Genomic DNA, 72,089 nt, shown 5'->3' with positions numbered 1-72,089 from the left:
TGATAATAGTGGGTCCCAGTTAAACACTGACATTTCAGACCAATTATTTGCAAGAGCAGCAAGAGCTCCTCACTGCTGAGCCATCTCTCCTGCCTTATGTTGCTTACATATATCATCATTTACATTGCTAATATTTTCATCTTTCTATTTTTAGCTATTTAAACATGCATTCCTTTTAGTAAGATCTTATTAAAGTTACAGTTTAAGCTAGGGCATTGTAGATTTCTGAAAATTGAATACACAACTGGAGTGAATGTATAATTCCTTGTAGAATCTTCAGTAAACACCTCTCAGTTCTTTCCATGTTTTATGTTTGTTTTATTGATTTAAAGGGGTGACTCTGTCTTACTATATAGGTCTGGCTGTCCTAGAACTCTTTGTATAGATCATGCTGGCATCCAATTAAATAATATATACCTGTGTCTGCCTCCTGAGTGATGGAATTAAAGGCATGACAGAATATACCCAGCTTGTCCATCATTTTTTTTGTAGTTAGTAACTGTTCATATTTCTCTGATGTGTACTTAGTACTGTTCATCTGTTAATTTCTCTCTGTGTGTCTCTGTCTCTCTCTTTCTATTTTGCTCTCTTCTCTCTGTTTGTCTTTGTCCACATTAATTGCCATGAGTATTCCAAACCTCTATCCTATTCAGATATGGCACAGTTAAACTTTTTTATTCCGTTTTATTCTAAAATGACTTAGTGATAACATTCACACTTATTTTTTAATAGAAAAGTTTTAATCTTTATTTTAAACTATAGCCTATACATGATTTAAAAAGGAAAATATACAAAACAATGATCAAAGAATAATCATGTGTTCTATGCCTTTTCTTTTGTCTGGGAACTCAGAAATATGATGTTATCAGCTATGATTATTGTTGCTTGCCACTCACATTATTTTTATCCATCTATTCACTGTAGTACAATTTCCCCTCCACAAATATATGAGCCCCCATTTTCATATACTGGTATGCCACATCTCTGATCCCTGGTCAAAACATGATATCCAGTGCCATGTTGTCTTTTGACTGACACCACCCATCTGTTCACTGTCACCTGATAGCCACATCTCATTTGTTGCTAGATAAAATATGATGACTGTGTTTTTTCCTTCTACCTGTCTCATGACAGGGTCCTGACCTACTTGCCCAAGTAACTAAAGATGATTCATACATTACTCAAGAACCCAACTAATGTCTAATTCATATTCATGCCTTACAAACTAATGAAACACCTTTAACAAAGGTTTCCAAAGCATGCCTTTGGTTTTCCTTACAATCTAACCTTTAAGCTTTTTCTTCTCCTCTTGTTCACCTCATGCACAACACCCAACTCTCTAACACTAGCACTTCTGTGTCAGAAAATAAATGGAAGCAGCACTAGAATTATATGATTCTATTGCCAATGAAGTATAAATTAATATTGTTGCTACTCTTTCTGTTGTACAAATGCATGGCATATTTTAGGATTCAGTGACCTTCAATGATGTGCATGTGAAATTCAGCCAAGAAGAGTGGGCTTTGCTGGAACCATCACAGAAACAACTCTACAATGATGTGATGCTAGAGACCTGTAAAAACCTCACTGCTATAGGTAAGACAACAAATTTTCTTTCACTTTTAAAATAAGGAGACAAGTCTTACTTTGTTATTTATCCTTTTCTATGATTCCAATTGAGAATGAGGAGAAATGAGGTGACTAAATCAGGCATGGTTCTAAGGGTCATAGAAGATAGTGATTTAAGTTTTGCTTTAATAATAATATGATATTTCCAGTCATATATATTTTCTGGTACTCTATTTTAGGATACAATTTGGAAGACCATACCATTGAAGAACATTTTCAAAGTTCTACAAGTAATAAAAGGTAACTTTATGTGCACACTGATATAGATATGAATCTTAAGAAATTTTAATGTGTCCTGGAAGTTTGGTTTTTTTTGTTTGTTTGTTTGTTGGCTGCTTTTTATTTTCTGTTTTTGAAATAGTTTTTTTATTCTGTGTAGCTGTGGCTTGACTTAGACTTGCTTGTTAGAACAATGTGATCTCAAAATCACACAGATCTGCCTGCTTCTGCCTCCACAAATGCTGGGATTAAAGGAATGTACCAGCACACCTGGCTGTGTCCAGGAGGTTTTAAAGAAAAGCAACAGTGTAAAAAGAGCACTGCTTTAAGTGTACTGATGATCATTAAAATCTCATAATTCCACGTACCTCAATGTCAGGTATCTGATTTGTGTTTGCAAGGTACTCCCCTAAGATAGAAGAAAATAAAATAATGTTGTAACAGAAAATACCATTGAAATCATATAGACATTACAGCTACTGAGTTAAACTGCCAATCTGTTTAGTCTCATTCTATCTACTCAGATATTGTAAGAGGTATACACATTGAATAGGTGATCAGTATGTTTCAAAACCTTCTAATGAGCAGATATTTCATAGTACAACCAGTGTTACACATATTCATGTAGTAACACTGTAAAGTTTAGTGAAAGGAGCAGCTTCTGAGAGTCAATAATAAAATTGTGGAGAAACCTTAATCCCTATATGACATGTCTATGATGATCAACAACAACAAAAAAAAAACGTGTTAATTCAATGTGGAAATCTTTTATTATTCTTGTAATTTAAATTGGTATATCATATGTCACAATGTTTATAAGACACATGAGCATAGAGATATTGAAAGAAGCAGTGTAACTATGTTTCTCCAAGAATAATTAATTTTGTAAAAGTCCTCACTTTGAGTAGATTTTCTGAATGTGATAAAAGGTAACAGTTAATTGGTTTTGTAACTTCACTGAGAATTCATTAGCAAAATCATACTGCTGAAAATACCTATGAATGCTAGAAATTTGGAACTTCTTCTGCTTGTCCTGGCTCACTTTGTAAATGAAGTGTCATTCATACCGTACAAAAATTTGTGAATGGGATTGCTTTGGTAAAACTCTGAATTCTTATAATACTCTTCATATACATGAGAAAACCTCTTATAGAAAAATGATGCTATTAAAGTGAACCACATAATAAATGCTCTTACCATCACAGAGATCTTCAAAAATACCCATAAAGAAGGGGAATGCCATGAATGTAAATAAAATGATAAAAGTTTAAGATTTGATTATTCTTTTTATCATTAGACCAAATTATAAAATTGATTCACATAGATAAATATATTTATTAGTGTAATCAAATGACTGTGGTCAATATTTCACATGTGCCAATTATCTTTGCAGGCATGAAAGCAATTGTACTGGAGAGAAACCTTTTAAACGCACTCTATGTGGTAAATCCTTCCACCATACCACTGTTCTCATAAGCCATGAAAGAACACACACTGGAGAGAAGCCTTACAAATGTAATCAATGGGGTAAAGCCTTTACAAAAAACAGTCAGCTCATAAGGCATAAAAGAACACATACTGGAGAGAAACCTTATGAGTGTAACCAGTGTGGTAAAGCTTTTGCAAAAAACAGTCATCTCATAAGCTATGAAAGAACACACACTGGAGAGAAGCCTTACAAATGTAACCAGTGTGGCAAAGCCTTTGCAGAAAACATTACTCTCTTAAGCCATAAAAGAACACACACTGGAGAGAAATCTTATAAATGTAACCAGTGTTGTAAAGCCTTTGCACAAAACAGTCATCTCATAAGCCATAAAAGAACACACAATGTAGAGAAACCTTATGAATGTAATGAGTGTGGTAAAGCCTTTGCACGCCACAATAATCTCATAAGCCATAAAAGAACACATACTGGAAAGCAACCTTATGAATATACCCAATATGATAAAGCCTTTGCACAGCTGTCTCCGGAAACATGAAAAACGCACAGTGGAGAGAAGCCTGGTGAGGATAATTAGTGTGATAAAACCTTTGCATATTACAGTCATCTCCTAAGACAACAACACATTTTGGAGGGAAACCATATGCATTAACTGTGTGGCAAAGCCTTTGCACATAACATCTCCTAATACATACAAGAAAACATACTGGAAAGAAGCTATCTGACTTTAACCAATGTGAAAAAACTTTTGCACTTCAGAATCATCCTCACAATCATGAAAGAAATCCTAATGGACAGTGGTTTTAACATGGTGAAACCATTCCATATTTGTATAATCTTCATCATCATGAAAGGATTCATACTGGAGAGAGCTTTTGAATGTGTTAAAATGGTGAAGCCTTGCACAAATCTAGAGTCATCATCATCATAAAAGTATCCTTACTGGAGAGGAATTCTTTGACTATAACCAATATGGAAAGGCCTTTATGTTCTTTGGTCTACTGAGATCCAACAGAACTGAAAAACTAGTTCAATGGAAATGACTTCCCTTTTGTGAAGGGGAAGGGGAAAGGGAATAGGGGCAATAGGAATGGAGGGTAGTAATGGGGGAGAGAAGGGAGTGGGACTACAATTGGAATTTAAAGCAAATAAAATTATTTTTAAAAAGAATACAATGAATGGTGAATATCAATTACATGCAAAAGTATTATAAAATGTGTTTAGGGAAGACTTATTGATAAATCTGATTCTCAATATTTACTGTTTTCCATTGCCTCACTTTAGACAAGAAAAGTTCAGTCCAGTGGATGAATATGTAGGGAATGGTGAACTAACACCAGCCAGGAAGTTCTCTGAGAGTAATATAATAGTGGTAACCTGTAGAAGTTTCTTTGTGTATACATATATATTGTTCCAGGGGTTCTATTGAAAACCATCACAACCCAGACTGAATTTTGAGATGTGAAGGAGGAGGCTTTCTCTTCCATGTATGACCCTGGTGCTGGCCTAGTTGTGTAACAATGTAAGGGTGAGTTTTCTGTGCCTGACTTCAACTGGGGAGTGTCTTTAGACATAGATGCTACTAGCCAAATTTGATAGATGGCTTTTGACACTGATCCCTGCTAACTCTCTCCTCCTTTTAAATATAGGATGATTAGGATCTATGCTCTTGTTCATATGATAGGAATGTGCTATCTAATGCAAATCAAGCATTCTTGAAGTACCTAGTTTTGAACGATTATATACACCTATCCATGGAGCATCCCAATCATTTCCCAAGGGGTATATAGCCTCTGTTTTCTGGAATTCAATTTGAACTTATTTCCTGAGGTGGTTCCTCTAGACAGAAGGAGAACCAAATTCTTTGAAATGCGTGTGATCAAATGTTTCAGACTTCATAGCATTTCATATTTCACATGTTTCTGGATGTGAGATGGTCAATTAAACATTGTCTTGTGTGTGGGACTCTGTAAAATGAGTTATACTTAGTATTAATTTCACAGTAAGGTTGCAGGCAAGCTTCAGGGTATGGAGTCTTCTGACGTGAGCAGAGTGGCCTATGGAGAAGTAATAAGAGCACAAATATTATTTCCTTGTTTTAATAGCTGAGTAGTATTGTGATAAGACATGGGTGGATGGCAGAGGAGGGAAACTCACCTTTTGAGTGGGATAGAGGGAAGAGAAAGGATGTGACCAGTAGGAGTTGAGGGAGGGGCCTTCAGTCAGGATATATAATGAATAAACTGTGAAAAATTAAAAATAATTAATAAAAGAAAAACGAATTAGAAAAACAAAACCAGAGAGCAAAAATTTGAGTTCAGTCTGGGTAACTGCCCTTGCTCAAAAAAAAAAGATATAAAGAAAGAAAAGATTAAGCATCTTACCATGGTCTTCCTTCTTGATTACCTTCCCTAGGTCTACAGATTTTAATATGAGCATCCTATATTATATGTCTAATATCCACTTATATGTGAGTATGTACCATGTGTGTCTTTTTGCTTCTGAGATACCTTACTCAGGATGATAATTTCTAGATCTCACCATTTGCCAGGAAATTTCATGATTTCTTTGTTTTTAATTGCTGAGTAGTATTCCATTGTGTAAATGTACCACAATTTCTTTATCCATTCCTCAACTGAGGGATATCTGGCTTGTTTCCAGCTTCTGGCTATTACAAGTAAAGCTGCTGTGAACATGGTTGAGCAAATATCCTAGTTGTATACTTGAGCATTTTTTGGATATATGCCTAGGCGTGGTATAGCTGGATCTTGAGGTATCACTATTCCTAATTGTCTGAGAAATAACAGGAGCCTATCACAGAGGTCCTCTGAAAGACTCTACCCAGCAGGGTATCAAAACATATGCTGAGATTCAGAGCTAAACTGCAGAGTGCAGGGAATGTTATGATAGAAGGGGAAGATTGAAATATCTGGATGGAACAGAAGCTCCACAAGGAGAACAACAGAATCAAAAGGTCTGGGCACAGGAGTCTTTTTGAGACTGATATGATAAACAAGGACCATGCATGGAGATAAATTAGAACCCTTACACAGAAATAGTCCAATGCGTCTCTGTATCCAAGAGGGTTCCCAATAATAGTACTAGGGACCATCTCTGACATGAACTCATGGGCTAGTTCTTGGATCAGCTCCACCTGAGTGGGGAACTATCCTTCCAGTCCACAGAGAAAGACAAAGAAGCCAGTCCTGATGAGACCTGATTGACTATAGTCAGATGGAAGGGGAGGAAGTCCTCCCCTATTACTGGACTGGGGGAGAGACATAGGAGAAGAGGGAGGGAAGGTGAGATTGAAAGGGGGTGGTGGAGGGGCTACAGCTGGGATACAGAGTGAATAAACTGTAATTATTAAAATAAAAAAGAAAAGAAAAATTAAAAAAAAATGTTTAATAAAAGAAAGGAGAATCAAAGATGGTGGTACCAAGAGGACAGTTTCTGCAGAGCAGTAGAGCAGTGACTACACAGCAAGCAACAGACCAAACTCTGAGCCCTAAAACAACAGCAATTGTGTTTCCAAGTTAAGAACAAACCCCATGGAGTGGGAAGTAATCGCTTCTTTTCTCAGGCTACCCAGATAAACCATGGAAGATTTCCTGGGTCCCTGCAGGCAATAGGTCACCAGCCCAGAGCCACATGACTGTGCTCTGGCTCTGGTCACCATCCCAGACTATACTGTGGGCCCCACAACACCAGAGATTGGGATTTCCAGGCTATAGAAAACCCCATGGAGTAGGAAGCAATCAGGACTGACCTCAGGTCACCCAGAAAATCCCTGAAAAAGGTCTGGGCTCTAGAAGGTGCTCAGGCCAGAGAGCTGCTTGTATGCCCAAATCACTGTCCCACACAGAACTGTGGGTACCAAAGCACCAGGGACCAGGTTTCCTGTTGGGAGGAAACCCCATGGTGAAAGAAACATCAAGTCCAACCTCAGGGAATCCAGTGGAATTCCACCACACTCCCCCAACAACTTCTAATGAAAAGTTTTTGGGTTCCTTCAGATGCCCAGTCAGCAGCATAGAGCCACTTACCTGCTCCTGTTTGTTCTACTCAACATCCTAGACTGAACTGTGGACCCGAAAACAGGACAGACTGGGTCACCCTGTTGGGAGGTAACCATAGGGTGGGGGAAACATCAGTTCCAAACTCAGGACAGCAGTTCAGGAAAAGTTTCTGGGTTCCCACTGGCTCCAGGATCTATCATCCTGCTGTATGCATGACTGCTGCACTTACCTGCTGCTGATTACCGCTTGGGTACTGAGGCACAGAGCTCCAACCTCAGATCTACAGAAACCTGGGATCCACAGATCAACACTAGACAAAACAGTCCCAGCATGATTCTTAAATTTCTAGCAGGGTGGCAGTTCTACCCTAGCCTCGCCCTAACAACAGAGGAAACACTCTGTCTGTACACCCTCAGGGACACAGAGCTAAAGTCAGTTTCACTGTTATCTGCAGTCTGTGGCCTGGAACACAAAATGTGGACCTGAAACCATTCAAGAAAAAGACTGGCAGGCATGAAGGTGCAGGCTTGTAATTGGAGGACAAGAAGCTGAGGGAGGATGATGAGTTCCAGACCAACCTGGGCTTCATGTTTCCAACTGCTTGTCCCATCAAAACCCAGAGAACTGGACTGAAGATATAGATCAGTAGTTAAGACACATGCTGCTCTTGCAGAGGACTGCATTAGGCTCCCAGAATCTGTATCAGGTGGATCACAATGATGTCTAGCTCTTGAGCATCTCCTACCCTCTTCTGGCCCTTGCCAGGCATGTATACCCACATGCACACAGATAAATAAAATAAAGCTACTTAAAAACTGAGAATGACAGACAGAGAGATGGACAGGTGGACACAGCATGAGCTTGCCCTGCACTGGAGACTACTACTGTGCCTAAGAACCCTCACTGTGCCTGCCAAGCTGCTGTAGTTCACTGTTTTTTTTTTTTCTTTCTTGAGATGGGATCTCATATACCCTGGCTGCCCATAATCCTGGTCTGTAGCTGAGGGGGACCACAAGCCTGAATAGTCTTTTGAGCTTTTGCCATTCTGATGGGTGTAAGGTGAAATCTCAGGGTCATTTTGATTTGCATCTCTCTGATAACTAAGGGCATTGAGCATTTTTAAGTGTTTCTCTGAGATATTCCTGTACTGAAAATTCTATGTGTAGCTCTGTCCCCATTTTTGATTGGATTACTTTTGATTTAAAACATAGTTTTTGAACAATTTTTGAACCATGTTTCTTTGGAAGAAATAACAGATTTTCACAACAATATGTGTGTGTAATAGATATATGACAAAGATGATAGATAGACAGATAATAGATGTGAGATAGATGGTTATATAACTGTAATAATATGTGTGCAACAATAGGAGGGAGACTTGTATAAAACATCATGATAGGCTAGGGTCAAATAGAAGGGGAGTAGGATCTTGCCTATCAGTGGGCTAGGGGAGGGGCTTAGGCACAGAAGAGGGAAGGAGGATGTGAGCAGATGGAGATGAGGGAGGAGGCACAGCCACAGTACAATTTGAATAAATTGTAATAAATGATAATAATAAACAGTAATGTAAAAAAATCACCTTGAAATTTATATTCATCTCCAAAGATTATGAATACCCAATTCTTTTAAACTGTTAAAGGTCCATAGTGAAAATAAAAGAACAATAAGGCAAGAATTCTAGAAAAACCAGAGTGTGTAATCTTGACTGCTTAGAAGGACAGAAAGGCCCCAGGTGAGGCTTATTATTAACTACTATCAAGCATTATTAACTACTCATACAATGTCTTTGAGTCCTTTAAAAAATAAAGATTTGAAGTTGGGCATCTTGGTGCAAGCCTACAATTCCAGCATCTCAGGGAGGCAGAGGCAGGTGGATCTTTTTGATTTCCAGGCCAGCCTGGTCTACAAAATGAGTCCAGGATAGCCAAGCTATAAAGATCAAAGAAGGAAGAAGGAAGGAAGGGAAGGAAGAAAGGAAAGTAAAAAGTCAGACCACACTAGTACATGGAGCTGGTCTTTTTAAGTTTTAATAAAACGCATTCAAAGTTTTCCAAACATATGTTCATACCTATCACAATGAGATTTCTCACATGGGGGGGAGTGTTTAATCAGCTAACCTCAATTCTTATCATTACTTCTACCAATATTCTGCAATTTGGTTAGTAAAAACAACAATCAAATAAGGAAAGTTAGAGTTAAAAATGATTCTTTATGCCAAGCAGTGATGGCACACACCTTTAATCCCAGCAGTGTTCAGAAGGCAGAGACAGGCAGATCTCTGAGTTTGAGAACATTCTTGATTTACAGAGGAAGTTCCAGGACAGTCAGGGCTACATGGAGAAACCCTATCTTGGGAAAACAAACAAACAAACAACAACAACCAAAACCTGAAAAAAAATGTATAAATTCTCAAAAGAGTACATCATTCATTAGAGTAAACTTGCAGTTCATGATTTGCTATTCAATGATGGAGTTAAATACTCACAAGAAAAAATGGGAGGCCACAGGAAGGAGGGAGACTTTACAGTCTTCTCCTTATCTGTACAATGCATATAAGTAGATCATCTGTACATTCAATCACAAAGTTTTTCAATAACTGCTTCTCTCAATGGTGCCCTCAATTGGTTACACATAACACTGAAAAACATTCCTTCACTATCTATGTCCCTGGATCCTGATAACCCATCCTGTCACCTTGTACCTGTTTTGCCAGCATGTAACTGAAAACTCAGATTTATATTGCTTTAAACATATAATGTTGTTATTTATCGTGTTAAGAACAAAGAAAAACAAACCACAAAGCAGCTATCTAGACTTGCTATGGCAACCCTACTGTCTGTCATTAGTTATCCTACCCAAGATGGCTGCTACATCTCCAGTCCATTTCTTGCTTGCTTGCTTGGATTGGGTTTCTCTGTGTAGGTTTCCCTGCTGTCCTGGAACTAGATCTATAGACCAGGATGGCTGTTAATGCAGAGATCCAAATGCTTCTGCCTTGCCTCCCAAATTCTGGGATTAAAGATGAGCCACCACCTCCCAGCCAATCTCCAGTCTCAGCTAAAGAAAGGCTAGGAGGGAATACACACCATTATCCCCTTAGAACACTTTTGAAACATTATATTCATCATTCTATTTATATTCAACTAATGTAGACATAGTCACATGATTATATCTGTTAAAAATTTTAAAAGCACTGGAGTTGACTCAGTGATTAAGAGTACTGACTGCTTATCAAGTGGTGCAAGCCTTTAATCCAAGTGCTTTTGAGGCAAATGCAGGTGGATCTCTGTGAGTCTGAGGACGAGTTCTAGAACAGCCTGGACTACACACCCAGAGTCCATGTCTTGATGACTCCTTCTCTCCCCCACAAAAAAGTAGAAAAAAAGAAATGTAAAAAATTCGTTTTAATTTGAAAACAATCTCTTCTATACAGCCATGTAACTAGACAAAAATTATGGCTCATATCACCTACAAGAAATATAATATCTATTAGGGAGAGCTGAATATCTCTTCCAAGTTCACAAAATGCATTTGCTGCTCCTCTTCTTTCACCCCTAAGCAATGGTGTACCCCAAAGCCTGGGCCTTCGTCATTTAATCATATCTTTGCTATGCTTGTAGACAGGAGACCAGCATAACTGTCATCTGAGAGGCTTCATCCAGGAAATAATGGAAACAGTTGCACAGACCCACAGTCAAACAAACATTAGGCAGAACTCTGGGAATCTTGTGGAAGAGTTACAGGAAGGATTGGAGAGGTAGGAGACCATAAGAAAACCTACATAGTCAGCTCACCTGGGACTATGGGGCCTCATACAAACTGAACCACCAACAAATGAACATGCCTGGCCTAGCCCTGGGCCTCTTACACATATGAAACTGATGGGTTGCTTGTCCTCAAGTCAGTCCCCTAGCAACTAGAGCAGGAGCTGTCTCTGACTTGGACTCTGTTGCCTCCCTTTGGATCCCATATTCTTATCCAGGGCTGCCTTGTCTTGCTGCAGTGAAAGAGAAGGTACTTAATCCTGATATAACTTGATGTGCCTGGGTGGGTTGGTTGGGGGAAGTACAGGGAAAGTGTTTGGGAGTTTGGGACTGGCAAAAGATGAGGGAGTAGGGTTGTGAGTGGACTGTAAAATGAACAAATAAATAAATTAATGAAGAAAAAATGTTACTGACCTATAGTCATCAAAGTGACAAGATCATGAAAAAGTTGAGGGAACTGTTCCATACTTAAAGAGACTAAAGAGATAAAAAAAATGAAACACTTAAATATACCAGCTTCTTTTGACATTTTTGTGAGTAATAACATAGTCAATAAAACCCACATTAAATGGAATATTATGTCAACGTGAATTTCCTATTTTGATAACTGCATTGCCATTATGTAGGACAACATTCTTGTTTGCATAAAATTGACACTAAACCATTCAGAGTGACAGGGCATAAGGTCAACAGCTTCCTCTCAAAATGTCCAAAACAGCACTTAACTGTGTACCATACTTGGAACTTTTTTCAAGTTTGTTATTGTTTTAAAATTGTTGTGGAGGAAGCTGGGCATGGTCTTTAACCCCAGCAATTGGAAGGAAGAGGAAGGCGGATCTCTGTAGGTTCAAGACCAGCCTCTACTACATAGGGAATCCCAGAACAGCCAGCCAGGGTTCTGTAGAGAGAATTCTCAAAAAAACCCTAAATAAAATTATTTTAGGGGGAAGAACAATGTAACTGAAAACTGAACAAGATTAAAAACAAAACTGAATCTCCACGCTAGCAGTCTGGGTAAGATTATGTCTGTAAGAAACTGACAAGTGAAATGACATGACATTTTGGAGCAGCAAGAATATTCTCTAAATAAAGCCCAATGTCGTCTTTGTGTGTGTGTGTTCATGATGCTGGTGAAGCATGCATACTAGGGAACACATAGGAAGGTTAGAAGACAACTCTGTGCAATCACTTCTTGCCTTCCACCTTTTCATAAATTCAGGGATTGAACTCAGGTCTCCAGGCTTGCCCAACAAGAGCTTTTATCTGCTGAGCCATCTCATCGACCTGCAAGCGGTTTTTTAAGTGACCTCAATTAGGCAGTAGTGAGAAAAAACTGGGAAGAATCCCTTCTCTGAAACAAATTCTTAGGAATGAATAAATAATAAACATTGGTACTCTAGTGCTACCAACGTCTAACAATCGGCAAACACAACCTAAGCACCTCCAGAGACAAGGGGATGCAGGGCTGGTAGCTAAAATTCCTTGCAAGTGTAAAACTGGAATTACCCTGAAATAAAAGAGCTTTCCCAAGTCTATAGTAACCTTGTTATTATGTCCTGGTTATCTATACATAACAACACAAAGAGATAAAAATAAGAAAATAAGCCTGCGTGAACCGTGTATACTCCTGGTTGTGCAAGTCCATTAAAGTATAAACAGCAGTGTATCTGCCAAACTGTTCCTTATGAAGAATTCTCGGACAAATAAACGGAACAATCAAAACTCATGAAAGCCCAGTGAGAGAGAGCACTGGCTCTCTTTACCCAAGAGTCTGGCTGTCTACTTAAGAAGAATCATTTCATTCTGGAATGCTGGCATATACATCCTGAAAAAAATAATGTTCCTAGAAATGTGCATGGATCCTTTAGCCTTTCCAAGTACGCTGATTTCTTTCAGCCCAGATGTGTAAGCTCCCCACCCCACGAGCTCCAGAGCAGGGGGGAGGCAGCACCGGACTCTCTGCTCTTACTTTCCAGGAGGACTGGTCCCAGCATCACTCTTCCTCAGGATGCAGGGCACAAGTGTATCCCTAGGAACTCCACACAGTGTGGTCCTGCCCTCCCAACTCAGGCGGCCCGAGGGCGTGGCTCCGGGTAGCAACAGCCTCCACAGAAGCTCATGGAGGAACTCGGGCAGGCTCTCCCGACCCGGCCAGCCCACCAGCCTCCAACTGCACAACCCTGGCCTCCTCCACAACCGCCGTCCTGCGGGTCCCTCACATATGCCGACAGCCAGCCAGACTCAACCGCTCCGAGATGGCCGACACCCGTGGACCCGCCGCTCCTCCACCGCGGGACACAACCGTCTCTCCTCCTCGCCTCCCAGCCAGGACGCCAGGCCCAGCACCATCTAGCCCAATGGATGGCTGCTAGGGGCGGAGGCTGAGCCCAGAGGCGGAGGAGGGGGAGGAGCCCAGGGCAGGGACAGAGCCCGAGGGGGCGGAGGCGGAGCCCGGGGCGGAGAAGGGGGAGGAGCCCGGAAGATGAGGGAGGCGGAGCCCGCAGTAGCAGAGGCGGAGCCTAGTGGAGGCGGAGGCGGAGCTCGGAGCGGAGACGGGGAGGGGCCTGGAAGCGGAGAAAGGCGGAGCCCTGGGAGGTGAAGGCGGAGCCCGGGGGAGGAGGGACGCGGAGCCCGGGGCGGAGGCGGAGCCTAGGAGGCACCCGCTCCACACCCTTACCTGGCTTCTCCTGGTCTCAGCCTACCATGATGAAGTAGTCCACTAGCTGAGCCATGACCGCCGCCATCGTGCCAGGGAAGCGGGTTCCGGTCCACCAGCCCTCGCCGCCACCGCCCACCAGGCCCAGGAGAGCCCAGCGTTTTCCCTTTAGCGTCTGTAGCCATAGCAACGGCGTTTACGCCAAGCTTGACAATGGAGGCGCGCACTGCGCCTGCGCTGCGCCTCGCGCAAGCCCCTCCCCCGCCCCATCTGAGAGGGCTCGGCCTTCGGGTTTCCCCGAGGCCGCTTGGACCCTGGGCTCAGGAAGTGGGCGGCTGCTCCGAGGGGGAGCTCTTAGAGTCCGCTCTCTGCCTCAACGCCCCCCTCCCCTATTCTTTATTTTCCTCTATCAGGGGTCTTTCCTTCCGCCTTCTCTCTCCCTTTTGCAGTGGGAGGAGAAGGGCTTGGAGGATCGTGAGGTCACTGGAAAGCTTGCTCTTTGCTGCCTGCTTGCCACTGGCCGCGCAGCAAAGATTCTCCCGCCCTCTGCTGGAAGCTTGTAATTTGCACCACCGAGGCTTTCTGGCTGCACGTTTTCTGTTTATGTTGTGCAGATTGGGATTTTAGAAACATGCCACCGAGCTGGCCGGGGGGGAAAAGACTTGCGCAATCTTCAGAGACACCTATGGTTTCTGGGATTCCTGGGCTGGGAGCGTTCACCTTGGGCTTTCCTCTGAGTGCCCAAGAGAGTTGGGTTCCACCTAAGAACAGGGCATCCCAGGGATCCTCCTGAAATGGTCCTGTCGCTCCCCAGGGAGCCCTGCCCACCTGAATTTCACTGCTTTTTTGTTTCAAAGCTCTGGTAGCTGAAACAGGTATTAACTTCCAAGTTGCTCTATTGCAAAAGTGCAATCAGATAAATTCATGGGGCTCTTTGTCCAGTCTAGAGATTATCCTAGTCGATTGAGTTTATTTTTTATTTCTTTTTTATTTTTTTTAATTTTCATTAGTTACAATTTATTCACTTTGTATCCCCCCTGTAGCTCCCTCCCTCCTCCTCTCCCAATCCCACTCACCCTCTCCCTTCTCCACCCATGCCCCTCTGCCAGTCCACTGATTAGGGGTGGTTTTCCTCCCCTTCATTCTGATCCTAGTCTATCAGGTCTCATAAGGACTGGCTGCACTGTCTTCCTCTGTGGCCTGGTAAGGCTGCTCCCTAAAGGGGAGGTGAACAAAGAACAGGCCAGTCAGTTCATGTCAGAGACATGCAAAATCCATACACATAAAATAAACAATCTTTTTATACTTGGAATAAATTTATATATCATAAAAGTAGATATACACTCCATTGGCATTTAATATATCTCACCATTGGACAATGAATACAGCTGTCTTTTTTCAAACCATTTTCATCACCCACCCAAAATCCATTAAATATACACTACCATTTCTCTCTCTCGGCCCTGGCAATAACCACTCACTTTCTGATTCTATGGGTTTGCCTGTTTCTTATAACTTGAATTAATCTTGTCTGGAATATTGTTTCCTAGGTTTTGGGGTTTTGCTTTTGGGTTGGTTGGTTGGTTGATATTTTGAGTGAGGGTCTCTCTGTGTAACCTTGGATGTCCTGGAACTCTCTTTGTAGACAAGGCTGACCTTGAACTCACAGAGATCTGCCTACCTCAGCCCCCTGAGTGCTGGGATTAAATGTGTGAGCCATCACACCACCACCTGGCTTTTTTCCTAGTTTTATCCATGCTCTATCATTAGTGCTGCCTTGTACTATATCAGAGCATCAGTACTGCATTCTCCTTTACTGTTGAATAACCCTCTTCTCTATGTACAAATCAGGCCTTGCTTATCCACTGGTGATTTAGAGCATTGTTTCTGTCTAGCGCCATGACCATGTATAGAAAATATGTGAGTGGGGCTAAAGAGATATCTCAGTGGTTAAGAGTACTGGTTGCTCTTTCAGAGGTCCTGAGTTCAATTCCCAGCACCCACATGGTAGCTCATAACCATCTGTACTGAGATCTGATGCCCTCTTCTGCCATGCAAGTGTACATACAGATAGAGCACTCACATACATAAAATGAATAAATCTTAAAAGAAAAAAAAAGTGCCTGAGTACCAGTTTGCAATTCTCTTGGTATATCCTTAAGAGTAGCACTAATGGACAGTAGTAAATTACATATGGTAATGATTTTACCTACCAACACTGAACAAGAATTCTAACTTTATTTCTATCTTTATATCTTTGTCAGCAGTTGTTTCCTTGGTTGTTTCTTTTTTAAATATTATAGATATCTTAAGAGGTATAGATTACTGTTTGTTTGTTTGTTTGGGATTTTGTTGTTTTGCTTTACTTTTTTAGCTTGTTTTAAAAAAAAGGGGGGTTTTCTCTGTGTAGCCCTGGCTGTCCTAAAACTCACTCTGTAGACCAGGCTGGCCTCATACTCAGAGATCTCTCTGCCTTGTACTCCTGACTGAGTGCTGGGATTAAGAGTGTGCCACCACTGCCTGGCCCAATAAGTGTGAATTATTAATTTATGCTGTTGCTCTTAAGACAGGGTCTCACTAGAGACCCAACTAACCTGTGACCTAGTTTACTCTTGTACTCTGGATCCTCCAGCCTAATTTTCACCCCCAATACTGAGGTTAACAGCATTGAATTAACCACCAGGCCTAGCTGAGTAGATGTCTTACTGTCCTCCTGATTTATATTTCTTTAATGACTCATGGTGTTCAGCATATTTTCCTCTGTATGTCTGCCATTTCTAAATCTTCCTTGGAGAAATATCTATTCTAGTCCTCTGCCTAACTACACCTTTACCACACCCTGCTGAGGTGTCTAACCCTTGGCTTCCCCCATGCTAGGCAAGCTCTGTTGTACTGAGCCATATCCCTAGCCCAGCCCTGTTTGTTTTTGTTGTGTTTGTTATTCTAAAAACTAGACTTCTGTCAAATAAAAACTCTGCAGACTTTCTTTCTGTAGACTGTCATGTTATCTTCTTGATATTACACTTTGGTTCAAAAAAGTATTTTACTTTGATGAAGTCCAAAGTTTTATTGGTTTTCTATGATTTTTGTGTCATATTTAAAAATTAATTATTGAATTTAACATCATGAAAGTTCACTTCTATGTAACCTTTACACACTTATAGCTCTTATATTTTGGCCTTTGATCCATTTTGGGTTGACTTTGTAATGATAGGGTTCTCATTTTATCTTTTTTAAAAGATCTATGTTTATTTTGTGTGTGTATAACTCTTTGTGTGTACGTATGTATGTGTGTGCATGTGATGACCAAAAGAGAGTGTCAGAGACCCCAGATCTAGAGGGAGAGACAACTGTGAGCATCCAGCATGGATGCTAGGAACTGAACTTAGTTCTTTGGATGAGAATCAAGTTCTCTTAACCACTAAGCCATCTCCCCAGCCCCCATTTACTCTTTAAATGCATATTGTTTAAATTCTCTTTGAAAATATTGACATTAACCTGAGGTAATCATTGTTCATCTAATCATTGTTCTACTAATACTAAACTACATTCCCAACTTGCAAGTTTATTTTAATTTCTTTCTTTTTCTTTATCGAAGTTGTTTTCCAAATCTAGAATTGAGAACTACCTTCTTGACTATGTTTATTCTATTAATGTCTTAGATAGACTAGTGGACATTTAAATGGCTGTTTTGTAAATGAAGTTTTCCCATGACATAAGGTAAAGGCCTAAAAGTACTGTGTGTTTCTATCTATGCATGAACACATTAACATCCACTGAAGATATACTTTGGTTTCTCACCTAACAACTGCCAGGCTGCTGAAACTAATAAGCCTGGACAGGACAGCCTGATTGATGAGGCTGGCTAAAGGCCATTCCACCCCCTAAGATAACTACCATCATCTTTCACTAACAAGGGAGAGAAAAATCCAAGTCCAGATTTGTTTTGCTGAGGGCTGGGAGCCTCAAGTGATAAAGCTATGCAAGAGAGAAGACAGCCTTTCTTGCCTTACAAGACAAGATGAAGCTGATTCCTAGTGTGGGGGGGATTTCTCAGCCTGATACTCCCCATGTGGACTGTGGTGGGGTAAGTGGTTTCACTGTACAGTCATTGCCAATGCTTGCTGTGGTTAGCCACTACAGTTTAGGCAGGCAGTCTGAGAGTTGGATTTGATCACATTTCCTGCAGCCACAACCAGGGCTCCTTCAGATTTCTTCTCCCAATCCATAACTTAGGAGAGTGAGAGATGTGGAAATTTCCCTGATGACTGCCATATCTCAAAACACACAGTTGCCTAAGCAAAAATCTCAATGACTGCTACCCTCGATACTGGCCTTTCACTCAGGCCCACATTCGTCTTTCAGTCCTGTTGCTCCTACTTCCCACATGTCCATTTCACACTCACATCATTGTCATTTCCCATCTTGATAGTTTATAATACCTTCCTTACCCTTTTCCCTCTTCATTGGTTCCATGTGTGTAAAAAAATGGCTTTTTATATGTAAAACTTATTTTTTAAAATCAGGTTTTACTTATCTCAGGCTAGCCTCAAAAATTCCAAGCACATTAAGATGATGTTGAACTTCTGATGCCCCTGACTGCACCTCCTTATTAGGATTACAGGTGTGTACAAAACACGAGGTTTGATGGATGCAAGGCAAGCACTTTACCAACTGAGCTATGTTCCAAGTCCTTATATAGAAAACCTAAAGACAAAAAGCAAGATATTGACCCAGTCTTAAAATTAAGTCTGTAAGCCTGGAGCAGTGGCACACACCTGTGAGCCCGCACTCAGAGAAGCAGAGGCAGGTGGGTCGCACTGAGTTCAGGGCCAGCCTGGTCTACACAGAAAAGCCCTATTTTGAGAAAAAAAAGTTAGTGTACCAAGCACACATTTTCAGTTTGAACTATGTTTGGAGTGCAGGAAAGAGAAATCCAGAGATGGCTGACAGACTGTATCTTAGGCCATTGTGTCTTGACATTTTTTTTTCGAAATATCTGGGACTGCAGTGGTCACAGTGGTACTGAGAGGCTTTGCAGGCTGTTCTTATATAGACTGAATATTTGGTACACAGGCCTTGGTTGCATAATTTGCAGAGTCCAGTGCAAAACAAAAGTGAAGGATCCCTTGTTCAAAAGTTAAAGATTTCAAAAGCTTTAGCAGAGCATTAGAACAAAGGTGGGCTCCTCTGAGTGCAGATCCCTAGTACCTGAACAGGGTATGTTTCCACAAAGCTGACTCTGTTGGTGCAGTCTGTGTGCATGCTGGAGTAGAGAGGGGGGGTGGTTGCTGGGAATTGAGCTCAGGACCTTTAGAAAAGTAGCTAGTGTTTTTAACCTCTGAGCCATCTCTTCGGCCCATTTTTTTTTCTTTTTTTGATTTTGATTTTTATGTCTATGAGTTCTCTACATGCATATACACCTGCATGCCAGAAGAGGGCATCAGATCCCTGTATAGTTGGTTGTGAACCACAATGTGGTTGCCAGGAATTGAACTCAGGTCCTCTGGAAGGACAGCCAGTTCTATTAGCCTCCAAGTCATCTCTCCAGCCCCAATATTCTGCTTTGGTTGTTTGGTATTTTGGAGATAACAACAAAACCTAGAACCACCTTGTGCATTCTTAGCACATGATTTACCACTGAGCTACATACCCCAGCCTCAAAACAATCTCTAGTTGTTCTAGTCTTGTCATTATTGTTGAGATGATCTCACTACATAGCCCAAGTTCACCATCCTTCTGCCCCAACCTCCTAAGAGCCAGGATTACAGAAGTGTACCATTACACCCAACACTCAAAACTATTGTTTCTAAAGTGTGTGTGTGTGTGTGTGTGTGCATATTTTCAGCTTTTAGGAACTTTATTTTCATTCCACCTTTTCTGTTTGCACAGGTTTCTGCAGAGGAGCTCAAGACCCCTCAGGGGTGGCTCCAACCCAATAAATGGCCTATGCTGTGGGAGCTGTTCACCAGTCCTCAGTGTCTGGCTGGACACTCCAGTCTTCAGTAGGGAACTTCTGGATGGGTACAGAGGGCACCTGCATACCCTCAGACCGGTCTGCCACCTCGGGATGAGCGACAGTGAACTCAGGAGCTGGCACAGTCCATTCACCCTGGAATTCCTCCTCGGTCATGGCCTTCTCAGCAGCAGCCTGCTATTCTTTCTCAGTCTCCTCTGGGTATATGTAGAAGTAAAGATCAAGCATAACCTCCCATGACTGCTCACAGGAGATAGTGCCATGCATGAGGTGTACTTCCTCGGCCAGCATCCACCACTGAGTGAACTCCCTTGTTACGTGGATGGCAATGTTCACATAGTGCAGAGAATCTGTCTTGCACTGAGCAATGGTAGGCAGGTTGACCTAAGCAGCCTCTGGGAAGGGCTGGTTTCAGCCCTGAGATCAGTTACCACTAGAAGCCATGGCTCCCTGAAGCTGCTTGCATCTGGTTAGTGAAGATCCCAGGTGTGAAGGGGGCAGCAATTGGAGTGGCTACAGTGGTAGCGGCAAACTTCAGCACAGCTTGCTCACCAGTGTTCCTGGAGGCGATGACACTGCCATCAGCAAGGTTCTCAATGGCAACAATAGCCTGAGCTGCAAGCAACAGGTCCTTTTCAGATTTATGATGTAGATACCATCACTTTCCTTTTGTAGATGCATTGCTCCATCTGAAAGTCAAGGTTCCTGCCTCCTAACTGGGTCCCTGTGGCAAGGCACTTGAGGACATCCTCCTACTTCATCTGCAGGACATCAAGGGCTCAGAACATTGTGTAAGTTTCCCCTTTAAATTATGCTGGGAATCAAGAACAAGACCATATGGACCCATCCACAGGCAGTGCATAAAAGTGTGTGTATGTTTAAATTTTTGTAATCTTACTATTAAGTTTATAGGACAAAAAGATCTTTGAGATAAGTGTACACTAAATCATTTCTATCCTATTTTCAAACCACTTGTCTTAGTTACTTTTCTATCACTATGCTAAGATATCATGACCAAAGCAGCTTATAGAAGAAACAGTTGTTTGGGTACTTAGAGTTTCAGATGATAAGTCCATGAATATCATGGCAGGGACCATGGTGGCAGACAGTAATGGCAGACAGAGCACCAGAGAGAACAGTGGTTCAGAGCTTACATCCTGATCTATAAGTATGAGGCAAAGAGCTAACTGAGAATGTGTGGGATTTTAAAACCTCAGAGCTGACCCACAGTGACACACCTCTTCAACAAGATCACACTTATTTTTCCAAAATTGTTCCACCAATGGGAGACCAGATTTTCAAACATATGAGATAGTAGGGGTCATTTTCATTCAAAGAACTACACTCCTCAATAGCTTCCTATGTAGCCAGGAATTAAGATAAAAATTTGAATGTCCCAAAGCATCTCAGGCACTCAGATTCTTGTGCTGTTTTGTTGTTGCTGCTGCTGTTTTGTTTTTGAGACCGAGTTTCATATAGTCCAGGTTGACCTTCATTCCTGACCTCCCTGTTGCTCCATTTACAGGCATGTGTCACCACACTTGCTTTATGATAGTTTTTGTTTTGTTTTGTTTATTTGTTTGTTTGTTTTGGTTGGTTGGTTGTTTTGCTTTGCTTTTCAAGACAGAATCTCCCTGTGTAGCTTTGCCTGGACTGGACTAGCTCTGTTGACCAGGATGGCCTCAAAATCACTGAGATCCAGTGTGTGCCACCATGCCTGCTGACCTCTTTTTTTTGAGGGGGTATTTTTATCTTTTCTTTAGATGAGTGATAAGATTATTTTACTTGTATGTATATAAGTGTACCACATGTGTGCCTTATATCCCAGGAGGCCATATGGCATCAAATTTTCTGTAACAGGAGTTACAGAAGATTGTGAACCACCATGGACATGCTAGGAACTCTGCAAAAAAAAAGTAGAGAATGTTTTGCTTTGTTCTAAGATTTATTATGTATACAATGTTGTGTTTTCATATACACCTGCATGCCAGAAGAGGGCAACAGATTTCATTGTGAGCCACCATGTGGTTGTTGGGAATTGAACTCATGACAAAAAGCAGCCAGTCCTCTTAAGGAATGAGGCATCCCTCCAGCCCCACAAAAAATACAGAAAAATACAGAAAGTATTTTTCATCACTAAGCCATCTCTTCAGCCCCTCTGGCTTCCTCTTTAATCTTTGTTATTTCTTTTTGAGAAGCACATGGTGGGAGTGTAGCTCAGTTGATAAGAGGTGGATCAGACGGATCAGAAATTTAAGCTGTTTAGTATAAGGCCAGGCTGGGGTACAGGGGACCCTAACCAAGTAATAATAATAGTAATAACTATAATACGCTTCAGGTAAAAGCATTATTTGGCGATCATTGTTCCAAGCCAGAGCTAACCTCATGTCACCAACTTTCCTCAGAGAAAAAGCAAGGAGGCAACATGGTCCAGCCCAACAGGATTTTCTGCATACCGATCCCTCTCCAACCGAGATTTCCCAGCCAACCATGTGGAAATGTGTGCTCCCACAGGAGACCAGAGGTTCCCCAGCTTGTAGCGCTGGCAGTATGGGGCAGGCAAAGTCACAATGGATCACAACTGTTTTGTCACCAGCCCACTGAGACCATCACAAGCAAACAAAACCGCAAAAGAACAACACAAGAAAAAATGCACTGGGTACAATGCGTGCAAAGAAAATGGAAGAAGAAAATACCAAAACTCAAAACAGTGACCTGTCTCTCTATGGGCCCTCTATCCTGTTCCATAAGTGGTGACCTACACCGAAATCAGGATCCAACCAACTACACCAGAGTTTGGAATGGTGTCCTGCATTCAGCCAGACCAGAGAATGACGCAGTAAAATATCTGTTGATCTCTACCAGACCAGAGTCCAAACACCAGCCAAACTCTGCCAGACCAGAGACCACAGCAGCAGCAAATCTCGGCCAGATCACAGTCCAGAGCAGCATCCAAACTCTGCCAGACCTGAGGCCAGAGTAGTGGCTAAGCTCTGCCATTCCAGAGACCAGAGAACATTGGCAGAGGTGCCAAGCCTGGGGCTCCACATACTGTATCCATCCTTTGGCACCTCCTTGCCACTCTCATGGGAGCCTGTGGAGCATAGCTCAAGCTTCCCTGAAATGGGAAAGAATCAAGTCTAGAGGGATAGAAGGATTCTGTCCCATGTCCTCAGTCAGTCTCAGAGACAAAAAAATGGCAACAAGGGACAAAACAGTTAAACAAGACACAAACAGCTAGATCCCATTGCTTGTGCAGCAGAAAAATACACAGAGCTAGACAGCAGATTCCACCATTCCTGCAGTGGAAAAAAATGAAAGTAGGATATCAGAGAATCTCTGCTACAGGAGATACCTGCATTGTCCTTGTCCAACGATCCAGAGATCACAGAAAACTGGGTACTCTACCACCCTTTACAGATAGGGGCACATTCATCCTCTCTGAGGTCCAGAGATCACAGAAAACTCAGTACTCAATTACCTTTACAAATTTGCCTCTTTGAGGGGGGTCTGGAAAGTCTTCCAGGCCTCCTCTGCCCCACAGCTGTCCAAAGCATCAGCTCTAACCTTTCTGACCACACAGATTACACATTTTGCCTCGAGTCTTGAAAAAAGAAACTACAGAAACACAGAGCCAGACACAGAGAGATACTGACAGAGTGCTCACTTACTGGCTGTTGTTCAGCTCCATGTGCTGGGGGTGCTTGGGAGACTTGGGAATCCAATATGAGAACCCATATGTTATGGCCAGCACTTAGGGTCACCAAAGATCATCAGGAGCTGGACCATATATGCAAGAGCAAAGAGTTTTATTTGGGCTTAAGCTGGGTCTCTCCATCATTACCAACACAATGGATCAGAGAGGAGAGCCCTGAGCAGCTGCATGACAGGGTTTTGATTGGGGTCTGAGGAAGGACCAGGAAGTTGTAGTTTAACAGTTAAAGGATTGGGTGACATTCAGCAAGGGCAAGCTTTTTATCAAGTGATTGGCTAGCTAACATAACTCTAGGCCTCAGGAATGTTAGGTATTTTCTGTGTCATTGAATCTTCTACAAGGTTGGTAGGGTGCTCAGCACAATTGTCCCACTTTAAGATACTTTTCCATCCTTGTGGTTATCCTCAGACTGTTCCTTGGGTAGGGAATCTTATGACATGGCCCAATTCCTGGTGATCTTGGGGTAGAGTCACTAGTCTGGTGACCTTTAGGTGACCTTTTTTAGTCCTAGTTCCTGGTGATCTTTGGGGGTGTCAGGTAGGTTCTCTAAGTTCTAAAAGATCCATTTGGATTTTGTGGGGGTTGTAAATGATATGTCCTGTGTCAGAAAGCACTCCAATATCAAGCTATGATATAGAAGAGTAGAACTGATGATGTAAAGGATTTACTATTGCTGAGAAACTAGAATTTAGCCGAGGGAAAACTGCCTGTAAAACACTACACAAATAAGTAGTATGATAACCAGGCCTGTTAGAGATTAGGATCGGAGGATGCACATGTTTGCTGACCAGGATTATCTAGAAATGTGGCAGGATGAGTTCTTTTAATTTGTAATTTTCCAACGTGTATTTATTAATTCATGAATGTGAATGAAAACAGACCAGATTGGTGGGTGTACAATTTGGGTCAGGTAGCTTGATCCAGTGAATATTGAATTTCAAATTAATGGACTTTCCTATGCCCATATGTACAATCCTCATTGAAATAGTTCTGTCAGTTCAAATTTGAGCCACAGGCTAGTGGATAAAGCTGTGTCTGTCAGGTTACAGGTCTCAGCAGCTAATATTGTACACAGGGACAACATTAAACAGTATCTTATTAATGGCTTTCACTCTACAAGAGATTGACCTGTGTTTTTCAAAGTCAGTATGCTATGTGTATTTTTCAACTAAGAGGTTAAGATCACTGGCTGCTCTTTCAGAGATCACAAGTTTAATTCCCAACAACCACATGGTGGCTCACAACATCTATATGAAATCTGGTGCTCTCTTCTGGCGTGCAAGTGTACATGCATGCAGAACACTGTATACATAATAAATAAATAAATAAATAAGTCAGTTGTTGGTATTACTAAATTTTATTTTGTTGATGAATCACTGCTCTAGTCTATTAGTTAATATTCTCTGATAATCCCCAGTCATTAAGAATTTCATTCCTTTTTCTTTAGTGCTTTGATTTTTGTTTTTGTTTAAAGCAATGTCTCCTGTAGATCAGCCTTTCACATGTTATGTAGTTTACACTTTATTTGAACACTGAATGCTACCTCTACAGCCCAGTGCCTAGAATATAATCCTCCAACTCTTTTCAGGTGGGCCCTGACTGGTTAGTGTGAAGTAAAAGAGATCAGTGAATGAGTGTCCACTGACTTCCCTGGGTTTTGTTTGTTTGTTTGTTTGTTTGGAGCTGGGTGATTACAAATAAAGCGAGACCTGTGTAAGAATTGAGCTCACTGAGCTACTTTGAAGCTGGTGTTGTCACAACACAGAAAGGGAGGGGAAGAGGGAAGATGGCAATGATAATGGTAATCAATTTTAGATGGTCAGTAAATGTGAAAAGTGTATATTTAGGGCTGGGAGTTATACACAAAGAGAATCAAGAATATGGATTAGTTGCTGAACTTGTTTCTGGAAAGCAAATTTTTACAGTTACACTAGTTCAAACACACAGAAGATCTGGACAAAGTGGGGTGGTAGTGCCTAGCAGGAATGCTTTCCCCTCCCCCCATTTGAAAATGCACAACCTGAGAGAGAAAAGGTGTGAGTAATATTTTGTGTGCTCTAATACATACTTGAATTCCCTGAAGAATATTGGACCATAAAGCCATTTTCAACTTTTAAAAATAATTTTTAAGATTATAATGAAATCGTTTCAACTTTCTCATTCCTCTCTACTCTTACATCTCAAAAGATGGGATAAATCCTTAAGGTGGCTACTTAACAATCAAAGCAGATTTGGCTGTCAGGTTCTCCCAGCATCCCTCAGTCCTTACCTGTTACAAGGTATGGGTGTCAAACAGAGTTCTCTAGCCCAGGAGTTAAGCTGCCCTCCTCCCAGCTGTCCTCCCTTATGTATTCTAACCGTTTTGGTTACCTGGTCTTTTTCATTTATCATTTTTCCTCCTGGCCCTTTGTTCTGGCTCTCTACTTCCCTCTGTCCTCTCTTCTCACATAGCTCAGGGTCATGTCAACTCTAGACTGTCCCACATTTCTCTGTGTCTATCTATAATAAACTTTCTACTCCAACATACCTAGGAACAGCCACATCCTTTTTGTTTTATATCTCATTTTCGATGAGCTTAACTACTCCTTGATTCGAATTCATGGCCGTTTGTTTCTTTAATGGTTGTTACTGTTTGTCTTTGACTGAAGTTTCGATGAAGGACTTCCCAACTATGAGGTAGAGATGAATGCACTGGACACTGAGTGTGTAACATAAATTACCTGTATCATGGAAAATGAACAGGTGCCCTGGGAGAGTGGAAGACTGTATTTTAAATTATTTCCAAAATGAGGGTGTTGCAGGATTTGATCCCAGTGTGATTCCTTAGATTGTGAACTGTAAAAACCTGGGCTTTGTTTGGTATGGTTGAGCCCTAACACAAATCTTAATTCCAAGAACTTTCCATTTATTCTAAACAGGTGATTATGGTATGAATCCGTCAGCCCTGGAACATACCTTTAATTCAAAAGCTCCCTGTGCATAGGATTAAATAATGTTAACCCTAGGTCAAGAGGCAAAGCAAGAAGCCAGCTGACAGGGATTAAAGAGTAAGTGGAAATTTCAGCTGAAATGTATTTAAGACAGAGTGTAAAAGTGGAAGGAGTTTTAGCTTGGTAGCTATGGGGCTTTTTGAGCTTTGAGCTAGAATGCCTTTGGTGTTGGATTAGTTTGGCCTATCCCCCCTGAGCTGTCATCTGAACTGGTGAGCTTTTGGAGCTTTTTCCTCTTAGATGTGAGGTGAGTAGCAGGGTCAGATGGATGCTTTATCTGACTTTCTGAACTACCAGGTTTTCTCCCCAGTACCTAGCTCCTGGGTCTGTATTGGTAAACTCAAACAATTGGGATTTTCATTTTTTTATAACAACACTAGGGTTCTGTGAGCCCCTAGGGGTTGGGGCAAAGCTAGAATACCTCTGCTATCTGCATCAGTTGATCTTTTATACACTGGTAGAAGAGCTATTACTGTCCTGAGACTCAGTTGTATTGTCCAAGCTAATGAGAGAGTCTGCATGGGACTAGCAGTAAGGACCAACAGTGGGAGGTAGCTTATGGGTTTGTTCTGGGATTGTACTCTGATGTAGCTGTAGGGAGCTGTGAATGAGACCAGAGCCCATGCCATGGTGAGTGAGGGGCCATTGTTCCCAGGCCAGGCAGAGCAGGTCTGCTAAGCTATCACGGCCTATTCTGCTTTGACCGAGATGGGCTGTGTTTCAGACTCTGATTCTGTTGTTTTCCATGTGGTGACTTCAGCAGAGATCCTTGTCCTCTTACCCTTCTTGAGTGTTGACTGTTCAAGGAGGAGGGGACCCTGTGGCTTGGGCAGTAGAAAGTTGTGGTGCTTATAGTATCACTATCTAGTGTGCACACCCAGGCATTGCTTTTGCTGTGCATTAGATAGATAGATTGGAAAACTGAAAGTCTCATTTCTAGAAATGCCTCATGTTATATTCCACACATGGTTTTGTGTAACAAATTTTATAAATAGTTTTGAAAGTGGTAAAAAAAAAGTGGTGGTGGTCATCTTAAGCAATACTTGCTTATTTTTTTTTAAATTTATTTTTTACCTTTCAACTATCAATGAACACACTGGTGTAATTCAGGAAAATTGAATTCTTGGGTTCAAAAGGATTTTCTGAGGTGCAAAATTTTGTCCGTGTCAGGTGTGCCTGGTTTTAGATAAGTGAATAGGGCAGATTCCACATCTTGTGACATAATCCACACAGCAGGAAACATTAAATTATTCTCCAACTTTGTTTTGGGTGTGAGTGTTGGCAAGGGCAGAGATGTGCCTGAACCCACAAGGCGACATGAGGGACTGAAAGCCATAGCTCATCTTTTTGATCACCTCCACTTTCTAAGAGACATCCAGAACAAAAGGACTCTCTGGAAAGGACATTAGGAGTAGCTGCAAAGTCAAAAATATAACAGTTTTGGTGTACTTTGAGTTTGTCTTGTAGGAGTTGTGAAATCTGTGTTTATTTAATTTATATTAAATTTAAAAAAATCAAAGGTATCTCTGATCCAGTGTACATTTTTCATGTTAGAGTTTCTTTAGGTTTTTTCATGTAAAATTGGCTATATTTTAGGCTTATGTTTTTGGCTTTTTTCTCCCACAAATACTGAACATATTCTTGATTGTTGAAGTTTGTGGGGAGTACAGAAGTCACATCATGCCAGAAGATTTATGAGATTAGTGGCAATAGAGTCTCCATTTATTTTTCTGTTTTCCTCTATTTCTTACCAGGTGGCTTTTCTGATATTAGAGTTAGAGATTTTGGATTGTCCTTTAGCAAGCACATAAAGACAATTTGCACTTATGTCTGTAAAAGGCCGAAGAGACAACATTAAGGTGAGTGATACCACTTGACCAGTTACTCCTTTTCTTTGGGCATATTCTTTTGGTGACATATTCTGTCCTTTTTCTTCAGAAGTTTCATGTGGTGGTCCAGTGGTATCCATATTATTTAGTTGGATGTTTTTATTCTCCTGAAAAGATTACATCAAAACCCTGCCCCATACCCATTTTTTATTTAAGAAGAAATCACTAGTCTTTATAAGTTTGTTTGGACTCAATGACCAAGGTCTCTGATGAAGAGTTACCTCTGCTTATTCAGAAGATCTCTACTATTCAAATCTTATCATTATCAATTTTGATAGGATCCACCTTTCTTTTCCTGTTAAAACATTCGGTTTTACCAGTGAAGACACAGTTCAGTAGTTTCTCACTGTCTATTCCTTTTAGTTATGTTTACTTCTTTTTTTCTAGAGTATTTAGGTGTGCTGTTAAGTTGCTACTAAGAGATCTTTCTGATTATTTTTTTCTGAATGTACTTAGTGCTATGAACTGTCTTCTGTTCAACATTTACATTGTGTACTATAAGTTTTGATATGCTGTGTATTCATTTCATTTACTTCTAGAAAGTCTTTAATTTCTTTATTTCAGTTTTGATCCATTTTTTATTCAGTAGAGAGTTGTTGAATTTCTATGAGTTCGTAAGCTTTCTATTGTTTTTGTTATTGGTGATGTGCTGCTTTAAACCTTAGTGGTCTGATAGGATGCAGGAGGTTATTGCAAATTTCTTATATCTTTTGAGACTTCCACTGTTCAAGTATATCATCAATTTTGGAGAGCAATATATGATTTGCTGAGAAGAAGGAACAATCTTTTGTGCTTGGGTAGATGTTCTGTAAATATTATTTGGGTATATTTAGATTTTTGATGTTAGCTGGAGCATTTCTCTGTTCAGTTTGGTCAGGAGGAACTGTCCATTGGTGAGAGTGATATATTGAAGTCTTTCCCTATCAGTTTATGAGGGCCAGGATGTGATGCAAGCACTGCAGAAGTGTTTCTTTTATAACTTAGGTGCTCTTAGGTTGGGAGCATACATGTTAAGTATTGAAATGTTATATTGCTGGATTTTTTGAATACATCATGTCCTTTGCCATCTTTTGATTAGGTTTTTGAAAGCTGTTTCATTGGATATTAAAATTGATATACAAGCTTGATACTCCAGTCCACTTATTTAGAATATCTTTTTCCAAACCTTTACCTTGAGATAATGTCTATCTTGATGTGAAGCTGTGTTTTTTTGTATTTAGAAAAAGGGTGGATTCTATTTTATCATCCATTTTGTGAGTCTGTGTTTTTTTATTGGTGAATTTGGGTTAATGTTATTAAGAGATATCATTGAACAGTGATTGTTATTTTGGTGGTGGTGGTGGTTTTAGCACCTTGAGTGGGGCTGTATTTATAGATACATATTATTTAAAATTGACCTTTTTATGGAACATCTTATTTTCCCCATTTGGTGATTGAAAGTTTCTGGGCATAGTTAGTAATTTGTGTTGGCTTCTGTAGTTTTTTAGAATCAGAAGCACTGTGTCTAAGCCCTTCAACTTCTAGCATTTTTACTGAGAATACAGGATTAATTCCAATAGATCTGCCTTTTTTTTGGTTGGTTTTTGTTTGTTTTGGTTTGTCTGATTGGTTGGTTAGTTTGGTTTCTTTGTTTGTTTTTAGTTGCAGCTTTTCATATTCTTTCTTCATTCTGTATATTTAGAGTTTTGATTATTCTCTGGTAAGAGGACTTTCTTTTCTGGTCCAGTGTCTTTGATATTTTGTATGCTTCGTGTGCCTTGATAGACATCTTCTTCTTTAGGTTAAGAAATTTTTCTTGTATGATTTTGTTGAAAATGTCTTCTGGACCTTTGATCTCATCCTTCTTCTTCTAATCTGATTATCAGCATGTTGTGTGTTGTCATACTGTCCCGTAAATCCTGAATGTTCCCTGAAAGTTTGTATGTAGACAGGATGGTTTTGAACTTACAGCTCTAACTCCACTCAAGTGTTGGGCTTAAATGTAGGCCAACATGCCTGGCATCAACATCGCCATCATTGGCTGCTGAGCATGGAATATACGGATTTAGGTATTTATTTTGTTTTGTTTTGTATATGTAAGCATAGGTTATTGTGTTGATCTTCATCAACATCTTGCATTTGAAATATTGGCAGGGAGTATATTTAATTTCTTAGGATGGCATTTATTCATTGACACTAACACTATCTGAGCTTTCTGAGACATTGAATTGTGGGTTTGTGACGCTCTTCTTACCTGTTGTATTTTTTTATTTTATTCGTTTGTTTTATTCACATTTAATTTATTTTTAATTTAAATTTGTTTTTTTTAATTTATTCTCTGACATGAACTTGAGCCTTTGATTACCTCCTCCTAAGTGTTGCAGCCTTGCAATGCCACAGAGGAAGATGATGCAGCTATCCTTGATGAGACCTGATAAGCTAAAAGGGAAGGAGTTCCTCCTCAATTAGAAGACTAGAGAAAGGGAATAGGGGCAGAAGAAGGAGGGTGGGTGGGACTGAGAGGATATGAGGGAGGGGCTACAGCAAGGATACAAAGTGAACACATTGTAATAAATAAATAAATTAAATTAAAAATAATTTATTCACTTAACATCCCAATTGTAATCCTCTCTCTCGTCTCTTCCTAGTCTCACCCTCCATTCTTCTTTCTCCTTTATGCCATTTCCAATATCTCAGATACAGGGAGCCCTCCTCTCCTACCATCTGAACCCAGCCTATCAAGTCTCACTAGGATTGCCTGCATCCTCATCCTCTGTGGCATAGCAATGCCCCCTCCACCAAGGGGAAGTGATCAAATAGCAGACGACAGAGTCCATGTCAGAGCAGGCACCTTCTCCCCTTACTACGGATAGAACATGGAGACTGAGCTTCCTATCAGCTACATCTGAGCAGCGGTCTAGGTCCTCTTCATGAATGGTCTTTGGTGGGTGCATCAATCTCTCCATGTCCCCATGGGCCCAGATTTGTTGTCCTTGTTGGTCTTCTTATGGAGGTCCTGCCAGCTCTGGGTCTTTCTATATTCTATCCTCCCACTCTTTCCTATGATTCCCTGTGCTCTATCCAAAGTTTGGCTGTGAATCTTAGCATCTGCTATGATCCCCTCCTGGGCAGAGTCTTTCGGAGGATATGTTTGTTAGGCTCTCATTCTCTTCCCTCTCCTCAGTCACTTCTGGTGTCGATTCTATTTGCCCTTTTGAATAAGACTTGACCATCTTCCATAGGGTACTCCTTTTTATTTAGCTCCTTTAGGTCTGTAGATTGTAGTATGTTTATCCTATATTATGGCCATTACCATTTACAAGTGAGTATATACCATGCATGTCTTTCTGGTTTTGGAATAACTCACTTAGGATGATCATTTTTAGTTCCATCTACTTGCCTGAAAATTTTATAATTTCCTTGTTTTTTTAAAATACCCGAGGTGCATTCCATTGTGTGAATGTACCACAATTTCTGTAAAACAATGGTTTGGTTGAGAGATGTGTAGTTTGTTTCTCTGTTATTGCCATTATGAATATAGATGCTATGAACACAGTTGAGCAAATATTTTTGTTGAATGGTGGAGCATCTTTTTGATATATTCCCAGGAATGGTAGAGCTGGGTCTTGAAGTAACACTATTTTCAATGTCTGAGAAAGCATCAGATTGATTTCTAAAGTGGTTGTATAAGTTTGCACTCCCACCAGCAATGGAGGAGTATTCTTCTTTCTCCACATTCTCATTAGCTTGCTGTCACTTCACGTTTTGACCTTAGCCATGATGGGTTTAAGATGGAATGTCATTTGCATTTCCATGATGACTACAGATATTGAGCATTTAATGTCCACCATTTGATATTCCTCTGTGGAGAAATCTCTGTATAGTTCTGTACCCCAGTTTTAAATTGGATTATTTGGATTGTTGGAGTTTAATTTCTTGAGCTCTTTATAAATATTGTTTATTAGCTCTTCCTGTTGTATGTAGGGTTGGTGGAGATCTTTTGTCAGGCTGTAGGCAGTCATCTTGTTCTACTGACAGAGTTCTTTGCTTCATAAAAGCTTTTTTCTTTCATGAGATCCTATTTGTTAATTCTTCATCTTTGAGCCAGTGTTCTTGGTGTTCTGTTAAGGAAGTTACCTTCTATGCCAATGAGATCAAGCTCTTTCCCAATTTTTCTTCTAACAGCTTTAGTGTATCTGGTTTTATGTTGAGGTCTTTAGAACAACTTGGACTGTAGTTTGATGCAGGGTGATAAATATGGATCTATTTTCATTTTTCTACATGTAGACATCCAGTTAGACCAGCACCATTTGTTGAAGATGCTGTCATTTTTCCATTGCATGCTTTTGGCTTTTTTGTCAAAAATCAAGTGGCCATAGGTGTGTGGGTTCACTTATGGGTCTTCACTTCAATTCCATTCATCCACCATTCTGTTTTTATCACAGTACTGTGCAGTTTTTATTACTATTGTTTTATAGTAGAGCTTGAGATCAGGGAAGGTGATACCTAATGAAGATCTGTCTTTGAACATGATTGTTTTAGCTATTCTGGCTTTTTATTTTTCCATATGAAGCTGGGAATAATTTTTTCAAATTCCTTAAGAATTATATTGATATTTTGATGGGAATATCATTGAATCTGTAGATTGTTTTTGTTACGATGACAATTTTTACTATGTTGATCCTACTGATCCATAAGCATGAGAGATATTTCTATCTTCTGGTATCTTTTTCAATTTCTTTTTTGGGTTTTTTTTTTTGTTGTTGTTCATATAGGTTTTTTTACTGGCTTGTTGAAGATAACACCAAAATACATTATGTTTTTTTTTTTTTTTTTACTGGCTATTGTGAAGTGTGTTATTTTCCTAATTTTTTTCAGTCCATTTGTCCTTTGCATACAGGAGTGTATTTTTTTGAGTTTTCTTTTTCGTTTTTAGTTAACTTTATATCCAGCCACTTTGCTGAAGTGTTTTTCAACTGTAGGAGTTCCCTACAGTAGAATATTGGGGGTCATTTTTGTTTACTGTCATATCATCTGTGAATCAAGATACTTTGACTTCTTCCTTATCAATTTGTATCCCCTTAATCTCCTTTAGTTGTCTTATTGCCCTAGATAGGACTTCGAGTACTGTATTGAAGAGATTTGGAGAGAGTGTGTAGCCTTGTCTTGTCCCCAAGTCCAGTGGAATTGACTTAACATTTTTTTCATTTAGTTTGATGTTAGCTATATACTATTCTGTATATATTCTGTATATTCTGTATATATTCTGTATACTATCTTTACTATTTTTAGATATGTGCCTTTGTCCCTGGTCTCTCTAAGACTTTAAACAAGAATAACTGTTGGATATTGTCAAATGCTTTTTCAGCATCTAAGAAAATGGTCTTTTTTTTCAATTTGTTTATACAGTGGATTACATTGATGGATTCCATATACTTAACCACCCTTGCATGCCTGGGATGAAGCCTACTTGGTCATGGTGGATGACATCTTTGATATGTTCTTGGATTTGGTTTGCAAGTATTTTATAGAGTATTTTTACATCATTGTTCATAAAAGAGATTGGTCTGAAGTTCTCTTTCTTTTTGGGGATCTTTGAGGATTTATCAAGGTGACTGTGGTCTCACCAAAGGAATTTGGTCATGTTGCATCTATTTCTATTTTGTGAAATAATTTGGAGAATATCAGTATTCACTCTTCTTTGAAGGTCTTGTAGAATTCTGCTCTGAAATCATCTGACCCTTGGATTTTTTTTGTTTGGGAGTATTTTGATGGCTGCCTCTATTGCCTTATTCACTATAAGGCTATTTAATATCTTTACCTGATGTTGATTCAACTTTGCTAAGTGGATTTTAAAGAGAATTGTATATTTCATTTAGATTTTCAAATTTTGGAGCATATAGGCTTTTGACATAAAAGGTAATGGTTCTTTGGATTTTCTCAGTGTATATTATATCTTTTTCTTTCAGACTTTGTTGATTTGGATAGTGTCTTTCCGCCATTTACTTAGTTTGGCTAAGAATTTGTCTGTGTTTTTTATTTTCTCAAAGAACTAGCTCTTGGTTTCGTTGATTCTTTGAATTATTATCTTTGTTTCTAATTTATTGATATCAGGCCTGAGTTTGTTTTTTCCTAGTGGTCTACTCTTGCTGGGTGTGTCTGCTTCTTTTTTCTTAGGTCTTTCAGGTATGCCATTAAGTTGCTTGTATGGGATGCCTCCATTAGCTTATGATGGCCTTTGTTGGTATTCAAACTCCTCTTCGGACTGCTTTCATTGCATCCCATATGAAGTTGAGAAATCTTCTATCAAGGTTTGTAAAATATTCTGTTGGTATTTTGATGGAAATTTCATTGAATCTGTACATTACTTTTGGTAAGATGTCCATTTTTACTATGTTAACCCTGCCAAGCCATGAGTATCGGAGATAGTTCCATATTCTGATATCTTCTTCTAATTCTTTCTTCAGAGACTTGAAGTTTTTTTTATACAAGTCTTTGACTTGCTTGGATATGGTCACACCAAGGTACTTTATGTCCTTTGTGGCTATTGTGAACGGTGTTGTTTCACAAATTTCTTTCTCAGCCCTTTTATCTTTTGTATACAGGAGGGCTACTGATTTTTTTTTTTTTGAGATAATTTTGTATCCAGCCACTTTGCTGATGGTGTTTATCATCTGTAGGAGTTCCCTGGTAGAAGTTTTGGAGTTACTCAAGTATACTATCATATAATCTGCAAATAGTGATACTTTGACTTCTTCCTTACCAATTTGTATCCTTTTGGTCTCCTTTAATTTTCTTCTTGTTCTAGCAAGGACTTCAAGAACTATGTTGAAGAGATATGGAGAGAGTGGGCAGCCTTGCCTTGTCCCTGAATTCAGTGGGATTGCTTTAAGTTTCTCTCTGTTTACTTGATGTTGGCTACAGGCTTGCTGTATATTGCTTTTACTATGTTTAGGTATGTGCCTTGTATCCCTGATCTCTCCAATAGTTTAAACATGAATGGATGCTGGATTTTTTCAAATGCTTTTTCAGCATCTAAGGAGATTATCATGTTTTTTTCTTTCAATTTTTTAATATTGTGGATCACATTAATGGATTTCCGTTTGTTGAACCACCCCTGCATACCTGGCATGAAGCCTACATCGTCATAGTGGATGATATATTTGATGTGTTCTTGTATTGGGTTTGCAAAGTATTTTGTTGTGTATTTTTGCATCAATGTTCATAAGGGAGATTGGCCTGAAATTCTCTTTCTTTGTTGGGTCTTTGTGAGGTTTAGGTTACAAAGTGACTGTGGCTTCAATGAATGAGTTTCGTAGTGTTCCTTCTGTTCCTATTTTGTGGAATAAATTGAAGATAGCTGGAGTTACCTCTTCTTTGAAGGTGTGGTAGAATTCTGCACTGAAACCATCTGGTCCTGAGCTTTTTGTGGATTGGAGTCTTTTGAGGAATGCTATTTCCTTAGTGGATAAAGGACTATTTTATTGATTCAGCTTTGGTAAGTGTAATTGATTAAGAAAATTGTCTATTTCATTTAGATTTTCAAATTTTATGGCATATAGACTTTTGAAGTAAGTCCTAACGATTGTTTGGATTTCCTTAGTGTCTTTTGTTTTGTCCCATTTTCATTTCTGATTTTGTTAATTTGGACAATCTCTCTCTGCCTTTTAGTTAGTTTAGCTAAGGGTTTGTCTATCTTGTTAATTTTCTCAAAGAACCAGGTCTTGGTTTCATTGATTCTTTGAAATGTTTTATTTATTTCTAATTTATTGATTTCAGTCCTGAGTTTGATTATTTCCAGGTGTCTCTTCTTTTTTGGTGTGTCTGCTTCTTTTTTTCTAGGGCCATTAGATGGGCTATTAAGTTGATTGTGTGAGATGTTACAAATTTCTTCTTGAAGGCACTTAGTGCTATGAACTTTCCTCTTAGCACTGCTTTCATTGTCTCCCATAAGTTTGGTTGTGTTGTGTCTTCGAATTCTAGGAAGACTTTAAGTTCTTTCTTTATTTCTTCCCTGACCCAGCTGTCATTTAGTAGTGAGTTGTTTAGTTTCCATGTGAGTGTAGGCTTTTTGCTATTTCTGTTGTTGTTGAGGTCCAGCTTTAGTCCATGGTAATTAGATAGGATACAAGGCATTATTTCAATCTTCTTATATCTGTTGAGATTCACTTTGTGACCAACGACATAGTCTATTTTGGAGAAGGTTCCATGAGGTGCTGAGAAGAAGGTAAATTCTTTTGTCTTTGAGTGTAAGATTCTGTAGATATCTGTTAGGTCCATTTGATACATGACCTCTATTAGAGATATTGTTTCTTTGTTTAATTTCTGTTGTTTACTTGTCCTTTGTTGAGAGTGGGGTGTTGAAGTTTCCCAGTAGTAATGTATGGGGATTTGTGTGCGGTTTAGGTTTTATTGATCTTTCTTTTACAAACGTGGGTATCTTTGTATTTGGAGCATAGATGTTCAGAATTATGATTTCTTCTTGGCGGAATTTTCCTTTGATGAGTATGAAATGACCTTCCTCATGTCTTTTGATTAATTTTGGTTGAAAATCTACTTTATTAGATATTAAAATGGCTACTCCTGCATGTTTCTTGGCTCCATTTGCTTGGAACCTTCCACCTTTCTATTTTGTGACTTAGATGTGTTTCTTGTATGCAACAGATTGTTGGGTCTTGTTTACATATCCATTCTGTAAGTCTGTGTCTTTATTGGAGTGTTAAGTCCATTGATGTTGAGGGAAATTAATGACCAGTGGCTGTTAGTTCCTTTTATTTTGATGTTGCTTGTGGTAGTGTGTTTGTGTGCTTGGTTACTTTTAGTTTTGCTCTAGTGACATTATTTCTTTCCTGTGTTTTCCTGAATGTAGTTAGCTTTCCTGGGTTGTAGTTTTCCTTCTAGGAGCTTCTGTACCCCTGGATTTGTGGGTAGGTGTTGTTTAAATTTGTTTTTGTCATTAAATATCTTGTTTGCTCCATCTATGATGACTGAGATTTTGCTGGGTATAGTAGCCTGGGTGGTCATCTGTGTTCTCTTAGGGTCTTCATGATATCTGTTCAGGCCCTTCTGGCTTTCATAGTCTCTGATGAAAAGTCAGGTGTGATTCTTATGGGTTTGCCATTATATGTTAAGTTGGCCTTTTTCCTTTGCAGCTTTTAGTATTTTTTCTTTGTTCTGTATACTTACTGTTTATTATGTGGTGGGAGGATTTTCTATTCTGGTCTAATTTATTGGGTGTTCTGTAGACCTCTTGTATTCTTATAGACCTCTCTTTTAAGTTGGGGAAATTTTCTTCTATGATTTTGTTGAAAATATTTTGTGGGCCTTGGAGGAGGGAATCTTCTTTTTCCTCTATTCCTATTATTTTTAGGTTTTGCTTTTCATGTTGTCTTGGATTTCTTGGATGGTCTGTGTCAGGAATTTTTTAGATTTAACATTTTCTTTGATAGCTACATCTATTTCTTCCATTGTGTCTTCCACACCTAAGATTCTTTCTTCCATCTCTCGTAGTCTATTTCTTATGCTTACCTCTGTAGTTCCTCTTTTCCTCTCTAAGTTCTTTCTCTCCACAGTTTCCTCCACTTGTGTTTTCTTTAATTTTTTTCCAATTCTCTTATCAGATCTTGAGCCATTTTATTGATTTCCTTCACTTCTCTGACTGTATTTTCCTTCAATTCTGTCAGCTGTTTGTTCGAACAATCCTCTGTTTAATTAATATCTTTTCGTGATTTAAGTATTTCCTCTCTAAAGGCCACAAATTGTTTGGCTGCAACTTCCTGTATTTCTTTAAGGATGGCCATAATCTGTTTGACTTTATCTTCCTCCATTTCTTTGCAAATGGCAATAATCTGTTTGACTTTATCTTCATCTAGGTCTTTACGCAGTTTATTTTTTTTTCCTCTATTATCCTGTTCATAAGCACAGATGTAAGGTCATCTTCTTGAATTTCATTTACCCTGGTGTGTCCAGGGCTGCTTGCCCCGAATAACTGGGTTCTGGAGATGCCATATTGCTTTGTCTTTTTGAGCTTTTACACTTGCCTCTACCCTTTTGGCTATCTTAGGTGTTGGGTGTTAGTTTCTGGTGCTTCCTGGAATCCTGTGGTGGGGATAATCCCCTTGGCAGGAAGATGATTTTTCCTGAAGGAGGCCTCCTCAGCTTTTGGGATACAGTCACTGAATAGCAGGTATTTTTCAGGAATTGCCAAAACTCACCACAGGCATAGAGACCTGAGCGGTAATTGTGGTCTTTGTTAGTCAAGGGGGCTCTCCTCTCACCCAGAGAAGTCCTGGAGACAGCTGTCCTGCTTCTGGCTTTCTTGCTGTAAAGTTAGTAAGCTGCAGCTGCAACCTGGGCACCCCATGGTTTGGTCTGCTTAGTTAGGGATAACTGGTCGTCCCTTGGAGCAGTATCTGGGGTTGATCTTGGGGATCCCAGGCTTCTGTATGTCTGAGGTTAGAGCTCTGTGCCCCAGTACCCAAGCAGTAATCCATGGCAGCTTGGCACTGCTCTCCCATGTGCAGCAGGAGGCTAGAGTCTGGAGCCTGTGAATAACCAGAAACTTTTCCAGAGCTAGGTGTCCTGAGGTAGGGCCAGATGTTTTCCCCACCTTTGGGTTTTCTCCCAACATGAAGACCTAATCTGTGGTTTTTGACATGGTGTGTAGAATGGGTAGGCACTTGCCAGATGGCTACCAAGCTGGTGACTGGGAAAGAACCTGCGAACATTTCCAAGAATGTTCCCATTTGTGGTGGTGGTAGTGTGTGGGGGGGGGGGAGTTGGCTGAGTGCTCTAAGCTGGGACCTGCTTTTTCCCTGTCTGTGGGTTTTTCTCCAGACAGGGAAACCTATCCTCTAGTGTCCTGGGGCACACAGTTCTGTCTGTGATGGAGAATAGGGCATGCCGGTCTAGTGACTGGAGGCCCACTCAAGGCTGGCAGCTGTGCACCCACCAGTCTGCAGGATCTTTTCCAGGGATAGACTGGGTGACCTGAGGTCAGTCCCACTTTCTTCTTCCCTGTTTTTTTTTTTTTTTTGACACTTGGCTCCCAGTCTCTGGTGCCCTGGAGCACACAGTTTGGCCTGGGAAGGTGATCAGGACACACAAGTGTATCCTGAGCCTGGAATATTTTCCGGGTTCTCACTGAGTGACCTGAGAGTGGAACTGAGTGATCCCCACACCATGGAGTTTCCTCTCACCTGGGAAACACGATTGCTGTTGTTTTAGGGCCCAGAATTCAGTCTTTTAGTTGCTGTACCAATATTGCTGTCCTGTTCCTGTCCTGTTCCTGTTCTGTTCCTGTCCTGTTCCTCCTGGCAATGCCATCTTGGATTCCCTCTTTATCATCCCTTTCAATTAATTTTGGTTGAAAGTCTGTTTTATTAGATATTAGAATAGCTACTCCTGCTTGCCTCATGGGTCCATTTGCTTGAAAACCTTATTCCTGCTGCAACATCCAAGAAATTTTCCCAGAGATTAGTGGGGTTCTCTGAGGTTGGACCCAATTGTTTCCCTCATCATTGGTTTTCTTCTTACCTAGGAAACACAGTCAGTGGTGTTTGGGGGCCCACAGATCCAACTATTGGTCACTGTGCAGTCTCTGCTACCCATCTTATCAGAACAGTGTGAAATCAGTCCAGCCATCTGGGATCTATTTTTAGTTTTTACTGAATATAAGTATTTTGATTGTATGCATGAATATGCATCTCTTCTGTGCCTAATCCTCACAGTAGTCTGAAGATGTCTTCAGAACTCATGAACTTATAGCAATTGAAAGTAGCGGGTCCCAGGTAAACACTAACAATTGAGCCCAATTATTTGCAAGAGCAGTAAGAGCTCCTTACTGCTGAGCCATCTCTCCTATCTTATGTGGCTCTTTTATGATCAGCATTTACACTGCTAATATTTTTGTCTTCTATTTTTACCTGTTTAAACATGCATTCCCTTTTAGTAAGATATCATTGCAGTTGCAGTTTAAGCTGGGGCAGTACAGATTTCTGGAAAATAAATATACAATAGGAGTGAATGTATAACTCCTTGTAGAAGCTTCAGTAAAGACCTCTGAGTTCTTTCAATATTTTGTGTTTGTTTGATTGACTTTTAGGGGAGGCTCTGTCTTAATATATAGGTCTGGCTATCCTAGAACTCTTTGAATAGATAATGCTGACATCCAGTTCAATAAGATACACCTGCATCTGCCTCCTGAGTGATGGAATTGAAGGCATGACAGAATACACCCAGCTTGTCCACCATTTTTTGTAGTTAGTAACTGTTAATAAATTTCTCTGATTTGTACTTAGTATTGTTCATCTGTTAATTTCTCTCTCTCTGTGTCTCTCTCTCTATGTCTCTGTCTCTCTATTTCACACTCTTCTCTCTGTTTGTCTTTGTCCACATTAATTGCCATGTCTATTCCAAAGCTATATCCTCTTCAAAAAGTTTAGATATGATACAGTTAAAACTTGTTATTCCGTTTTCTTCTAAAATGACTTAGTGATAACATTAACACTTCTTTTTTAATAGAAAAGTTTTAATCTTTATTTTTAATCTATAGACTACATTATTTAGTAAGGAGGATATACAAAACAATGATCAAAGAATAATCACGTGTTCTATTCCTTTTCTTTTGTCTGGTCACTCAGAAATATGATGTTATTGGCTATGATTGTTGTTGCTTGCCACTCACATTATTTTTATCCATGTATTCACTGTAGTCCACTTTCCCTTCCACAATTATATGAGCCCCCCTCTTCACATACTGATATGCCACATCCCTGAGCCCTGGTCAAAACATAATATTCAGTACCATGTTGTCTTTTGACTGATGTTACCCATCTGTTCAGTGTCCCCTGATCAATACATCTCATTTATTGCTATATAAAATATCATGACTGTGTTTTGTCCTTCCACTTGTCTCATGACAGAGTCCTGACCTACTCACCCAAGTAACTCAAGATGATTCATAGATTGCTCAAGAACCCAACTAATGGCTACTTTATATTAATGTCTTACCAACTGATGAAACACAGGTTTTTGAAGCATGCCTTTTTTTTCAATCTAACCCTTAGGCTTTTTCATCTCCCCTACTGCACATCACGCACAGCACCCAACTATATAACAGTCACACTTCTGTGTCAGAAAATAAATTGAAGAAGCAGTAGAATTATATGATTATATTGACGATGAAGTATAAATTTATATTGTTGCCACTGTTTCTGTTGTACAAATGTATGGCATATTTTAGAATTCAGTGACCTTCAATGATGTGCATGTGAAATTCAGCCAAGAAGAGTGGGCCTTGCTGGAACCTTCCCAGAAGCAACTCTACAAAGATGTGATGCTAGAGACCTGTGAAAACCTCACTGCTATAGGTAAGACTGCAATTTTTCTTTCACTTTTAAAATAAAGAGACAACTCTTACTTTGTTATTGATCCTCTTCTGTTATTCCAATTGAGAATGAGGAGGAATGAGGTAAATAAATCAGGCATGGTTCTAAGGATCACAGATCATAGTGATTTAAGTTTTGCCTTAATAATAACATGATATTTCCAATAATATATATTTTCTCATACTATATTTTAGGCTATAATTGGGATGACCATGATATTGAAGAACATTTTCAAAGTTCTACAAGTAATAAAAGGTAACTTTATGTGCATGTTGACACAGATGTAAATCTTAAATTTTAATGTGTCCTGGAAGTTTGGTGTTTTTTGTTTGTTTGTTTGTTTGTTTATTGGCTGCTTTTTATTTTCTGTTTTTGAAATATATTTTTTTCTGGGTATCTGTGATTTTCTTAGACTTACTTGTTAGACCAGCCTGACCTCAAAATCACAATAATATGCCTGCTTCTGCCTCCACAAGTGCTGGGATTGAAGGCATGTACCAGCACACATGGCTGTGTCCTGGAAGTTTTAAAGAAAAGCAACAGTGTAAAAACAGCACTACTTTAAGTGTACTGATGATCATTAAAATCTCATAATTCCATGTACTTCAATGTCAGGTATCTGATTTGTGTTTACAAGGCACTCCCCTAAGATAGAAGAAAATAAAATAATGTTGTAACAAAAATAACATTTGAATCATATGGACATTACAGCTACTGACTTGAACTGCCAATCTGTTTAGTCTCATTCTGTCTATTCAGATATTGTAAGAGGTATATACACTGAATTGGTGATCAGTATGTGTCCAAAACCTTCTAATAAGCAAAAGTTTCTTAGTAGACCCAGTGCTACTCATTTTCGTGCAGTAACATTGTAAAGTTTAGTGAAAGGAGCAGCTTATGAGAATCAAGAATATTGTTGTGGAGAAATCTTAATCCCTATATGACATGTCTATGATGAACAAAAAACAAAATGTTTTAATTCAATGTGGGAATCTTTATTATTTTTGCAAATTAAACTGGTATATCATATGTCAAAATGATTCTAAGACACAGGAACATAGGGTTATTGAAAGAAGCAGTGTCCCTGTCTTTCTCCAAGAACAATTGATTTGGTAGTAGTCCCCACTGTGAGTAAATTTTCTGAATGTGATAAATGGTTACTGTTAATTGGTTTTGCAACTTCACTGAGAATTCATTAGCAAACACATATTGCTGAAAATATCTATGAATACTAGGAATTTGGAACTTCTGCTTGTCTTGGCTCACTTTGTAAATGAAGTATCATTCATACAGTACAAAAATTTGTGAATGGGATTGCTGTGGTAAAACTCTGAATTCTTACAATACTCTTCATATATAGGAGAAAACCTCCTATAGAAAAATGATGCTATAAAAGTGATCCACATAACAAATGCTCTTACCATCACAGGGATCTTCAAAAATACCCATAATGAAGGCGAATACCGTGAAAGTAAATAAAGTGATAAAACTTTAAAATTTGATTCTTCTTTACCATTAGACCAAATTATGATATTAATTCATATAGATAAATATATTTATTAGTGTAATGAAATCACTGTGGTAAATCTTTCACATGTGTCAATTTTCTTTGCAGGCATGAATATAGTCATACTGGAGAGAAACCCTTTAAATGCACTGTATGTCGTAAAGCCTTCCTGTATACAACTTTTCTCATACGGCATAAAAGAACACACACTGGAGAGAAACCTTACGAATGTAACCAGTGTGGTAAAGCCTTTGCAGAAAAGAATAATCTCATACGGCATAAAAGAACACACACTGGAGAGAAACGTTATGAATGTAACCAGTGTGGTAAAGCCTTTACACGAAAAAGTCATCTCATAAGACATAAAAGAACACACACTGGAGAGAAACCTTATGAATGTAACCATTGTGGTAAAACCTTTGCAGAAAACAGTACTCTCTTAAGCCATAAAAGAACACACACTGGAGAGAAACCTTATGAATGTAACCAGTGTGGTAAAACCTTTGCAGAAAAGAATAATCTCATACGGCATAAAAGAACACACACTGGAGAGAAACGTTATGAATGTTACCAGTGTGCTAAAGCCTTTGCAGAAAACAGTCATCTGGTAAGGCATAAAAGAACACACACTGGAGAGAAACCTTACGAATGTAACCAGTGTGGTAAAGCCTTTGCACAAAACAGTCATCTCTTAAGCCATAAAAGAACACACACTGGAGAGAAACCTTATGAATGTAACCAGTGTGGTAAAGCCTTTGCAGAAAACAGTACTCTATTAAGCCACAAAAGAACACACAGTGGAGAGAAACCTTATGAATGCAACCAGTGCGGTAAAGCCTTTGCACAAAACAGTGCTCTCATAAGCCATAAAAGAACACACACTGGAGAGAAACCTTATGAATGTAACCAGTGTGGTAAAGCCTTTGCACAAAACAGTGCTCTCATAAGCCATAAAAGAACACACACTGGAGAGAAACCTTATGAATGTAACCAGTGTGGTAAAGCCTTTGCACAAAACAGTACTCTCTTAAGCCATAAAAGAAAACACACTGGAAAGAAACCTTATACGTATACTCAACATGATAAAGCCCTTGCACAACAGAGTAGTCTCCAAAAACATGAAAAAACACACAGTGGAGAGAAGCCTCGTGAGGGTAATTAGTGTGATAAATTCTTTGCATGTAACAATCATCTCCTAAGACAACAACACATTCTGGAGGGAAACCATATGAATATAATTATGTGGCAAAGCCTTTGCATATAACATCTCTTAATACATAAAAGAACACATACTGGAAAGAAGCTGTCTCACTGCATCCAATGTGAATAAACTTTTGCACTTCAGAATCATCTTCAAACTCATGAAAGATATCCTAATGGACAGAAAGCCTATGAGTCCTTTTAACATGGTGAAACCATTCTATATTTGTACAATCTTCATCATCATGAAAGGATTCATACTTGAGAGAACTTATGAATATGTTAAAATAGTGAGGCCTTGCACAAATCTAGAGTCGTCATCATCATCATAAAATTATCCTTACTGGAGAGGAATTCTGTGACTATAAGCAAGGTGGAAAGCCCTTTGTGTACTTTGGTCCACTGAGATGCAACAGAAGTGTAAAACTAGCTCATTGGAAATGACCTCACTTTTCTGAAGGGGAAAGGGAATAGAGGCAATAAGAATGGAGGGTAGTAATGGGGGAGTGAAAGGGGGGAGACTTAAATTGGAATGTAAAGTAAATAAACTCATTTTTTAAAAGAATACAATGGATAGTGAATATGAATTACACGCAACAGTATTATATGATAAGGTGTTTATGGAAGACTTATTGATAATCCTGATTCTCAACATTTAGTGTTTTCTTTTTTTTTCCTACTCCATCATTTATTTTTCCATAATATGTAAGAACAAAGCATCGAGAGCATGATAAAGTGGGGAGCAGAGAGTGTTTTAATCATCACCTCTTGAAGGATGGAGTACATTTAGATAGTTTCAAGGTTGAGGGCCATTACCTCCCTACACAGATGTGAAGGGGTTGCTCGACTCCCTACCCTTCCCTCTTTTTCAGCACCCCTGGGGCAAGCTGTGAAACTCATGGTGTTCCCCTGAGAAAGGTATTGCATGCCTTCTTCTGCCATTGTGCAATCACAAAGGACAGGACACAGAGCTTATCATACTATAGCATATCTTAGGGAACAAAAATACATTACAAGGAACAAAAATCAAACTTAATTGCCGCACTTTACACAAGAAACTGTTAGTTCAGTGGATGAATATGTAGGAAATGAACTTTCACCAGCCAGGAAGTTCTCTGAGAGTATCACAAGATTGGTAGCCTGTAGAAGTTTCTTTGTGTACATCTACCTATTGTTCCAGGGGTACTATTGAAAAAAATCACTTTTTTTTCTATGTATGACTGCTTCTGGCCTAGATGGGTAACCATGTCAAGGGTGTGTTTTCTCTGCCTGACTTCATCTGGAGAGTATCTTTAGACATGGAAACCACCAATCGAATTTGATAGATGGCCTTTGACACAGATCCCTGATAACTCTCCCCTCCCTTCAAATATAGGATAATTTGGTTCTGTGTTCTTGTTCTTCTTATTCATATAATAGGAATGTGCTGTTTAATGCAAATCTAGCATTCTTGAATTTCCTAGTATTAAACAATTATCTACACCTATGCTTGGAACATCCCTGGTACTCCCCAAGGGATACAAGCCACTGTGTTCTGTTTTCTGGAATTAAAGTTGAACTTACTTTCTGAAGTGGTTCCCAGAGTGGCTAACCAATGTTATGCTTGTGAGCTTTCCAAGCTTTATACTACTCATCTTCTGCCCCTCATGCCTTCCTGGGCTGGTGGGAAACAGCCATCCAGGTAGCAAGAGAATCACGTTCTCTGAAATGCCTGTGATAAAATATTTCAGACTGCATAGCATTTCAAATTTCACATGTTTCTGGATTTGAGATGGTCAATCAAACAGTATCTTGGGATGGGACTCATTAAAATGAGTTATACTTATTGTTTAGTTCAAGGTAAGGTTGCAGGCAAGCTTCATGGTATGAAATCTTCTAAGGTGAGTACAGTGGCCCATGGAAAATAAATACAAGCAGAAATTTTATTTTTCTGTTTTTAATAGCTGAGTATTGTTCTGATAATGTAAGGGTGAATGGCAGGTGAGAGGAACTCTCCTTTTGAGTAGTCTATGGGAAGGGGATGGGGGAAGGTGGAGGGAGGGACCAGTAGGAGTTGAGGGAGTGACCTTCAATCAGCATATATAATGAATAAATTGTGAATAAATTGTGAAAAATAAAAACAATTGGTAAAATAAAATATAGTAAAGAAAACAAAGCAAAACAGCAAAAATTTGAGTCTAGTTTGGATAACTGCCCTCCCTCAAAGAAAAGAAAGAAGATATATAGAAAGAAAAGAAAAACGGAATCTTTGTCTTTGTCACCTTTCTTCCCTATGAGCTCAGTTGAAGATCATTATGCAATGGAGACCATGATTCTCTCTCTGAAGTTTATGTTACCATAGAAGTAGGCTTCAAACCTGAAACTAATGGCAGAGTTTCCTAGTTAACATATCAAATCAAACCCACCTGCCATTTTCTCTCAGAAATCCTTCAGTCCTTCCATGTTATCTGGCCATCCAGGCTAGTACAGCCCATGCATTACCCTGAATTCTCCTTCCCAGGTCCTGAGATAACCTTACCCCCCCACACACACATATAGGCAAACTATTTTGGCTACCTGGTTCTGTCAAGCGCCATGCAGGAGCAACAGCAGAACAGCTGTAGAACTCATGGAATGTGGCTCCCCTGTTAGCATAATCATGATGAGTTTGTCTTGGAGAAGCATAATCCCAAAAACTGATTTTCCAGATGAATTTGTGTTCTTATGTAGCATATCTCTGCTTGTTGCCCTTATGATGTCCATAATCCTTATAACATGAGTTGTATGAAAACTTTAAGAAGGCTTCTAGCTCTTCACTGGGAAATATCACTGACATTTAAAATTAACAATGCTTGATCTCTTTTCACATGTTAACTGGAGCAGATTAATGAATTAACCACTGTCCTTGAAATGAGGCATAGATATAGATTGTTAGCAATGACCATTATACTTAGAAACAATTTGGAAAAATAGATTGTTTCACAAGGTCAGGGAAGATGTTTGGCTCTGATGTAAAAAATCTTAGAGAACAATTTAAAGTTAAGAAAAGTACACTATTAATAGTAAATCCAGGGATATTTTAAGGTTGATGAGCTGAAACAATAGCCCAAGGTAGCATTGGCCGTCTGGGCACCCGCAAACTAGGTCTAAACCTGAGACAGCAGTTGATTCCCTTATATTTGTTTTTCCCCTCAGCTTCTTGATATGATTTAATAAAAATGATTAATGAGTAGATGCACACCCCTTTAAGATTTAAAGTACAGGTGCCAGTACCATGCCATTTTTTATTACTGTTGCCCTATAGTACTACTTGAGATTATGGATGAAGATACCTCCAGAAAATATTTATTGTGCAGGCATTTTTTTTAAAATCAATTCTGGGTTTTTTGTTTTTCCATATGAAACTGAGAATTGTTCTTTGGAGGTCTGTAATGAGTTGTGCTGGTGTTTTGATTGAAATTGCATTGAGTCTTTAGATTTCTTTTGGTAGAGTGGCCATTTTTACTATGTTAATCCTACCAATTCTGGAGTATGGGAGATTTTCTGATATCTTCCTTGAAGTTCTTTTTTTTCATACAAGTCGTTCACTGGCTTGATTAGAGTCACACCAATGTACTTTATATTATCTCTGGCTTCTGTAAAGGGGTTTTGTTTCCCTAATTTCTTTCTGAGCTCATTTGTCTTCTGTATACAGGAGGGCTTCAGATTTTTTTAAATTTAATTTTGTATCCAGTCATTTTGCTAAAGTTGTTTATCAGCTGTAGGAGTTCCCTGGTTGAATTTTTAGGGTTATTCATGTATACTATCACATTATCTGCAACACAAGCTGGACTGGATATGGAGAAAAGGGAACCCTTCTCCATTGCTGGTGGGAATGTAAACTTGTACAACCACTTTGGAAATCAATCTGGTGCTTTCTCAGAAAACTATGAATAGTACTACTAGAATATTCAGTTATACCAACTCTGGGCATATATTCAGAAGATTATCAAACAAACAACAGGGACATTTGTTCAACTGTACTCATAACAGCTTTACTGATAATAGCCAGAATCTGGAAACAACTTAGATGTCCCCAAACCGAGGAATAGACATAGAAATTGTGGCACATTTATACAATGCAATACTATTTAGCAATTAAAAACAAGGAAATCAGCAGGCAAATGGATTGAACTAGAATAGATCACTCTGAGTGAGGTATCCAGAAGCAGAAAGACACTCATGGTATATCCTCACTTATATGTGGGAATTAGTCAAATAATGTAGGATTAAAATACTAAAATTTATAGTCCTGAAGCAACAGGAAGAACCCTAGGGAAGATGCTTAATCCTCGTTTAGAAAGGCAAATGGGATAGACATCAGTAATGGGAGAAGACAGGGAACAGGGCACGAACCAACCACAGAGGGCCTCTGAAAGAATCTACCTAGCAGGGTACTGAAGCAGATGGTTAGCCACAAAGCCAAACTTTGGGCAGAGAGCATGGAATAATATGGAAGATTCAGGAGATAGAAAGACCTGGATGAGAGAGGCCCTCCACAAGGAGGCCAATTGAGCCAAAAAATATGGGCCCAGGGGGTCCTTTTCCAACCAAGGACCATGCATGAAGAACACCTAGAATCCCTGCTCAGATGTAGCTCATAAGTATCTCAGTTTCCATGTGAGTTCCCTATTAAGGGTAACAGCAGCTGTCTCTGACATGAACTCAGTGGCAGGCTCCTTGATAACCTACTCCTGGAAGGTGCAGCCTTGCCAGGCCACAGAGGAAGATGCAGCCATTCTTGGTAAGACTTGATAAGATAGGCTAGGATAAGACAGTAGGGAAGTAGGACTTCCCCTATCAGTGGACTAGGAGAGGGGCATAGGGGTAGAAGAGGGAGGTAGGTTGTAATTGATGGAAGATGAGGGAAGGTCTTACAGCCAGAAAACAAAGTGAATAAATTGTAATAATCAATAAAAAAGAAAAAAATAAGTTTTTTTTTCCTGAAATGGAGGCACTCAGGCAACTGTCTCTTAAAAACAACTAGAAAGAATAGTATTTCACCTCTTCACATTTTCCTTTTTCCTGTATATAATAAATACCCTTGATAAAATTCAGTGGTTTGTTATATATTCCTAGTATTATAATATTATAAAATATTTTACAAATCAAATTTTGATATATTAAGTGTGTAAAAATAGTTTATGAAAAAGTGGCTTGAATTTTCAAAAGAGCAAAGAATGTTTACTCAAAACTCAGGAGGGTGAAAATGGAAGGAAAATTGATGGAAGAATAAATAATATATAAATAAATATTTCTTACACAGTAATTATAACATTTTGATTATTGAGATTTAAAAAAATATATACAGAATATTTCTCAAGTAAACAATGTAAGGTATTAGTAATAGCTCTTATGCATGTACCCTGAGATATTTCTTTAAATTATTCCTCTTGTCACTTAAATGTGTTCTTTGACAAGTCATGCCACTACACCCTGATGTTCAGGCTCTAATACTGACTTTTCAGTTCTTATTTCAGTGTACTGACTTCTTTTAGCCCAATTAGGACTGAAGTCATACAATGTTTGATTTCTGCGTCTAGCTAAGGTCACAATTTTTGATGATACATTTTTAGTTCATCCACAATTTCAAAGTAAAATGATTGCCTTTCTTAAAATGTTAAATGTTCTCTCTCACACACATGCACACACACACACATAATGCATGATACATGTAATAGTAGTTATTGGAAACACAAGACTTGAAATTGAAAGAACCAAAAGAGGGCTGTATGGGAGATTTTGTATGTGGGGAACAGAGAAATGAGAAAAAAAATGTGATTATATTAAAATCTCGAAAAACAAATGTACATGTTTTCTATGAATAAAAAAATTGAATAATATAATATTTTGCACTGATGTGATTCAGGACAATCAGGTGTATTCTATCTTAGCACACAGTCAGCTGTGTTTCAGTAAACATGAGTATATATGTGTGCTGGACCTGCCCAAGTCATCTGTTGTTTTTATGTGGATAATGGTAGAACTCCTCATTCAGTGTGTACAGTATATATTCTCTTTTAAATTGACTCAAGAATTTTAGGTATTTTGTGTGTGTGAACTGTATAAAATAAAGCGCCCCTAAACTTCTTTCTTGGTCCACTTTCTTCTACTGTCTCCTTCCATCCTTTTACACAAAAATGCTATCTAATGTGGATGGTACAGAGTGTTCCGTAGATGCAGCAGAAGAATGGACATTTTTTGTCTAGTCCATTCTGTTAGTTCCTGTCTTTCTATTGGAGAATTGAACATTCAAGTTGAGAGTTTTCAATGAACAATGTTTATTATTTCCCTTTATTTTGTAGTTATGGTGTGGGGAGTTTACTTCTTTATATTTGATGCTTGGGATTATTCACTTTTTGTCTGTTATTGGGTGTGGTTAACATTTTTAGATAGGAGTTTTGCTTTGATTGGCTTCTGTAGTGAAGGAGTTTTACAGAGATATTGCTCATATTTGGTTTAATTGTGCAATATATTTTTATTCACCATTTATTATTGAAAGTATACTGGATATAGTAATAAGGATCCCTTAAAGATTATATACAATTTGTCTCAGCCATTCTAGGTTTAGAATTTTTCTTGAGAGATCAGGAGTTACTCTAATGAGCCTGAATTTATATGCAACTTAGTCTTTTCAACTTGCAACTTTTAATATACCTTCTTTGTTTAATATAATTTTCTTTACATTTAGGGTTTTGATTTTATATGCTGAGCACAATTTCTTTTCTGGTATGCTTTGTTGTTTTCTATACTTTTTGTACTTTTATAGGCTACCCCGTCTTCATTAGGTTAAGGATATATTCTATTATTTTGCTGAAAATATTTCAGGGATTTTGATGTGAGTTTTGTCTTCTTCCTCTATTTCTATTATTCATAAATTATTTTTTTGCACTTTTTAGATATTCTGGATCTTTTGTGCATGGCTATTTAACATTTCTTTTGATGCAATTATCCAGTTGTTGTTGTTTCTTTATTCTTGTTGTTCATAATCATCTTCAACTTCATCTCTTCGTCCTCCTCCTGCTTTTCTTCTTGCTCCTCCTCCTCCTTTTTTTCTTTTCAAAATAGTCACTTTACTCATATATTCACCCTGATTAAAGTTTTCCCTTCCTCTAATCCTGGCAATTCTTTCCCATCTCCCCTTCTATCCTGTTTAAATTTACCCTCATATAAAACAAGAAGGGCTATAATGTATAATAAGAAAGTAAAATAGAGAAAATACAAAAACAATCACATCTTATTATAAAAGACCAACAAAAGAAAAAGAGCTCAAGGGGGGAAAATATGTAGACTTGTTCACACATGCAGAAATTTCATAAAATATTAAACATGAAACAGTAGTACACACAGAGGGTCCATGTAGCTTTAAAACTAGGAAAAAACTCTTCAGCAAATTAAAATGAGAAATGTGATAAAATTTTTAAAATGCATACCAGAATTACAGGACATGGAAATCCAAATGTGCCAGTGAGTGAAATTTTTGGCCATCTACCTTTTGGAATGTATGCTTAAAAGTACAATTAAGTGTAGTTCATTGGATAAAATGAGTGCACCTTGGAGAAAACTACATTTTCATTTGCAAGCACTTATCAATTAGAGATAGGGCTAGGGATAACATTAAATTCCTTTTGCATGCTGCCTCAGTCTCTCACAGCTTATATATTCTTCAGTCCTCTTAATTTATAATGCTTTCTTCTTTGATATCCTCTATCCTTTCTGGCTCTTATACTCTTCTGGCTGAATTACTGAAGAGTCTGAAGGGCATATTCTGAGGTCTCTCACTGACTGTCTATTTTCTCTATGGGTCTCTGAATTTGTCTCCATCAGATGCAGGATGACTTTTTTTTTATGATGGCTGAACAAGATACTGGTCTATGAGTATAGCAGAATGGTGTCAATGGTCATTTTATTACTTTTAGTAGAATGCAGTATTTGCTTTTCCCCCAGAACCATGGTCTGTGTAATTTCTTTTTCTTGATCAATAAACCAGTGTCAGGTATGGATTCCATCATGTGAAGTGGGCCTTAAGTCAAACTATAGATTGGTTATTTACTCCTACAACTCTTGCACTAATATGTCTTACAGGTAGGAAACTGTCATAGTTCAAAAGTTTGGTAGCTGGCTTAGTGTTTCTATTTCTCCTCTTGTAGTTGCAGTGTACTTCTCATATCAAAGTTGCTAGAATGTAAGTGTGAAGGTTCTATGTAAGCACAAGCTCTATTTATCTATGTTCCATGTAAGTGTAAGTGTTATCTCCAGCAAAAGGGCACTGCAGTCAATTTGTGGAGAGCAGCCTATAGTCTTGGCAAAAGCCTATATTGTTTTGGCATTACAATCACACTTCTTTGGCCAATACCTCAGTTAAATATAGACTATTACCAGTACTGGATGCTTTACTTAGTGACAAGAGATTTCCAGTTGGGACTTTCTTCTCTGGTGATTTCATTTATATTGGCTCTTAATATGAACATGATTTAAAATGTTTCTATTGCATTAGGTTTCCACTGTACCAAACAAATGACCCTTAATTTTACCTGTCTTTCCTCATGTTACCTTTTCATTGCCCTCTTCCTTTCCCAATATCCTTCAATTCTATCTTTTTAGCCCACCTTCCATTTGTTCCAAGTATTTTATTTCCCTTTCCTATGGAGAAATCTCTGCCTCCCCTAACCTCCAGTTTTTAATTTGTATGTATCCCCTGTGGTATTATGTCCAGTTGCTTGCATATCATACATCTTGCAACTAATATATATGTAAAAGCAAATACATACCCTATTTGTCTTTGGGGGTCTAGGTTCTCTCACTCTCAGTTACCTGCAAAGGTGCATTTACCTTCATGTTTCATGATTTGATTTTTTAAATGTCTGAGTAATGTTTTATTATGTAAATGCACTAGTACTATAACAAAAATAGTACTATGACAGAAAAACAGTTAAAATCTTCACAAATGATGCTGACCAAACTAGATGTCTATATGTAGAAACATGGAAATTGATGCTTATTTTCACTCAAAAGTCACCTCCAATTGGATTAAAACCTCACAAAAGTTTATATACACTTAAAGTCTTGAAGTCAGCACAGATATTTGACAAAGATCAAGCATATCTGAGTTGCATGTTACAATAGCCTTCATACTATCTTTCAGCCTTGGTCTTGATCTCCACTTGCTACATGCTTAGAGGGCTTTCAATACATGTACAACCTGGGGCCATTGGAGCAATGGGAATTTTTTTCATGAATCATTTATGCCTTCACCCTGGAGTACTGCTTCTTAGCTTCTCCAGAAAAATCCTGAGCATACTGCTCCTCTCATATTTAGGGGAAATATCAATTATCTGGCCCTACATAAATGTCTTTCTCATAAAAATGTCAGAAAACTCCTTATGAGACTTTAGCTTCAAGATAGTCTTGCAAAATCTACCCCTGTGTTTCCTCAAGAAGAAAATAATCAGAACATACTCTTAAAAAGGCAAACAAAGTTTCTAGAGCCAGGAGAGTTGATAGTATTTGAGATTAAATACCTTGTACTGCTGTATCCTCAGATGAATACTTGGCATATAAGATTAGGAGTTACATATGGTATGCCCTCAATGATTAGATAAAGATGTAAATGAATGACTGGAGACATCTTCACCTTACACTAGGGTCTGTAATGATGGACAAAGAATGTTTTATAAAAATGATTTTTAAAGTGAGGTATTAGGACCTCCTTTTCCTAGAAATATCAGCTTTCACATTATCACTGTGATGTTGTATGACCAAAATAATGAAAGAATACTTAGATTTAGCACATAAGTAAATTCTACAAAGATATGAGATATAGACAATGCATTATGCCAGGAATTTAATAACAACTGTTGCTGCTTTGGCTTAAATTGTTTTTTCTTGAGGCTGTCCATTAAAATATGATAATATACTAATTGGGACAAAGCAATATGCCCAGGCTGGCTTGAAGATTTTCTACCTATTGCCATTGAATCTGAGAATGCGTCCAACCTGAGAATGGGGTTTCAGGCTGTGGCAAATATGCCTCCATATTCTCAAAAATGTCAGGTTATGGCATTGATGAAGAAAAATGATAGTAAAAAGATAAGGTTTATCAATGATGACTAAATTTATGACAGATAAAACACCTGTCTGGAGACAAAAAGGATATAATCTATGTTTTAGAAGAATGTGAATCTATCTTTTATTATTGAAATCTGTCTAAATAAAGAAGTACTCTGACTGCCAGTCCATCAAGACTTTAAGTTTCTTTGGACAACCATGTCTGACTCGTTTCTGCACCAACTTATTCTTCTCTCCCTCAACTGCTGGGGCTGATCCCCAGTCTTTTGCCACACTCTTTCTATTCTTTCACAGTAGGGTGAATAATCACAACTGAAGATCTAGAACTATATTCTTCAGAGTAGATAGGACATGTGATATCTGTTTTCTGGATTTGAGTTACCTAAATCAATATCGTCATTTATATTTCTATCTACTAATGTGCATACCATTTCACTTATCTATATCAGTTGAAGGATATTTAAGTGTTCTCATTTTGTACCTATTGTGAACAGAATAGCAATGAGTATGGTTGAGAAAATATTTTTGAAGGAGTATATTGAGTCCATTGTGCATAAGTCAATGAAAGTCATAAGTGGTTCATATGGTAGATTTATTTTCATCATTTTGAGAATTCTGAACACTGATTTCTGCTATGGATGTACAATTTTGCAAGCTCCCTTTGCCATAGGTCCAGGTTTTTGTCTGTCCAACAGAAGATGTTAACTGTCAACCTAATTCCTGTTTTCTCCAGAAAAAAAAATACTAAGGAAAAATATATAGTACCTGTGTTATTTATCACAATTACTAGTATGTAATTAAAATTTGAATACTTATATTGTCCACAAATTAAAAAGTAACATGTATAACTTACTAAAATGTGTTTTCAGAAGTAGTTTATATTCTGAAATAGAGTGTATCTATATAACATTGCTTAAATGAAGGGCTCTTTTAGTTATGGTTAGATATACATTTTATATAAACTTACTAAAATTAAGGGTAAATAATTTCATTTGAAGACACTAAGGTATTTTATTATAGTCCAGTTATTGGACTTAATGATGGGTAGGTCATGGTGCTTGAGAAAGATCCCCAAAACTATAGCTGTGCTGACAGATAAACACAAAGCCATGCAGGCCAGGACCAAACCCAGAGGATCCTCAAATGACAGGAAGGTCACTGCCATGGGCAGGCACTTGTTTCTCTCAAGGTTTGGGTACTCTTGAATTCAGCAAGGGATACACTCCTGCTGATCTGTGGGGAGAAAGTAAATCAACATCTCAACTCCTACAAGTCACTCCATGTTCAGTGCATGAAGAAAGATTTCCAATGATACTGTGTGCATCCTATCACATTCTCTTTTACTATAATACCAAGAAGGACACTAAACATACATTATTTGTCATTTGAGGTAATGGTTGCCTAAGGTTTTTTTTTCTAGCTAGATCTATGATTAAAGATGTGAGTATTTTTTGTGTTTTTCTCAGTCAATTGTGTTATTTATGCTTTATTCTGTCACCCTTGTTTATCATTAATTTTTACAATTTATTCACTTTGTATCCCAATTGTAGCCCCCTCTCTCTTCTCCTCTAGGTCCCAGCATCCCTCCCTACTTCTCTCCTATCCTTCTCCTGTAGTCCTCTGATAGGGAAGGTCCTATCAGACCCTGTCCTATCAGGTTCCTTTAAGACTCCCTGTATCCTATTCATCTGTAGGTTGACTAGGTGGTCCCACCAGGGAGAAGTGATCAAGAAGCAGGCAGCCAAGTTCAGAGACTGTCTCTTCTCCCCTTACTAGGGATCCCATAGGGACACTGAGCTGTCTATGTGCTACATCTGAGCAGGGGGTCTAATTCCTCTCATGCTCTTTGGTTGATGCATGAGTCTATGCAGGGCCCCAGGACCCAGATTTTTTTTTGTCGGTCTCCTTGTGTGACTCCTGTCCCCTTTAGGTCCTTCTATCTCCCACTTCTTCAATAAGACATTTTGTGCTCTATACAAAATTTTGCTGTGGGTCTCTGTGTCTGCTTCAATCACCTCTTGATTGGAGTCACTTAGTGTTCATCTGTGAAAGGCTCCTATCCTGTTCTCTCTCTTCTATGCGTTCTGGCGTCTATCCTGTTTTCTTTTCTGAATGAGAATTAAGCATCTTCCCTATGTTTCTCTGTTTCTCCTTGTACTTTAGGTTTTTAAGGTCTGTAGATTTTAGTATGTCCAATCTATATTGTATGGGTAATAATCACTTGTAAATGAATATATACCATACATGTATTTCTGCTTCTGAGATATATCACTCAGGGTGATTTTTTTTTAGTTCCATCCATTTGCCTGCAAATTTCATGATTTTCTTGTTTTTAATATCTGAGTAGTATTTCCTTGTGTAAATGTACCACAATTTCTGTATCCATTCCCCCATTGAGGGACATCTAGTTTGATTCCAGATTCTGGCTATTATGAATAAAGCTGTTATTGTCATAGTTGAGCAAATGTCCTTGTTGTATGGTTGAGCATCTTTCTGATATATGCCTAGGAGTTTTTTAGCTGAGTCTTGGGGTAGCAGTATTCCCAGTTTTCTGAAAAAGCACCAGACTGATTTCCGAAGCAGCTGTACAAGTTTAGATTTTCACCAGCAATGGAGGAGGGTTCTCCTTTCTGCACATCTTCTCCAGCATGAGTTGTCCCTTGAGTTTTTTCTCTTAGTCATTCTGTTGGGTGAGAGGTGGAGTCTCAGAGTCGTTTTGATTTTCATTTCTCAGATTTTTAAGGATGTTGAGCATTTTAAGTGTTTCTACACCATTCAATATTTCTCTGTTGAGAATTTCTGTTTAGCCTTGAATCATATTTTAAATTGGATTATTTGATTTGTTGGGTTATTTATATATTCTGGATATTAGCCTTCTGTCAGATGTAGAGTTGGTGAAGATCCTTTCCCAGTCTGTAAGCCATCCTTTTGTTCTGCTGACAGTGTCCTTTGCTTTAGGGAAGATTTTCAGTTTCATGAGATCCCATTTATTGATTGTTGATCTTTGAGCCTGTGCTGCTGGTGTTCTGTTCAAGAAGTTGTCTCTTGTGCAAATATGTTCAAGCCTCTTCCTCAATTTTTTTAATAACAGATTAAGAATGTTAGTTTTATGTTGAGGTATCTGATCCACAAGGAATTTACTTTTGTGCAGGGTGATAAGTATGGATCTATTTGTATGTGTGGACATCCAGTTAGACAAGCACCATTGGTTGAAGATGTTCTTTTTTCCATTGAATGGTTTTGGCTTCTTTGTCAAAAATCAGGCATTGTAGGTGTGTGGGTTTATTTCTGGGTCTTTGATTCAATTCCACAGATCCACCAGTATGTTTCTATGCCAGTACCACACCGTTTTTACTGTTTTTCTGTAGTACAGCTTGAGATCCAGGATGGAGATACCTCCAGAAGTTTTTTATTGTACTGAATTCTTTTAACTATTCTGGATTTTTTGTGTTTTTTATGTAATGTTGAGAATTGTTATTTCAAGGTCTGTAAAGAATTGTGTTGGTATTTTGATGGGAATTGCATTGAATCTCTACATTTCTTTTGGTAGAATGGCCATTTTGCTGTTTTTTCTTACTGGTCAATGAGTATGGGAGATCATTCCATCTTATGATATCTTCTTCAATTTCTTTCTTCAAAGACTTGAAGGTTTTTATACAGATTTTGCACTTGCTTGGTTAGTCACACCAGTGCACTTTATGCTATTTGTAGCTATTGCAAGGTTGTTTTTTCTCCCTAATTTCTTTCTCAGCCCTCTTGTCTTTTCTATACAAGAGGGCTTCAGATATTTTTTAGCATCTTTGTATACAGCCACTTTGCTGAAGGTGTTTATCAGCTGTAGTACTTCTCTGGTAGAATTTTTAGGGTCACTCATGTATACTGTCATATCATTTGTGAATAGTGATACTTTGACTTTTTCCCTTCTGCTTTGTATCCCCTTGATTTCCTTTAGTTGTTTTACTGCTCTAGCTAGAACTTCCAGTACTATGTTGAAGAGAAAGGAGAGAGTGAGCAAAGTTGGCTTGTCTCTGATTTCAGTGGGATTGATTTAAATTGCTTTCCATTTAGTTTGCTATAGGCTTGTTGTATATTATCTTTGCTGTGTTTAGGCATGTGCCTTTTATCTCTGATATCTCCAAAACTTTAAATATTAATGGAACTTGGATTTTATTAAATGCCTTTCAGCATCTATTGAGATGATTTTGTGGTTTTTGTTTCTCAGTTTGTTTAAGTCGTGGATTACACTGATGGATTTCTGTAGATTGTACCTCCCCTGCATGCCTAGAATGAAGCCTACTTGGTCAGGATAGGTGAGATATTTGATGTTTTCTTGGATTCATTTTGCGAGTATTTTATTGAGTATTTTTGTTTCAATATTCATAAGAGAGATTGGTTTGAAATTATCTTTTTTAGTGTATCCCTGCCTTTTAGTTAGCCTTTGTGAGGTTTAGGTATCAAGGTGAATGTGGCCTCATAGAATGAGTTTGGTAATGTTCCTTATTTTTCTGTTTTGTGAAATAGTTTGAAGAGTATTGGTGTTACCTCTTCTTTGAAGGTCTAGTAAAATTCTGCGCTGAAACCATCAGGCTCTGGGCTTTGTTTGGCAGGGAGAATTTGATGATTGCTTCTATTTCATTAGGGCATATAGGTCTATTAATTTAGTTACCTGATCCAGATTCAACTTTGATAAGTGGAATCTAGCAAGAAAATATTCCATTTCATTTAGATTTTCAAATTTTGTGGCATATAGACTTTTAAGGTAAAACCTAATGATTTTTTAATTTCCTCAGTGTCTGTAATTATACCTCCTTTTATTTTCTGATTTTGCTGATTTGTATAGTGTCCCCCTGTGTTTTAGTTAGTTATGCTAAAGGTTTCTCTATCTTTGTCATTTTCTCCAAGAACAAGCTCTTGCTTTTGTTTATTTTTTGAATTGCTTTCTTTGTTTCTAATTTATTGATTTCTGCCCTAAGTTTGATTATTTCTAGCCATATACTCCTCTTGTGTATGTCTGCTTCCTTTTGACTAGGTCTTTCAAGTGTGCTGTTATGTTGATTTGAGATGCTTCAGATTTCTTTATGAAGTCACTTAGTTCTATGAACTTTCCTCTTAGAATTACTTTCATTATGTCTCATTAGTTTGGGTGAGTTGTGCCTTCATTTTTGTTAAATTCTAGAAAGTCTAATTAGTTTATTTTTTCCATAATCCAGCTGTCATTGAGTAGAGTTCACTTTCCATGCATATGCAGGCTGTTTACTATTTTTGTTACTATTAAGGTCTACCTTTAGACCATGTTTTTCTAATATGATACAAGGGATTATATTGGTATAATGTTTTTTTTTTGGATGTATACAATTTACCCTTGTTCATTCAAATGCTGATTTCTCTATTCCACTGCCTGGTTTCAATGCAAATATTGCATTGTGATGCTTTTTCTAAGCATCACCTGTCTCAAGTTTGCATAAACATGCCACCATTTGTTCTCTATATTGTCAATTAAAACAACCAGCCCCAATACTGAATAATGGAGAGGATAAGGTGAGACATCCTGGTCCAGAGTGGGAGGAAGAGAAAGGAGACAGGAGAGGAGAGGAGGAGAATCTGCAGGAGAGTGCTTGGCACCACATGCAGAAATTAACTGGAACTAAAATATCACAAAAAGCAAGTATGATGGGTGAATCTGAATCCTAGGAATCTCTGCGGGCTTGGAGGTTTAGGATGGAGTAACTGTTAGCCAACATTGTGCTCTAGGTTAATTAATTAAATCCTAGTCTCTGTGTGGTGATTTGGTTATACAGCTGTTTAGGAATAACCACTGCTTAACCAAAAGATTTATCAATAGTAAATATTAATAATCTACAACAAATGGCACTCAACTAATCTAAGTATCCACACCCTTTCAATCCTACTTTAATTTAATTTGGTGGGGGAGAGGAATAAGCTCTCAGTGATACAACCCAAACTTTAAACCTAAAAACTCCCAGATAAATTACTGGCTCTTTAAAAGAGACTCTTAAACATGCCTCAGAGCAAAAGACAGCCTACTGTGGGCAGACCTGAGACTGAACAAAACTGGTTGCAACTACAGTCTAACAGGATGAGAGATAAAACAGACTTCTTTGAGCTTGGCTGATAATCTCTTCTACAGTTTTAAGACAGAAATAAAGGAAAGTTTAGAAATTATGACCATGGTTACATTCATATTCCTCAATTTAACTTTAAAAATTGATTTAGCCTTTTATGTGTTCTCAAAGGCAAAGGCTTTCGAAAAGATACTGGAACAACACAAAGAACAAGTAGAACAATATGAAGAAAAAAATGAAGGTTGGAAACAGGACATAAAACGAGATACAAAAACTTACAGAACATGATAAACAACAGGAAAAGAGGGCAGAGGTTTTAGAAGATATACTGGAAAACACAAAGAACAAGTAGAACAATATAAAGAAAAAATTAAAAGTTAGAAGCAAGGCATAAAACAAGACATTCCAGAGATTATTGAACAAAACAAAAAATAGAGAGATGGGTGTAAAATATGGGTACAGACCTTAAAAAAAGAGTTTAGAATACTAAGTAATACTCAGGCAAATGCAAAAGATAATAATATAGAAAGCCAAACAAAGTTGGTTAGAAAACAAATGTTAGCTTATCCAGTCAGTGTACAACAGAGACCAGCAGATGATTACCCACAGGATTACCATGAGGCTGAATGGCACCCTGTGGAAGTGCTAGACCTGAGAAAGTTTAAAGAGAGTGTCACCAATTTTGGAATGCATTCACCATTTGTTAAACAAATGCTGACTTCCTGGCCAATCAGTATAGTAATCCCAAAGGACTGGGAGGATATGGCAAAGACAATAAAAGAACCTGAGCCATATTTACAATGGCTATCATGGTGAAGAGAAGAGGCTAGAGAGATAGCATACAAAATAGAGCCAGGGCTGTTGGTATTTTTAAGGAATGGCTGCTTGGTGATGGCCAATAGGCTCACACAGAGATACAAGCTGTATATAATGAAGAAACCTTAGTATTATGTCACCTAGCAGCCTTAAATACCTGGGACAAGGTTGAGGGATCAGGAAAAAGGCTTGAGCCATTCTCTCAGGTCATACAAGCTCCAAGTGAAACATTCACTAATGTTTTGCAAAGCTGGGGATACAAGTATATCAGATCCACTAGCTAGAAAAGCACTAATAGAACCTTTAGCTTTTGAAAATGCAAAGATTTTGATTGTAAAGAGGTAATACGGCCATTAAAAGCAAGGTGTGCACAAATAGACGAATGTGTTATAAATAGGATTGACATCAGACCTCAATTTGACCTTGATAGGAGAAGCTACCCCTAAAAACATTGGGAAATGTCTTAATTTTGATGAGCAAGGTTGCTGCAAATGGAGTTACCAGGAAAAACAAAATAATTCAAAAAGGGAGCCTATACGTCCTAGAATATGCAGAAGATGTGCAAGGGTTGACATCGGATAAGTGAATATAGAGCACAGATAAATGGGGTAATTCTTTATCAAAAAATGCCTGAAGGGGCCTGTCTCAAGCCCCAATACAGGACAGGGATACTCCTCCACAAGAAAGATAAACACCACTGCTCTGGAATAAACATTAAAAATTTCAACAGTGAGGCCAGGGTAGGTTTTATAGGTAAATAAATAAAAAAAAAGGAAGGGAAGGGAACAAAAAAGCAAATATATTGGCAAACCTCTATAAATGATCATAGGGCAAAGTTAAAGATAATTTTAAATAGTATTGAAACTGAATGTGTGGTGGATACTGGGACTGATGTCACAATTATTACTTGTAAATCCTGGCCTCCAAATTGGCCACTTCAGGAGGTGGATATTCAATTCCAAGGAGTTGGGACTTTATCTAAAGTGAAACAAAGTGTTAGATGATTTAAATGTACAGAACCAGAAGGTCAAATAAGAAAACTAAGACCATATGTGGCTGAGATAGCCATAAACTTATGGAGAAGAGATGTGTTACAATAATGGAAGACCCACATTAACATCCCCCCATGTTATGAGGCAAAAAACAGGTAATACTCCTGATAAAGAAGCTAAAATTATTTTAAAATGCCATCAAAAACAGTTTCAGACTGTCCAGGCTGTCCATAAACAAAATACAGCAGAGGCCATTTTTTCAACTGCCTGTTGGAAAGCCACTGCTGATAAAATTCCCACAGCCTTACCACTAAGGTGGTTGGAAAACCAACCTATTTGTATTGAACAATGGTCTATGAGTAAAGAAAAATTACTGGCACTAGAACAGCTAGTCCTGGAACAACTGGAGGCTCAGCATATAGAGGAGTCCAACAACCCTTGGAATTCTCTGGTATTTGTCATCAAGAAGAAATCTGGCAAATGGAAGATGTTAACAGATCTCAGAGCCATTAACAAAATTATTCCAGCAATGGGGTCATTACAATCCGGAATCCCATTGCCTTCCGTGTTACCTAAACAATGGCCTATTACAGTGATTGATATAAAGGATTGCTTTTTCACAATTCCTTTACATGAGTATGATAGGGAAAGGTTTGCTTTCTCAGGACCCACTTTGAATAGAAGCTGTCCAATAAAGAGATACCACTCGAGGGTCTTACCACAAGGGATGTTGAACAGTCCTACTTTGTGCCAATATTTTGTACAACAACTGTTGGAGGTAATTTGTAAGCAGTTTCCTCAATGAATAATTTACCACTATATGGATGATATCTTATTGGCTGATTCAGATAGAAAAACATTAGAAAATATATTTGATGAAATAAATAGAACTTTGCCTTGTTGGGGTTTAGAGATTGCGCCCGAAAAAGTACAAAGAGGAGATTCTATTAATTACCTAGGATACAAAATAGGTCTACAAAAAAACTCAACAACTTGGAAGAACCCAATTAAAAACTCTCAATGATTTTCAAAAAATTACTGTAAGATATTAACTGGCTATAGCCTACATTTTGTTTAGCTACTCAAAGCTAAATAACTTATTTTAAACCTTATATGATGATAAGGACTTTAAATGTCCAAGAACGTTATCAACTGAAGATGAAAATGAATTGGCTCTGGTAGAAAGGAAATTACAAGATGCATATATAGACCATATTGATCCAAAGACGGCCTATATTTTGGTTATCTTGCTTTTCACTCATTCTCCCACAGGAATTCTAATGCATAAGGTGGACTGTGTCTTAGAATGGGGTATTTTTGGTACACAAGCAAAATAAAAAAAATTAAAAATCGATATAGAAAAGTTCCTGAATTACTCTTAAAAGGAAAAATGAGACTTCATCAGTTGGCTGGAATAGATCCATCTGGAATTGTGGTGACCTTTCCCAATGCTGAGATTGTATCATTATGGGCAGTGAACGGATATTGGCAAAGAGCTTGTTGTGAGTTTTTCGGAGAAATCAGCAACAGATACCCCAAAATCAAGTCACTTCATTTTATAAAAAGAAACAATTGGATTCTTCCTCATATAATAAAAGGAACTCCAATTTTTGGAGCTCCCATATTTTATACGGATGCCAATAAATCAAAAATGGCAGGTTCTAAGTCAGAAAATCTGAGTAAAGTGATGGAGAGTGCTTATGATTCAGTTCAAAAATCAGAATTATATGCAATTCTCTTGGTGTCATCAAATTTTCAAGAATTTCTTAATATAGTCACTGACTCTCAATATGCAGAAATTATTGTTCTACATATAGAAACTTCTGATCTAATTCAGGATTATTTGGACTTAACTTCACTGTTTCTTCAATTACACCGAGTAATAAGAAATAAAAATAATACATTGTATATAACATAGATCAGATCTGATATGCATCCACCAGGCACTCTAGCACAGGCAATGATGAAATTGATCAACTATTGACAGGAAGTTTGTTTGAGGCCTCAGAATTTCATTTTAAAAACAGTATGTTAACAGCAAAGATTTAAAAAGAGAGTTTTCTATCACTTGGCAACAAGCCAAAGAAATTGTGCGAAAATGTCCCACTTGTTCTTTATATAATTAAACTCCACTACCTGCAGGAAGTAACCCAAATGGTAAACAAAGAAATGAAATTTAGCAAATCATGTGTTTTATTTTATAGAGTTTGGTAAACTGAAATATGTGCACCATACTATAGACACATATTCAGGGTTCCAATGAACAAAAGCCACAAGTTCTTTTTTCTTTTTTCAATGCAGTTTATTCAGGAACCTTGAACAATCATCTGACCCTGGGAAAAGCCAGCCCACAGGTTAAATATCCTCTGGGTAGCCAACCTCAGCATGCCACGTGGGCAATGAAGATAGGTCCACATACATGGAAGCAAGCCAGATCCTCAGCCTTAGCCAAATGCGGAGTTGTTTGTGACAGAGAGCACTCACCATCGGGAAGGTGGAAGGCGGAAACCAGCTCCATCTTTCAGGCAAAGCCACAAGTTCTAAGAAGGCTGATTTAGTTATTACAAATTTATTAGAAGTTCTGGAAGTTATGGTTATGCCTACACAAATCAAGTCTGATAATGTTACAGCATATGTCTTTAATAAAATGGAAAGATTTTTTTACATATTATAAGCTAAAACATGTAACAGGTATTCCGCAAAATCCTGCCAGTCAAGCAGTCATTGAAAAATTGAATCATACTTTAAGGGACATGCTTAACAAACAGAGAGGGGTTTTAACCCCCCCCCACGAGATAGATTACATAATGCTTTTTTGACCTTAAATTTCTTAAATGTTAATGAACAACAAACAACAGCTGCACAAAGACACTGGGTTATAGAAAAAAAAATTGCTGAATTATTTCAGCCTATATATTTCAAAGATACCCTAACTTCACAATGAACAGTAGGGGATGTATTACATACTGGGGAAGAGGTTTTTCATATGTTCATACAGGAGAAGAGAAATTATGGGTTCCTTCAAAACAAATAAAAATCAGATATCACAGAGGAAGACCACCCGAAAACCTTGGTCACACACAAGAAGAAAGAAATTAAGAATACCAAACAAAACAGGCAATATAAATTGATAATCGCTTCACATAATTCTAAAGCTGACTGAGACATAAAAAATGTCTCTAGCCAGAACTTCAGCAGTACATGACCAATAAATCCTTGGCTATAATATCCTCAATTTTTATTATGTCATTCTTTTAATTGGCATTGATAAAATTGGTTTACAGTTTAATTTCATTCTGAACATCTCATACATTTATAATTTTAGAACTGTATAATGCTTGTGAGAAATTATATGTTTGCAGAACAAAAGGAGTGAATACTGGAGATGCTGGACCAAACCTGACAGAATTTTTCTTCCAGCATGCTGAGATATTGACACATCTGTTTGTATCTTGCATGTTCCAGAATTGTGCTTGTTCCTGCCTCAACAACTTCAATTGCTGTTTCTCATCACGGCCTGCTCCCAAGAGAGCTTTGAAGAAAGCTACAAATCTTAATTGGTCCAGCATTTTAAACTGTTCTAAACAGGACTTTTATTATTTTCTCAACATTCAAAGACTGGACCACAAATATTGCTTACTTAATTAAACATTTTTCCAATTTTTTTTGGGCCCCCAACAGGATTTCTGCATGTCCAAAATGTCAGCTAGAAGAAATCAATGAGAATGATGTCATATTTTCCTTAAGGGGGATTGGGTAGGTTTTTGGTTGTTTTCTGTGGCTACAAGTGTTTATTGTCATTGGGAGATGTTTATAAATTACTAATGGTATTATTCAGAGTGAAACTGTTATGCCATTTTAGGAAACCCAAAAGACCTGGGATACACTCTGCTGTAAATACATGAGGTTTTTAAAATTGTATACGTGTTCAGACATGGGACACAAACTTCCTGTGGACACAGGACAGGAATGTAGCCCTGAGATCTAGGGAAGCAAGGTTTTTATGGGGCAAAACTGCAAGCAGGGACTTACATGCTTTGGCTTTACATGATTGTGTAATGGAAACTCAGTTTGAAATGATTGGTTACTTTGGGCATCAAGACCACAAACAGTTCTGGCCTGGTCCTATGGGCCAGTTTCCTAGCAACTGTATAATTAGTGGGCAGGAAAGAATGCAGTAAGGTTAATTTGTCCCCTTAAGGCTAGTTCTTCCCCAAAGGAGGCTGGACATGTTTCCAACTAACTAGGCTTTATTCATGCTTATGCTTTAAACTTTAAAACAATACCCACTGATTTTAAGTCTTTGCTCTCTCAAATCCACTAAGAATTAATGTAATTGAGATTTTAAAAATGAAATAAAATGAAGTTTCAAATCTTTCTTCCATCTGCTATTTTTCCCATAAACTCTACTGTGTGCCTTCCTTGGGAAAGGAACCTGTTTCTGACAATGTGCCAGCAGGCCTGGCTCTGATTTTTTTTATTTCAATCTTATTATTATTATCATTATTATTATTAATTTGGGTTTTTGAGACAGGTTTTCTCTGTGTAGCCCTGGCTTTCCAGGCCTCATTGTATACCAGGCTGGCCTCGAACTCCCAGACATACTCACAGACATCTACCTGCCTCTGCCTCCCGAGTGTTGGGATTAAAGGTGTGTGCACTGTGCTTGGCAGGACTTTCTTATAGCCTGGTTGAAGTCATACTTTATGACTTAGGACATGTGAGTGTGAAGAGCTGGCAGGGGTGCAAACCCTTCCTTTTGGAGAGAGGGTTTCTCTTGTGGCCTTGCATGTCCTGAACTCGTTTTGCAAACCCAGATGGCCTGGAACTCACACCAGCCTCTGCTTGCCCCACTGACAGCCACAGGCATGCGACACCACACCTGGCTTCTTGTTATAGTCTTTAAGAATGATTTATAATCTCTGTCTGCCTTCCTGGGACCAGCTCTGTTTTGACTGGGAGAGTTTGCAATCACTAAAAGAAAGGGGGGCAGGGACCCCAGGATTCCTTCTGCAGTGAGCAGGGACTGGCTGGGCCCTGGCTGAGCAGGGAATTTAAACTGGACACATTTAAACTGGGAATACATAAATTTAAGCTGGGGCTGTGTGTGCAATAAACTAGCTTTACTTACTAATGGACCCTTGTGCTTTTTTCCCTTCTTCTAAGAAGTGTAAATCCCATCTATTTGTTTATTTTTACACGTATGACTGTTTTGCCTGCATGGATAGGTGTGCCTGTGTACCAGGTGGATGCCTGGTGCCTGAAGAAGCAGCATTGACAACCCACAAGTATACCCTTGAGTTTTTCTTTTGCCATCTATTGCTTCTCATAGGACCTACACATTAGTCTGGTTTGTTGCCACAATGAGAGTCCCTTGGAGAAAAATAAGATTTTCATTTATTATCATTGTTATTATTATTGTTATTATTATTATTAAATAGGGAATGAGTGTTCTTTTTGGAGGGATGGACACTTTATTTATGATTCATAGTGTAGTTCTCTTTATTATGGAAGATTTTTTTATTATTTGTACACTATTCTGTCTGCATGCCAGAGGAGGGCACCAGGTCTCACTATAGATTGATATGATCATGTGGGTGCTGGGAATTGAGCTCAGAAACTCTGGAAGAGCAGCCTGTGATCTTAAACTCTGTGCTATCTCTCCTGCCCCCTTATTTCTTATTTTTATTTTTTAAATTTTTATTTATTCATTTTACATCCCTGTCTTAGACCTCCCCTTCTTCTCCTTCCAGTCATACCCTCCCTTTTTTTCCACTATCATCCCTCACCTGGCTCTTCAGAAAAGAGGATCACCCTGCCTCTCCTGTGCATACCCACCCACCCCAGCATATCAAGTGGCATCAGGACCGAACACATACTCTTTGCCTGTCGAGGCAACCCCAACAGGGGAAAGTGAAAGAAAAGATAGCTTGTGGGTCAGGGTGCATTCATATGTGTGTTGGTCCTGCTGTGTTTACAAGGCCTTGTTACCCTTGTGTCCTTCATCCACTCTGGTGCTTACACTCTGCACACAGAGTTTCTTGAGCCCTTAGGGGCTTAGGGTTTCTTGCAGACATCTCATTTAGGGTGGAATGGTCCAAGGCTTCTCACTGTTTGCATATCGACTGGATGTGGGTCTCTGTATTTATTCCCATCTCCTGCAGGAGGAATTTCCAATGATGGCCTAGCAAGGCACTAATCTGTGAGTATGGCTGTGCTCCTTTAGCACAACTGTAGCATTTAGATTTCTCTTATGTCCTTGGCCTCTGTAGACTCAGGTTCCTGGCCAATCAAGCAGTATTGGATCAAGGTTCCTTCTCATGGAGTGGGCCTCCTGAAACCCAACTAGATATTAGTTGGTCTCTTCTGTGACCTTTATACCACAAGTGCACCAGAAAATCTTGTAGGCAGGTCACTGTTGAAGAGTGAAGGGTGTATGGCTGGGTTGGTGTGTACTTTTCTCTTCTGGTGGCATGCAGCGTATGTTCCTGTATCGCAAACAGCAGTCTATAAGGGTGAAGGTTCTCGGTAGGGGCCAGCTGGGATTCGCTGTGTCCAATGACTTGTGAAGGTGTTGTCCTCAGCAACAGAATCTTACCATCAGGTTGGGGAGAGCACTGGAGGATGGACACAGGTGGGGGGCCCCAGGCCCTGCTTTGATCTAGCACAGAGACCTCCTGCGTACGGACTCCACAGGACTCTGGGAAGCCTGCTCTCAAGACACGCCCTTGTCTGTTCTTATTAAATTGAAATAAATACATAGTATTAAATGAAAACAACATATATATAAAGCTAGTTATTAAGTGACACGTGTGCTCCACCAGAGGGCACCAGATTCCTTGACAGATGGTTGGAGCGCCACCGTGTGGTCCCTGGGATGGAACCTGGCACCTTGATAAGGGAGGGATTCTCTGTGTCTGATGGCTGTTGCGATGACAAAGGTCGGCTTTTTTTTTTTAAGATTCATCCATCCATGTATTCATTCATCCATTCATTCATTCTGCTTGTGCACCAGAAGAGGGCACCAGATCCCATTACAGCTGGCTGTGAGCCACCATGTGGTTGCTGGGAATTGAACTCAGGAACTCTAGAAGAGCAGCCAGCGTTGTTAACCTCTGAGCCATCTCTCCTGCCTCCAGTTATTTTTTAATATTTAAAAGACATTTATTTTCCATGTGAGCGCGTTTCTGCCTTCCCAAGACTAGTCTTCCTTTGACTGGGCGACTCAAAATTAATTTTAAAAAGGGGGAGGGACCTCAGGATCCCTTCTCCAGGGACCAGCTGGACTTCCTCTGATCAGGAGAATTCAAAGCGCTCATTTTTCCTGCACACAAGTGCAGCAGCCCTGTGTGTTTACTTCCGGTACCAGGGGGCGGGGCGATGGCATCACAAATTGGCTCCGAAAGGCTCCTGAACCTGAAGACTGCGAGGGGCACAGGGCGGGGACATTGACAGAACACCAGGGACCAGGGAAAACACTGTGCGCTTTGTGACGACGGGGAAAGCGCTTCCGGGGGATACTTCTGGGTCCTGACAGAGCTCTAGGCTAAGTAGGGAGGAGGAGGATAGCTTGTGAGGGTGTAATGCGATAAATACAGCATTCTGGGAATTGTATTTTTGCGTCTGCAACTCGGCAAAGCGACGATATAGTGAGACCTGGCTATGTTACTACAAACAATCCCAGAAGTCCTTGCTCTGAGACAGTTCTCACTGAGGCTCCCAGCAGGCACAATGCACTCTGGGATTATTTGTAGTTCCCTGGCTATGGAGTGCTTGGCTTTAAGAATTTCCGTGTCTGGGACATTTCATCATGAATTCAGTAAGGATGTTCACAATCGTACAAGATAAAACAGATTTTTTTTTTTTTTTTTTTTTTTTTTTTTTTGGTCTATGAGACACCTATAATACAATGTGAGTGGCTGGAAGTGGAGCTGAAATGCGGTAGATAGATTTAAGATTGATTTAAAGCCTGGACAGCTCCTAAGAGGGTGGATGGGGTATTGGAGCTTTTGGACAGGACTGTGCTGGATGTTGAGTGGAACGCGAGCACCCACAAGCATACATGCCATGTCTTCAATGTGTTATGTACTGTTGAAAAAGCAGGCGCTTGAGGACAACTATAAGGTTATATTCCAAGAATCTGGCAGTTGGTGTAAATTCAAAGTTCAAGAGTTAGCACAGCACCTCTTCATTTTCCTAGTTCCTCATTCTGCATCCTGTTATTTTCAGGTATTTCAGACCGAACAAACAGCATCTTTTCAGGCTGAAAATGGACTGTAGTTTTCTGTTCAGATAGGTAGTAGCATATGATTCTTGAGGATTCTCTTAGAAAACCCTTCCCAGTAACTCAAAAGTTGACTTCTCATGCCTGGTGTTGGAGTTTTTGTTAGATGGAGGGACAATTGTCATCACAGATGGCAAAATTTCATTTAAACTAAATTTTAGTTTTATACAATAGCTTACATGGATTATACATATCTTAGATAGTTACTAATATTATTCCATATTACTTTTTCAGACATCCTTACCTTACCATCTTCCCTTTTGTATTTCTTTCTGTCTTACCTCCGAAATTATTATACCCCCTTCAAGTTTTTCCCATTTCCTCTTTCAAATCTCTATACCTTTCTACTTCCTTCTGCCCCCACACACTTCCATTCTCACCTTGGAAATGGTCACTATTTCATTCTTGGTTTTTTAATTACTGCCGGATATAGACTCACATATGAGCACACACATATTCAGTTTAGAGCTGGGAAACTTAGAAGAGAGAATATGTGGAATTTGTCTTTCTGTGTTTGGATTACCTCATATAACATGATTTTTTTTTCTAGTTCCATCTATCTACCTGCAAGTTTTATGTTTGCATACTACTCAATAGTGATGCATTTTAAAATCATGACCTAAAGAGCTTATAATTAATTCATTTTTAAGGTTATTTAATAATTACATCATTTTGTGCATTCTCTTTTCTTCCCTCCAAAACTTCCCACAGACCTCTCCTATTTCTCTTTCAAATTCATCTTCTTTTTTCAAATTTGCATTATGCTCTTAATATAAGTTGCTCAGTTTAATAATGTTACTTCCATGCATGTTTTCAGGGTTGATTGCTTGGTATTGGATAACTAAATGATTTTATGCTCTTTCCTGGAAAGATTTTTTTTTCTCATACTCTCAGCATTTATTAGTTCCCTGCAGATTTTTGTGTAGGATTAAGGACAATGGTTTCTTCCTAGACCACTTTTGCATGTCTATTAGCATTTTCAATTTTTAGTTCGTTTTTATACAGGTATATTGGTAAGCCTTTTTTTCTTTATTTTTTTTTATATTGGTCCATCTTATGGGTGTAGCTTCTGGTATTATTAGGAGACACATTACCAGACCATACTCTGATCCTCTGCCATATATATATATATATATATATATATATATATATATATATATATACCTCCTGTTATGCATGATCACTGAGTCTTAGATCTGGGAATTGTTTTGTAGATGTATCAGATGTGACTGTTCTCCAGAATTCTGCCTTGTGATTGGTTGTGGTTTTCAGTCATGATTGTGGTTCAAGGAAAAGCTTCCTTGGTCAGTGGTGAACTATACTTATCTATGTGCATTATTAAAAGCATTTAGGTTGCTACATGTTTATATTCATGCATGTACTTACATGTATTATAGGGACTTATGTAGATAATTCACAGTATGATTGCTTAAAACTCTTTAAAAATTTACT

The sequence above is a fragment of the Meriones unguiculatus genome (genome assembly GCF_030254825.1).
Source record: "Meriones unguiculatus strain TT.TT164.6M chromosome 13 unlocalized genomic scaffold, Bangor_MerUng_6.1 Chr13_unordered_Scaffold_28, whole genome shotgun sequence".
NCBI lineage: Eukaryota > Metazoa > Chordata > Mammalia > Rodentia > Muridae > Meriones > Meriones unguiculatus.
The sequence above is the reverse complement of the archived record's forward strand: the minus strand, read 5'-3'. Positions refer to the sequence as shown.